Source organism: Liolophura sinensis, chromosome 9, assembly GCF_032854445.1.
Source record: "Liolophura sinensis isolate JHLJ2023 chromosome 9, CUHK_Ljap_v2, whole genome shotgun sequence".
Lineage (NCBI taxonomy): Eukaryota > Metazoa > Mollusca > Polyplacophora > Chitonida > Chitonidae > Liolophura > Liolophura sinensis.
The window spans coordinates 4,490,804-4,551,751 of record NC_088303.1 but is presented as its reverse complement, the minus strand read 5'-3'; the positions used below and the strand labels follow the sequence as shown (position 1 = coordinate 4,551,751).

Sequence of the window (60,948 nt, the reverse complement as noted above, 5' to 3'; positions counted from 1 at the left end):
CGTTCCTTGAATAACTGACACTTCTCTGGTTTGATTTTCAGAAGAAACTTCTCCAATCGATTCAAAACCATCTCTAAACGACCCAGGGTCATCTTTGACAGTTTTTGCGTTCAAACTTCGGTAATCACTACACAGTCTGAACTTTTTTCTTACGGGCAAGTCCCACAAACGAGGCATACGGGCTTGAACACTCACGTATAATTTTTTTTCGTCAAGGGCCGTTTGAAGACCTCTGTCCACAGATGGGGTGATATTCTACGATGATCTATCTTCACCGGGTTGTCATCAGTTGTCCTAATCTTATGCTCGATCTCACCACAAATCCTAGGTCATCATCTGCTTTATTAAAAGCTTGCACATGATGATGAATAACATCCTCAAGTTTCAACATCTGATCTGGTGCAATGACCATTCTGGAAATCAATTGCTCGGTCCCGTACTTTAATCTTATCCACGGACACTGAACTTTCAATCTTATCCACGAGCACTGAAACAGGGTCCGTCTGGGCGAGTCGGAAATATCCAAATGGAATTTTCGCCTCCATCCTGCTCTGAAAAATTGGCAAACTGCACAGGTACACAACCGGTTGTGTGGATGGTAACCAGTGATGATCCAAGGCTAACACCTTCTGGTAAAGCTGTGCTATCTTTCCAAGACTCTATAACACCACGGCTGCGGTTCGATGGTGGCTTAACAGAGTATTCCACAATACTGATAGATCTTGCAGGTAGTAAGACTGGATTGCGACCGGCTCTCCTTACAAGACAACCGTCCTTCTCACATTAAAAATCACGCAGTCTAGTTTCTTCATACATTGCAAGAATCTAGGTCAACTGTTTTGGCTTATCAACAATTTTATCATAGTCTCTCAAGAAGCGGAATATGTTGGATTCAATAACCCCAGGAATATTTGCTTTCCTCTTTCCTATGTATCCCTCTACATCTTTTACTGCTAAAGATCCCATATTTCTGTGAATATCTACGTCCACTTGGATGTAGCCCAAAAATAGTATCTTCCTTCCATTCGCAGCCATTATTCTGATGTACGATTCACCACTGAACAAGCCAGTATCCGCTAAATGTTCCTTGAAGAAGGTTACAGTAGAAACTTGGGCACCTGTATCCAGGAGGCATCGTACCCCCACACCATCAATAAAAACCGTGGCTACCGGGCATTCCCCAACTGCTTTAAGCAATGAAGATCCCGGCCTACCGTATGGCTCTTCACAGTAGTCTGTAGAAATTTAACTTTTGGTCCCCTTCCGACTTCGCAAGTTTAGGGCAATCTCGGCGAAGGTGATCACGGGACTCACATTCCCAGCATCTCCTGTCCTTACGTCTCCCTTGATAACCTGAGCTCTTTGAATTCCCAGAACTGCCATTCTTAAGCAAAGTCAAAAGCTTCTGGCTCTGTTCCTGTTGTTGTTGTTGTCGCTCTAAGACCGCAGTAAGACAGCTTGCTTTCACAGATGTTTCATTGTGAACAACAATGCGCTTAGCCGGTCTAATCGATGATCCAATCCACTTGATGGCCTTGTCTGTCACTTCGAAAAATGAGAATTGAAGACATTCCTCATTTAACCGACACAGTTCTTAGTTTTAGGCCGTCATCGCGGACTGCCGGGGCAAACATGCCTTTAAGGGCTACTTCCCTGTGGGTCTTGAGTGAAACATCTTTCTCTACCCTCCGGTCGAAAAGCTCAACAAGAGACTACGGACATTCTAACAAGGACTCCTTTTCCTTCTGTGAATATGAGTTAACCCGCTGCTGAAGGGCCGATAATGCTCCATCATCCCCAAACACTTGCAATAAAATTTTTATGATCTCCTCAGGCTGCTTTTTAATGCCTTCTCAACGCCTACTAATTTCCTGACGCACAGTTCCGGCCAAGTGGGAGATAATAAGGTTCTCAACATCAGTCCCTGTCAGTTTCCGCGCTTCTGCCTGGGCCCTTATATCCGAAACCCACTCACGAACAGAAATGTCACCAAACATTTTCCACGAAACTTGTCTATTTGGAAGTATAACCAAATGTTTCTTCTCAGCGACACAACCAGTCTCTCCTTTAACAACTCGTCCTCTTCCTTAAAGCACAACCTCGACGTTTCCATCTCAGCACTCAAATTTTCGATGGGATTACCATCACCTCCAGTCGCCATGACAGCAGAGCATGGACAATTGAAATCTATACAGTAGGGACAAGAAAATGTGTAAACAGTCATTACAAGTACTCATACATGCATTAAGAAGACAGTAAACAAATTTAAAATGTTTACCTGTAATATTTCGTCGGACCATGCAGTGTCCAGTTTTCGACACTTTACCACAGATTCGTTGGATCATGCAAATGTTCTCTGCAAACCATTGTATACATACTGTTGACGAAGCACCCATCTAAAATGTCTCTTCTCCTAGATTAGGTTACTCACAGAACCCGTGGAGAACAAAACAAGGGAAGCACTACACAGCTACACACAGTACTGTACCAATGTGGCGTCAGTAATAGTCACCGCCATCCCCCTCTCATACAGGTAAAGCACTCAAATATTGACCGGTCAGCACCAGGGTATACAGTAGAACAGGGCTACCATCAATACATGAAGTCTTCTAAATCAACAAATTTCCACACAATTGGTAGCTAACACGCCGTTCCAAAACACACACAAAATGGCGCTCTCAGACGAGCAACACCTGACATAAAGTTTCAGGATCTAGATTCAACTTTATATTTCGTAAGTAACCGTCGCAAAATGTATCGGTGGGCCTTATGGTGTTAGAATATGTATATAGTCCTCAATATTTAAGGCTACGTGGTAACTGAAACATTTAATTCTAAACCCCGGGTCTAAAACATCCTTCCTGTATTGGCCAATCACTAAAAAGATATAGCACTGAAAGACGTAATATAATTAGGTAACTACTTTAGCTGGGAAGAAGCAAAAAAGGAATTCATAAATACTTGTAAAATTGCGTTTTGTTTTTCTATTGACTGAGGTTGTCTTGGCAACTTGTAGCTGGAACTGATCAAGATTGTTCAGAAAGTCGGGTATTTCTTCAGGATTAGTTTTCATTGTCGCCATTTCATTTTAATATGTTCTATCATGGCCTGTGAATTGAAACCTGAATGAGAAAGTTTAGATCGCAAAGCTATATATTGTAAATATTATAATTGTCTGCAAAGCCACTAACTTATGCAAAATTGACAAGAGCTGTCCCCGGGATCACGAAGCGATCTTAGACTTAAGTCACAGCTCCAATCATTAAATTTGCATGTTCCTTTGCGTTATTTTAGCTGCAATTTGTTGTACGATAACTTACCCAGAATTACTTTGTCAAGCAAAATTTTGTGAGAAGCAACAATTTTAATGTGATCTGAAATTTTGACTTAAGTCTAAGGTCGCTTCGTGATCCCGGGGCCAGTACTCAAATCAGTGAACACCTTGTACATGTACTTACCCTGCGTTGCAGTGGGTACCGATACATAGGCTACACTCTCCTTCGCGATATTAACGACTACGCAGTTTGTCCCATCGTAACAAGTAACCAGACATCCAAGAACAATGATTTTCGTGACGAGGGCAGGGCTGACATAGTCAACAAAAAACAACCAGTGCAGTTATAGCTGAAAGCTTTGTTGTTTGAGTTTTCACATAGGTACAGCACAAGACGGTGAAGTTATATAGGAGCTCTTCAACACAGATTCACAAGTGTCTGTTGAGTTTCACGTGTAGCATCTGATGTAGAATTCTACTTTTTATGTTGGCCCACGTCGGCAAACATAATATATATGGAGGCCTACATGTTGAAGTGTAGGATAGTCCAACAGATCTATTGTCCACAGACAGACAGGTACAAGCTGTATGTTATATCGTTGTGCATGCATGTTTCAAATAATGGCATCGTTATTCAGATACTTGTATAATACAGTTTGGGCAGATACACTTTATGTGACACGAGTACCTTTACTACGTGTACAAGTGCACAGTTCAACCCAACTTTGCACGATCTGTTCAATCCAAGTTCACGGATTTCAGGCTTAGGCATATTGTCGAGGTTAAACGATAATGACGTGTTGCAAAAAAAAAATCTTCCTGGAATTAACTGAAGTGAAGAGGGTATGATTGATGTAGATAAAGCAGCTAATGCTATTAGCTGTAATGCTGATGGATGTTCTAGCGTGGATATATAGTGTTATGTCATGCGCGCAGGACGCTGTACGGTCGAAGGTGGTAATGAGTTTATCCCACCCCTATTTTACCTTGATTAACCGGATGCCAATTTCACCTTTGCAGGGCTAACTCAATTAAGCGGCTGCTCCAAAAAGTGTGTAGAGAGAAGATGCCAGCCCGAGGATGGGAGACACAAGCCAGCCTACAGGCTTAGGTAGGCAAGTGCATGGGAGACTTTCTCCCCACGACCAATTGTCTCAGGTGTAGAATGTCTACATTGACTTTTTGCAACGCCTTTCAGTGGGACAATTTTTGGTAACTATACCAGATCGCCATAGCAATAGAACGTCAGAAAGCCAAACAGCTTGAATCCTAAATTTTCCAGACTGGAATTAAACGTTACCTCCTTGAGAAGTATTTCGACCTAAGTGTGTTTTGTTCACTGTATACGAGTGTATATGTATCTAAAGGACAATGGGGGCATTTGAATGCAATCCATTAGTCAAAACAAAGCACCGAACACTGAAGTAAAAAATCAGAGCATGTAGCACATTATAGACACGATTCGGTGACAGACAAATGCATCTATACATGCATATACTATAGCGTCTGCAGACAAAAACACCAGTCAATTTGTGAGTTCCAGTCATGACAACCTAGATATCAAATCTTTATCCAAATTTCAAACTGGAAATCCATATAATTATTGTCAAAATCTAATGATAAGATGCAGGTCACTGTTGCTTTGATGGTACCTTTGCACGTTTTAGGGCACAGACTAAATATAGGCGTCGGTTCGTCATATTTAAGCGGAACATGTGTATACAGGGCTATGCTATTTTCATATATACCGGAATTAATGAGAAACAACAATTTATTTATTTATTTGATTGGTGTTTTACGTCGTACTCAAGAATATTTCACTTATACGACGGCGGCCAGCATTATGGTGGATGGAAACCGGGCAGAGCCCAGGGGAAACCCACGACCTTCCGCAGGCTGCTGGAAGACCTTCCCACGTACGGCCGGAGAGGAAGCTAGCATGAGATGGACTTGAAATCTCGCTAGCGCGCGAGAAACAACAAGACGAGCTAATTGTTGTATACACGTACATTATATCACTCCCCATACTCTTTTCCCATTACAAATGATTGTGTGACTTTTTTCAGATAAAAAACCCTCGGTTACCTTTGAGTCTCAGATAGACTGCAGACGACAGATTCAGTCCTTACCACGTGACTTCCGACAACACGATAGTTTAACCAACGATATAAAAGTATCAGCAAAGTTTTACTCGGTCCCCAGACATTTACAAGCTGATGTAGAATTTAAGCCGCCAAAGCGTAAAGGTAAGTTTTGTCTTTCCACCAAATCTGAGTTTTATTTATGTATTTATTTGACTGTGGCACCATATTTTCACTTATACGGTGTCAGTCAGTTTTATGTGTGGGATAAACTGGAGTGCCCGGGGAAAACCACCGACCTTTGCAAAGTTACTCTCCAGCATGTGATGTAGTGGGACCCGTTTTACGAAGCGGTCACAAATTGCACCTGACGTTTCTTCTATGACAACATACCGTGGAGAGATACGTTCGCATGGTAAAAGCGCTTGACGTAGAGTTGGAACAGTTGCGACAGTAAAACGAAATGCAGGTAGGCCAAACACACCATATTACCCTTGGACAAATAATCTTCAGCAAACAGTCACACGTGCGTCATCCATTATGTATTGTCACCAGGACCTCATGAATAGTGAGAAAAGAGGATTCCAAAATTCGGCCGGGATTGAAACCGTACCTCTCAAACCTTAGGTGTTGGAAGACAAATGTCAATTTCAGTCGGTTTTACTGGCTATTTGTTCTGACTTCATCAGATTCAATGAATGTAAACTACATTTAACTAACCTAAATTTTGACTGAAACGTCTACTGTTGGAGTAGGAGTAAATCACAGTTTGTGTGTAAGTTTATTGCTTGCAGCTAAACAAATGTATATAATGTATAGATCTAAATGTCTTTTTTCAGGTGGCCTACCCAGGTTGTTAGACTTGCTGACGCGTAGAGCATCTAAGGAGCTACAGTATTACAAACAGGAAAACGACAGCACGGAAGGTTCCACTGAAAGAGACAGCGTTCATCAAGAGCGTCACGATGACGTGACGTCATCACGACCGACTTCTATCCTTTTACGCCCATGGCTGGCCACAGAAAAGGAAGCTGCTAGTTTGACAGGCCTGTCCAAGTCTCCCTTACTAAGCAGTCCCGAGGTGACGGAGAGTGCCTCCCTCACCCCAAGCCTACTGAACATTCTTCAGGTGAACATTAATTGTACTACAGATATGAGTTAAGTTGAACTGAAAAAGATTTCCGTTGTCAAGAATTTGCCAAAACGTTGTCCAAAAACATCTTGTTATGAATAAATATTATTATTATGAATAGATATTATTCACCATTTTAGATATTATTGGTTTTGGTAAATATTATCTACATAGATATTTTCTTTTTAGCCAATACAAATATTCATAATAATAATATGATTAAAACACCGGATGGCGGGAAATTTTAATATCTGTCCTCATTGCTTAAAATGCCACTTTGGTCAGAATACAAATTGCGCAGAAATATTTAAATACAGTGATGTGAAAGAAATCCTACGGAGTAAGCCTGACACCTTGTTTCAACATGGTAACTGAAGATTCCTTGAAAAGCAAAATCCGTAAAATTTTCCTGATGTGACGTGATAATATTCCCTGAATGACGTCGAATCAGGCAGATATGACGCTGAGTAAGGCATTTATGCTGGGATGACGTCAAGAGCGTTTGAAAGGGTAGCGTCATTTGTGGATATTCGTCAGCGATTGATGACGTCATGTGTTCGTGGGTGGCGTCACACCAGGCAAAGTGGAAGGGACAGAAATATTTTGTTTCTGTATACTCTGACGAAACGTACAATATCGGTTTTAATTGGCTGCAATATTTTCACAATTTAGGAAAGCAATTCAGACTATCCCAGTCTTTATCAATTCACCTTGCTTTAAGACACAATTTGTGTGGAGTCAAACAGTTTGGACTCCGTGCCTTAAAAGTCAGTAAATTTCTTATTTTCAGATCATCCAGACATCTTCTGTGTACCTCAGTGACCCAGAGCCCCCGTGGATAAGAGAGGAAAACATCCCTGTGATTGCTCATATTGAGTACAAGAGCACCCGGCCCGAGCATCTCTCCTTCAAAGTGGGTGGGTGACTTCGTATTTACCTGATGACTGATGTTTTTTCTTGGAGAGGGATTTTGTGCTTTACCCCACTCTCACTGCTTGTGGGGCCCTGGTGACTATAAACTTTCGAAGGCTCAGGCGTTCGTTGAAACCTATTTGTCTTCAACCAAAATGGTGTGCATCAGAATATCACTTGTGGCCTGGAAAGTTCATCAGTAACTTGCCAAAGGTTGGTCTCCACCATCAACGAAACTGTCCACCACCACATAAGTGAAAACAGGGGCCTCCGTGGCTCACTTGGATTGCGCGCTAGCGCAGCGTAATGACTTCTCACCAATGCGGTCGCTGTGAATTCAAGTCCAGCTTATGCTGGCTTCCTCTCCGGCCGTACGTGGGAAGGTCTTGCAGCAACCTGCGGATGGTCGTGGGTTTCCTCCGGGCTCTGCCCGGTTTTCTCCCACCGTAATGCTGGCCGCCGTCGCATAAGTAGAATATTCTTGAGCACGACGTAAAGCACCAATCAAATAAATAAATAAAATATAAGTGAAAAATTCTTGAGTAATGCGTTACACAACAAACAAATTTGTGTTGTGCTGTGTGCAGAGAGTTCACTAAATCGAGGTTGGCCTAATGGACAGACACAACTGACAATATAATATAGATGACCTTTACCAGTCAAGCTTTGCCTTCATAAATATCAACGGAAATTCCAACAAGTCAAAAACATTATACTCCAGCCATACGTAACTCAGTTAAAGAGAAAAATATATTGTATAAACAGCACCTAAAGGGCAACAACAAAGAAATAAAATATAAATATACAGGAAATACAGAAATCAACTGAACCACATTGATCGCGCAGAAAATAAGAATTATTTCGATCAGAAATTTAATAGAGTAAATAACATTAAAGGAACGTGAAAATTGATAAACGAATTAATTGAAACAAAAAGTAAAAAGGAACTACCAAACTCGTTCATCACTGATGGTGTTAAAGTAACTGATACAGAAAAAATTGGAGATGGTTTTAAGACATGTTTTCAATACGCCCCCATTAAACTAGCATTCGCTTGCCTCAAATTATTTCAGAACTTACCTTCTACAAATCAACCGACCAAACTTTCACTAGGCTTTTGTACACGTGAAGAAGTTCTTAAAACATTTATGAGCTTGAAAACCAGCTCCCATTGATGAAATTGGCGACCGTATCCTTGGCTTATTCATTAATTTGTGGTTTTAAAGGGAAACTTTCCCAGAAAATTCAAAAGTCGCCAAAATCTGTTCCATTTTTAAAAGCAGGGCGCAAGGATGACTTTAGTAATTACAGACCTTTTTTCGTATTGCCTTTTTCAGTAAAATCTTTGAAGCAATAGTAGCTGATAACCTAAAAAGATTTTTAGAGTAAAAGTATTTTTCGAAAATCAAATGAGAAAAGACGGCTGGCGCAATGTAAGAAATTGGAACAGACAGCTGGCACAATGTATGTAATGAGGTCAGACAGCTTGCACAATGTATGCACTGAGAGCTGTTATAATGTAATTAATGAGAAGAGACAGCTGGCAAAGTGTATGTAATGGCCACAGTCAGATGGCACAATGTATGTAATGGCCACAGACAGCTGGCACAATGTATGTAATGGCCACAGACAGCTGGCACAATGTATGTAATAGCCACAGGCAGCTGGCACAATGTATGTAATGGCCACAGACAGCTGGCACAATGTATGTAATGGCCACAGACAGCTGGCACAATGTATGTAATGGCCACAGACAGCTGGCACAATGTTTGTAATGGCCATAGACAGCTGACACATTGTATGTAATGGCCACAGATAGCTGACACAATATATGTAATGGCCACAGATAGGTGACACAATGTATGTAATGGGAACAGACAGCTGGCACAATGTATGTAATGGCCACAGACAGCTGATAAAATGCAATTAATGGACACAGACAAGTGACAGACGGTACGTGATGGGCCCAGATAACATACATTTTAAGTTCATGTCACCTCGCGTTCACATACTGCAATGTATAGTACCGACTCGTCCACTTTGTCTGTAGGCTAACGAAAATAGGGCAAGCTCTATTTCATAAGTTGCGCTAACATCGTGCGATTTATGTCGAATTATATAAAATGATATATATGAAATAATGTTCAAAGTGTCCGGATTCGAATTCGAACTTCGACAAAAAAAACAACAGAAACGAATATTGAAATCAACATGAATCCATATTTTACCTTATTATGCAGTCATCCTGAGGAGTATGAATCAGACTGGTGTTTACATGGCTTCATTGTCTGTTCACGCTTCCTTCACTTTGTGTTAACAAATTTTTTGTTGATGTATTTATTCATTTCATTGCTGTTTTACGCCGTACTCAAGAATATTTCACTTATACGAAGGCGGTCAGCATTATGGTGGGAGGAAACCGGGCAGAGCCTAGAGGAAACCCAAAACCATTCGCAGGTCGGAGAGGAAGCCAGCATGGGCTGAATGGACTCGAGCTCACAGCTACCGCACTGACTGGAGGCCCATGGGTTCAATGATTTTGCAATGTGAAGGTTCATGCAGTGAAAATAGTGGATCCTTTGTTAATCCCCTCGGCCACGGAGGCCCCTAATCCTTTGTTGATATCTGTGGTGTATAGAAGCATGCATGTAAATACCAATTTGGTTCATATTCCTGATGAAGGCTGTATAGTTTAAGCCGAAATATAGCACGTTAGCACGTGTTGTAGTCGAATTTGACAAGTCGACTACAAACCGCACCGGTTTAGCGCAGTTTAATGGACACACAGAATTGACAGAATGGACACTGAACACAAACATGTGTTGGACACAGACAGTTGTCAAACATAATTTAAAATATTTAAATTGTTTCCGCAGCATGAAAAAACCATCTGCCAAAGAATAAAAGATGTCATCACTGCGCATGCATGGCAAATCTGTATTAGGTACCCCTGACAAATACATGTACTTTAGACCAATGCAGGTATTTCTTTATTTATTTCATTGGTTTTATTTTACGCCGTACTCAAAAATATTTCACTCATACGACGTCGGTCAGCATTATGCTGGGAGGAAACCGGGCAGAGCCCGGAGAGACCCACGACCATCCGCAGGTTACTGGGAGACCTTCCCATGTACGACCGCACAGGGAAGCCAGCATGAGCTAGACTTGAACTCACAGAGATCCCATTGATGAGAGGCTCTTAGCTGGGTCATTACCCTGCCCTAGCGCGCTGACCAACTGAGCAACGAAGGCCACGCAATGCAGGTATATACACCAAATGATCGATGTGACTGTTGATTTGATAATGACACATAAATTTCGTCATTACTGCAGACAAGAATCTTGTTTGTTTCAGGCCAGCTGATTTTTCAGAAAAGGGGTGTAGACGACAATGGCCTTGCTCACGGGACCATGAAGAGGCACAGGTTTTCCAAACAAAAGACTGGTTATTACCCAGCCAATTACGTCATACCAAAGCCAGTGAAGGAACCATTTCAGATTTTCAGACTGTTCAGACGAAATCTTTCTCGGCGATTTACCCGTGGAGGGACATCGGAGAACCCCATAGGTGAAACCAAGATGGAAGCTAGTCAGAGGAGTTCTCTACCCTTCCTCAGAATGTCCAGCAGACCAGGGACATGCACTATTTATCCGGTAGTAGACTGGAACAATTCCATATCTTAACTTAAATATATGCTCCAATTACTGAGAATATTAATATGTTACAGAAAATGCATGTCCTCGATGTTCATTAAAATTTCCATGGTATGATGTGAACACGGTCTGTTGACTTTTTTTTATATTTTATGTTCATAAAGCCTGTGTCGTGATTGTTTGACACAACATAAACAGTTAATAGAATACCTTGGACAAGTCGAGCTCATGGTGGCTTGCGCTCCGGCCGTTTGTGGGAAACCTGCGAATGGTCGTGGGTTCCCCCGGGTTCTGTCCACTTTTCTCCCACCATAATGCTGACCGGCGTCGTATAACTAAAATATTCTAGAGTACAGCGCAAAACACTTATCAAATAAATAAATGAACATCTTGAACAATCGTGGATATCCCCAAAGGCATAGAGACACTAAAAGTATATATCAGATGGAAAAACATCAAAACACCGTCCAGGGAAATAGTTATTTTTCGTATCGTAGTGAACCGTATTCACTGGAGAATTCTGGTGCATAATAAAGTGTTGGTGAGCCTTCATATAGTCACTTAACCGGAATGGTAGTAGTAAGCTCTACTATAGCCCCGTTCACAAAAAAGGGCGAACAAGATATATATGATAACTGGGACCATCGTAAGTTTATCGTAAATTCGTAACCATTCGAAAGTATCTATTCTGCCTTAATCGAAGAACCTCTACGACATGAATGATTACGTTACCTTTGGAAATTGCAACCCACAGCTTCGTGAAAATTTACGAAGCTTTTATGAATACTTACAAATCATTACGAACTAACGATTAACGATTCTGAAATGTATCAAACGACAAACATAATCATGCAGAACCAATGTTTCCATAGCATGGAAAACGATGATGGTGCTTAATTTTTGCATATTTTATATTTCTTCTTCATAACTATTCAATATTATGCATATTTCCCGTCAGAGGTGGGAAATATTCGGAAATGACATCTTCGATGAACACATTTGGAACGCGGGACTAGGTTAGGGATTCAATTCGCGCCTCTGCCTCCAACAGAGTCGTTTTGAAAGCTATCACTTCTGACGTCCCCACAGCAGGCCACTGACAGTTCTAGTTCAGCGAAAATACATGTCATCAAACAATAAAACTTTGGTACATGCTTTTTGAAGTGAGTAGATTAAAGAGTTGATTTTTTTAAAAAGTTTGTCAATTTTGAGATTTGCCCAAAAAGCCGTTTGCACTCGTTAATTTTGGTCACAAGTCGACATCTGAGATGGTTAACTATATAGTCAACAGTGGAGGCCAGCGACGACGCGCTAAAAAAGTACATAGAAAAGCATAAGAATGACAGGAATGAGATATGGAACGCTAGCCCTTCAGGCCTGCAACACCGCACGCTAGCCCTTCAGGCCTGCAACACCGCACGCTAGCCCTTCAGGCCTGCAACACCGCACGCTAGCCCTTCAGGCCTGCAACACCGCACGCTAGCCCTTCAGGCCTGCAACACCGCACGCTAGCCCTTCAGGCCTGCAACACCGCACGCTAGCCCTTCAGGCCTGCAACACCGCACGCTAGCCCTTCAGGCCTGCAACACCGCACGCTAGCCCTTCAGGCCTGCAACACCGCACGCTAGCCCTTCAGGCCTGCAACACCGCACGCTAGCCCTTCAGGCCTGCAACACCGCACGCTAGCCCTTCAGGCCTGCAACACCGCACGCTAGCCCTTCAGGCCTGCAACACCGCACGCTAGCCCTTCAGGCCTGCAACACCGCATATGACAAAGGCCATAGAAACGGCTAAAGTTATTTCATCTCGTTTGGAAAATATATGTACGCTGACGAAATCTATGTATTGACCGATACTGGTGGCTTTCTTTACCAGTACGTAGTACGCCGCACAGGTGTAAGCTCGCAATCTTTCAGTGTAGAGGAACATCACTGGTTTTATGACATTTTATGGGCAATAAGGCGAGTTATGCCGCGTCAAAATCCAGAGGTGTCACCAGCACGTGCTCCATTTTTGAAGAGCTTTATAGAGGTCGCTTGACGTCACGCGATCCACATCACGGTATGTGGGTGAGATCCGCTATGTTCGGCCGTTTAAAATGCCGTACGTACGTTACCAAAACAGCTCATATTCGTATTACTTTTACATTTCTGTTATGAATGTGTGTAGTTACCTCCGTTATTAGTGAATTTGTCATGATGGCATTTTCACTGCAGTACTAGTAGCACTTTAATTTCCGGACTGTCCTCTGCGACATTAGGGGAATTTTACGTAGCAAGAAGAAAGCTGAAAGCCTATTTGTATATTTTTATATGTTAGGCCACATCATATACTCCGTATTAAGAAACAAGCCAAAGCGTTACATGTATCCCTTAACAGTGTAGAAATGTTGGCAGTGAGTCGATAACCAAGAAAGCACTGATGTCATCTAACTGGCGTCAGTATCTAAACAGTTTACGTCCGTCGATACCCAAATGAAATCCGATGTATCAATGTCTGAATACAATGTTTGTGCTGAATTAATAATAGATGTGTGCTAATCAACAGAATAATTTCCTACAATAACAGAATATATTCTAACAACGAACATGATAAAATAAACAATGAATATTAATCATTACGGACATGCGGGAGATGCGGGACATTCAGGACACGCGGGGCATGCAGGACATCCAGGACATACTGGACATTCGGGACATGCAGGTCATGAAGGACATGCAGGGCATGCAGGGCATTATGGACATACAGGACATGCAGGACATTCAGGACGTGCGAGACATACGGGACATTAAGGACTTCCAGAACATCAAGGACATGCGGGACATGCAGGGCATGCAGACATTCAGGACTTTACGGACATTCAGGACAAAAAGCGGACATTCAGGTCATTACAGACATTCAGGACATAACGGACATCCAGGACATTCAGGACATGTAAGACATGCAGGACATTCAGGACATAACGGACATCCAGGACATTCAGGACATGTAAGACATGCAGGACATTCAGGACATTACGGACATTCAGGACATCCAGGATATTCAGGACATGTAAGACATGCAGGACATTCATGACATGCAGTACATTCGGGACATGCAGGATATTAAGGATATTACGGACATTACGGACATGCAATTACCTGCAAGGAGGAATTTATTCCGTTAAACAAAACTTTAGGTGGAGGCACCCTTACGGTGCAACATTTCAGACAGTGAGTGCGTGTATACCAGTACAATTAGTGTGATGTTACAGTTAAGCTTCCATATTTTACAACTTGACTTAATGTAATAACAATATGGTACTGTCGAGCTTCCATAGTTATGCTCTACTTTATGTAATAACTGTGTGGCAATACTGGTCTTTCATAATCGACATTACTGCTACTTACATTTACATTCACAATACCGCTAGTCTTCGAAATAACCAAACGGTCGCTTAACTGTTTCACATAGGCAAATTGTCGTTAAATTAATAAACGTTGTACTGTCAAACAGCATATTTTCGACACATTTATGTTATCAGCGAACATATTTAAATTCGTGAAACAATACAGTAACATTTCCGCCTGCTAACTGAAGGAAACCATTAATTTCATTACTGAAGTCACTTTTAACTGACATGTTTTTTTCCCCACCAAATGCTGAACGTAAACAATAATAAAATCGCGCTCGATAGTATCCCATCGCATGCCCAGTGTGATCGACGTGATTATGAATTGTACGTTTTTTACGAAATACATGCAACTCTTGATATACAAAGGTAAACTATGATCTTACGCATGAGACTACACGAAATTCACATACTTACATACCTGAAGGTAGGAACTGATTCTGTTGGAATATAAGCCTTGGGGGAAGTCACTCATACAGCATTTCAGACGGTCGGTGCGTGCAGATCGCCGGGTGCTACTACAATACGTTCATCAAGCGGACACGGACTTTCCGATTGCTGTAACCCTACATTCATATTACAAGTCTCCACAGTTCCTCAGTACTGTATATTCACTGCAGCAAAAATCTACCCAGATTCTCACACAACACTAAAAACACCAAAGCCACTGGTTGGCCCACAAGGATAGGACATACAGGCCGCAGTGATGTTCAACACCGCATAGAGACTTACATAAAGGATGCTCATTCAATTCTCCTAGCTTGTATGCCATGCTGGTGTTTTTTTAAAACACACAATTTTGGGTAGAAACTCCCCAGTCCATACCACCAATAAATTAAATTATTATACTCGGTCAATACTCGGTCAAATGGTATTCTATAAAACATGATATCCCATCCACACCCCACAGCATGCATTAAATGTACCTGCTACTGAACCATGCTGTGACGTAATCGCTGGCCTGTATGCCCTATACTTCACTGTCTGCTGTGAGACAGAACCCAAAAGAGATGGGCCGTGGGAACACAGCGTGTACGTTTGATTTGACCAGTATTTATTTAGGTCTAATTAACTGATGATCTGATTGTTGTTTATCAATGTATACACATGCATTTTTATATCAGGTTTATAGGTGGACGGAATTTACCAGTGTACATGCCCAGACAAAAATGGCGCCCTAGGTCATGTGTGATACGTTACAACCACCCGAGCTGGATTCGAACTCACAACCTCAGTGGTCTAGGGTTTAATTGACAGTCGAAACAATGCTCAGAATCAGCTGTTTTATTTCCTTCCCCCCTGCCAGGAGAAAAATTATACATGTATAGCTTCCCACTTAAATTTTCTCTGTCGTAGCTTTCCTCTATCGTGCCCGAGGTCATTTTTTCAGATCACCCTCGGCAACCTGTAGTCTATACAAGAATATATAACTCCAGACTATGACTGATCTGGCTTAGATCCAAAGCCTCGATCTATACTCCCCCAGGACACCTGTTATCCAAGCAAGTTAATTTTAAGTTCTAGTTATTAATATTTAGTACCACAAACATCTATAGATTGACTGTAAGGAGGTGCAGTAGTATCTTATTAAAATAAAATCTATTGAGCAATGGGGATTTTAAAAACTTAATCCAGTTTTTATGCGTGTTTTAGTACATGCATGTTTTGGTACATTTAAGTTTTAAATTGTGTTTTTTTTTCTATTAAGCGCGTTTTTCCATCACTATAAACCTACAATATTGAATATATGACATTACATCTACAGCCTACATTTAGTTTATTAGGTAGAAAAAAAAATAAAATAAAAAAAATACAATAGTCTTACATGCAGTTCGTCCTAGACCAACAGATACACCTTGACTTACCTCTGCAGATGAAATCTGTGTGTCACAAGTGGAAAAGTAGTGTGAAGATGACAGCGTTTTCGTGAAACATTGCATAGGCATTCTGGGCCTAGGCGTGTACGCACGATTTACTATATTGGCTATGTGTCGCTCTGCGTTAGGGGTTCGTTAATCCTATTTTTTTACTCAGCCTTAGTTGGGGCGCGTAACATGGTCGCTGTGGGTTTTGTGGTCTGGCGTAATCGGCTACTGTTGTTTGTGTACAGCTTTAGCCAAGCGTGGAAATGGGGTCGAAAGTGAAACGGGACCAAGGTTTAACTCTGATTCAACTTAACTGTTTCCATGACAGTCTTTGAAATTAGCCATTATAAAACCCGGTTGTAAATTCTTAGGTGTATAATGGATCTTCTGAGGAAGTTTTTATACACATCTCCCCATTTTACTTGGTACATGATTTGAGCGACACACAATGGACGATATTGATGAAATCCCAGTTTTCGTATAACAGGCTGGTCGAATAAAGCGTGCGATTGGGTGGAGAGTCAGCCTGTTCCCATGTTAAACAAACCAGAAAGGAGAGCAAAACACATTACATAGCCATATGAAAGCACAAAGCAAAAAAAACAAAAACAAACAAGAAAAAAACAAACAAAAAAGAAATACACACACAAACTCATCAGTCCCAATGTCCAGCTGTCGATAGACGAGTTTTTTGACGAAATACTCCATTATCCTTGTGATTTTTTGCATTTTGTCATGAACATTTGAACATGTTAACAGAATAAACCTATTTAGGCAGCGCGTAATACATGATTTGAAACCTGGTGTATTACAGATTCTCTGTGAAGCTTACAGCCATTATAGTCTAGTCTTGGAAAAATCTTGTACATATATTACTGTTCAGGTACATTAGCTTCTCCTGATTTTGCTGATTAAACATGAAATTGAAATAGTTATTAACAGCTACCTCCTGTTCTCTTCAGGTTCATTAACCATTGCACATGAGGGTGTAAGTTTACCCTTACCAGATGACCAGCTTAAGGAGATAGCAGCCAAGGGGAAAGACTTTGCTCTCTGTCATGGTAATTCTGTCAGTTTCTTTCTCTTTTTGTTTGCACGATAACATATAATGATTAATCGAGTGTCAATTAAAACTCACAAAGGTAATTAACAGTGATAAAATGAAGTGTAAACAAGTCATCACATGACACATTGTCTTAACAGCTTTTGATATTTTCCTTTAACATTAAAACGATTGAGCCAAATACATTACTGCTCCTGGGTGGAGCATGCCAACAAATATTTTTGCTAATTACATCTTCTTAATGTTTTTTTCGTGTGTGTGAATATGTAGCAGGAATGCCTTGTTACTGTAGCCTTGATTTTATTCAGACCAAGATCAAGTCACCTTCATTAAATCCATATTAAAATTTGTAGCCTTCCATTGAAAAGTCTTCAAAGATTTGAGTTTTTTTATTCATTTTGCAGGAATTTTAATGAGAACCAAAGAAGAACCATACTCCTCAGAGTTATTGAATTATGCCCCATTTACCCTGTTCCCAAGTCCTTTACCTCGTACCTGCTTTCAAGATGCTCTGGATGTCCAGACTTCCTTTAACTACCTCATGCACCTTGTAGCTCAAGACTATGAGTTTTTACAGGAATCGCTTAAAAGGTAAATTGTCATTACATCTTTTTGCTAACAATACCTTTAATTGCCATGCATTGTTGCACATGCTGTAATTGTGTTGTCAGGAATACACTCATCATGCTTGTAGGTTTTCAATCAGTTTGCAGACTTACATGTACATTTTTTTTACATTCAGAATAATCAGCAAAAAATAGTTTTTAGTTATTATCAGTGGGCATATTTCATATCATAATTTTGGTTTGTCATCATGTTTTTTCCTGACAAAAGCTTGTTATTTCTTATTATTTTCCTTTTGGTGTTTAAACTTGAAAGTCAATATGGTACTTGCTAGGACAGTTGTCAACAGAAGAACATGAATAAGAGAAGTATTCCATGTTTCTCTAAATAACTCCCCACCTGTCTACTCCAATGCACATTGATATTTACATACCATCATGGAGTCAGTCGACCTCTGGTTTCAAGACATTTGTGCCTCGATACTTTCTGATAGGAATGTTTAAAAGGATAATGATTGAACGTAGTAAAAATTGTGGCAGTATAGTCAGTGCAGTTGTACTTCCTGAATGGGCTAAAGCTTTCAGTAATTGCCCCCATTGCCCATGACAGTGCAGGAGGTTTAGGTTCAAGCACCTGATTCATTAAAAGTATTTCTCATTAGTTCTGGGTGTTGTATTGTCAGATTTAGTAACATGAATCCTTTGAATGGTTAGCGTGTCTGTCTGGAAGACCCCTGATCAAACCCAGGTCGGGTCATGCCAAAGACTTTAAAAATAGTGCTTGAGCTGCCTCACTTGGCGCTCAGCACTGAGAGGTTAGAGCAAGGAAACAAAACTGGTTGGCCTGGTGTCGGTATAGTGTGTCATTTCGGGTGTCTTTGGCATGGTACTTCAGTGGCAACAGTATTTCGCCTGCCACTCACCTGCCACAAGGAGATACAGTATACACACACACACACCTAATGACTCCTTGCGATCATATTACCGAAAAATCGTTTAGTAAGTGTTTTAAGTAAGTAAAACATGAGCATACCCACATGTACATACATGTAGCCAAGGCAACTAAAACTCATGATTATCAGCGAAATTATGAATTTCAGTATTAATCTTTAAATTTTCTTTGAACCCAGGGTAATATTCAGCCTGACTTTTTTGTTTTGCAGATCCGATTTTATTACTGGTATGTTTTATTTTGACTGAATGGTAATGAATGTTAAAATCTTTGTACGATGTCTAGTGTTATAGAAGCAGATGATTTTATCAGCCATTTATGGGATATTCTGACCACAGTTAGGGAAGAGAACTCTGGACAGGTAAGAAATCCTTCTTAATTATTGTTGATATTAAATGAATGGTAAAGGTAAAAGTGAAATAGGCATCAAAAGGAATAAAATTTAAAACTGTTCAGGAATCTATACGTAGTTTTGGTCTTTCTTTTGTTTCAAGATTTTCTCAAAGTTCTGAATTCATGAGACTACATGTACATTTAGGAATCAGGGCATATAAAGTCTTTAAATGGTAAACATGTCCTGTAAGGTCACTGGACTCATCATGGTCCCAAGTGGCCAATGTAGAATCCAGTATTTTAAATACTAGTAACTTGGTCAAAAAACACTAAAAAATGTATTAAACTAATTCCTGGACAGTTTTTGATTCTCTTACCTTTGGTGTGTACTTCATCACATGGGCTCTGCCCAGTTTCCACCCACCGTAATGCAGACTGATGTCTCGTAAATGAAATATTCTTGAGTAAGGTGTAGAACACAAATTAAATAAATAAATAAATTGATTTGTACTTCATTGAAGTTTTTGTTGTTTCCTCTTGAATATAAATAGTGGTAATAGGTGAATATGGAGGGAAGTCTCTTCTCTCATACATGTAGACGAAGATGCTACATTTCAGGTGTGGTTAAGTAAATCATGCATACAAAGTTAATCTTTTTTCCCGAAAAGTTTGTCTTTTTTTTAATAAATTTAGTGTCTTTCACCAACCAGGTTTTTTGCCTTTCAGCCGATTGTCCTTAACCTGAACCGAAGTGACTACATGGTGGACGTGAAGGACCCTTCTAAACCCAGCATTAAACAGATTGAGTTCAACACAATGGCTTCCAGCTTCGGAGGTCTGGCCACCCAGCTAACCTCTGTCCATAGGTTTGTTAGTCCACACATATAGATTCATGGTTACCTGCCGATTTGTGACTTTGCTTGTTGAGTTATAATTCGACTGGTAGATTTATAAATCTACTGGTAGATTTGTGACTTCAGTTGCAGATTTAGAACTTGTGGATGTTTGACTTTTTTGTATATTTATGACTTCACTATTAGATTTTTGACTTCACCTATGGATTTGTGACTTAATTGTTTTGACATGTACAAGCACAGGTTGCAAATTTAGAAAGCACTGGAATTTAGAAGTTCAGCATATAATCAAGCTAACTGAAATGTTTTCCTTGTTTGCAGGTATACATTGGAATTGTGTGGAGTTATGAATCATCAATCAAACGTAAGATTTTCTCAAAATTCTGGTGTAAACACATATCGCAACAAATCTGTAATGTTTTGGACTGTTTATTCAGTCTGTTTACTGTTTCAATAATTCAAGACTCCATAAGTAAGTTGTCATTGAGCTACCTTCTACAAAGTTTCTGTAGGCTAGAGTACTGGATATGTAAATAAACATTTATATTGTGCTGGAATTATTTTAAACAGGAATGCTATTATCACAATTAAAAAAATGTGAGTTGTGAAGGATGTTCTATGCCTGTTAGATTTGAACAATTCTGTGATAGAATTATTAAATGTGATCTGTAGAATCATTAAATTGTTGGTATATTTGATAGCTTCCTGATAATGGTGCCGCCACTGGGCTTGCTCAAGGGTTGGTTGATGCTTGGAAGCTCTACGGAAATCAGAGGTATGCGTGCAATGCAGGTACATTAATTAAAACAAAAGATCTTGTATCCGTTGGATCTGCATAATTTTCAGCTTTCCAGGAAGTCTGAGTATTTCTTCAGAGCTTTCATGACCTTTTTTTGTACAACTAGGCTTTACTGGTCAGTAGCGAATTGGCCAAAAATGACCTTTTCCCCAATGCTTTAAGGTTGGGCAGCCATTTTGTTTTAGACACGAAAGGGTGGGCACGTGACCTCTTCCATTCCGTCCTTTAGAATCGCCAAAGTCCACAAGTTTTATCTGGCATAGGCTGCTGCTCAGACTATTATTCAGAAAATACCTTTGACGTCATAGAGCTAGAGTAAACGTGGACATTAATCGGATGCTGTCTTTGCAGCTATCTCTCACCTGTCTTCTGAACTGCAGCTTCAACATGCATGTCAATTAAAGTAGAATCAAAGGTCATTCAGTGTGAATTGACCTCTGATCTTGTGTTAAGTGACCTTTCCACTGTATAATCTGGTCTTAAGTTGATGATGACAAGATCAAACTCTACATTTTCCACCAATTTTCAGTTCTGTAGGATCTTTGTTCATTAAGTAGCATCAAGGGTCATTTGAAGCAAATTGATCTTTGCCCTTGCCTTAAGCGACCTTTCCACCACATAATCTTGTCTTAAGTTGGCGATTCTTGCTATTTAGACTATGCTCGACATTTTACATCTGATTTTAATGTTATGGGTTTATGTCAAATAAATCCTTAATTAGTCTGGTCATAAGAGTCCACTGTAAAATTTTGTCTTAATTTGCAGATTCATAATTAGTGTGATTTTCCTCACTATGTAGCATTGGTGTCAGCCTTATAGATGCTAGATCAAATAACACTGAATTGAGAGGTAATTTGAAAGCGCCCCATTACCCCACCCACCACTGGCTGCACTTAAGACAAGGGTTTATACAGTCAGGCAGGCTACCTGTACCTCATCAGACAAAGCTTTTATATTTATTTATTTATTTGATTGGTGTTTTACACCGTACTTAAGAATATTTCACTTATACGAAGGTGGCCAGCATTATGGTGGGAGGAAACCGGGCAGATCCCGACGAAACCCTCGACCATCCGCAGGTTGCTGGGAGACCTTCCCACGTACGGCCGGAGAGGAAGCCAGCATTAGCTGGACCTGAACTCACAGCGACCGCATTGGTGAGAGGCTCCTGGGTCATTACGCTGCGCTAGCGCGCTAACTAACAGAGCCACAGAGGCCCCTAAAGCTTTTATAGCTTTCATGTCAAATCTCAGCTAGCTCTTGGACTATGTAGGACCTAGTAAAATACAATCAAAAATTTGTTACAAAATAAATTTGTAAATTTAGTTCATTTAAATGCAGCATTATGATCAATACATGAGAGTAACACAGTATGACAGGAGAAAACCAGACTTTGTACACATTTATATAACACCACATATTCTGAAACATTTAATTTACCTCCAAAAAATAGATTATTGAAGTGGAAAGGTTAAATTTTTCAAGGGAGGTAACTTCCTTTACAGGTCTAACACTACCTATGTCTATATAAAGTGCTGCCACCATTAAAGTATTATGTCAAAGACACCAGGCATGACACACCCCACCCAGTAACATTATATAAACCAGAACTGTTTTCTTGTTCTGTATGTATTTAAGATTTGACCTGAGTTTGTTTATGATCTACCTGAAATGTTCACTGCATGTCGTGTGTCATCCCAGTGCTGCTGTCTTGTTTCTTGTGGAGCCGGTTTCCAGGAACGTGTTTGACCAGCGATGGCTGGAGATCAAAATTCACGCCATTAACCCTTCCATCAGGGTGATCAGGAGAAACTTCATGCAGATTTATGAGAATGCTGAGTTAACAGATGACAGAAGTCTGACGATGTGAGTACACAGTGTATATATACTATCATGTACAAGTATTATCTTGTGGGGCATGCATAGTATGTATGAAAACGGGAAGGGTATTGGGGCAGTAGTGAATTGGTAGTTCAATCAGTGATTTGCTACTGGAGTCAGTGATTTGTTAATTGAATCAGTGATTTGGGTAATTGAGTCATTGATTTGGTATTTGAGTCATTGATTTGTAATGGAGTCAGTGAATGGGTGATTGAGTCATTAACTGGGTGATTAAATCTCTGATGAAGGATTGTGTCTGTGATTTTGTCCATGATTGGAGAATTGAGTCATTAACTGGGTGATTAAATATCTGATGAAGGATTGTGTCTGTGATTTTGTCCATGAATGGAGAATTGAGTCATTAACTGGGTGATTAAATCTCTGATGAAGGATTGTGTCTGTGATTTTGTCCATGATTGGAGGATTGGGTCAGTAATTTGGTGACTCCATGATTGTCAGTCATTATGTCTCTCTACATCTATGGTCAAATCCTGAGAATGCACATGAAAGGAACGAAACAAGATCCCTCAGGGTAGAATATTGACAGCTGGATGGAGTATTGTTTACATAAATGAAATGTTACTGTGGCCATCTGGGATGAAATATTAACTTATGCATGAATTTATCATCAGATTGTGGAACATTGTATCTATACATATTGATAGCCTTCTGTTTTTGCAGAGATGGCATAGAGATAGCTGTGGTATACTTCAGGTGTGGCTATGTGCCCACAGATTTCCCCTCCAACAAAGTAAGCATATGCACCTGCAAATTAGCAAGGTTTTCTACTAACTTCATTTGATTGAATTAAAACAGAAAATATTGTCTGTATGTTTGCCTGTAGGGGCCCTGCCTGCATGAGACAGTTCAGGCTAGCTGAGACTGTCAGAACCTTAACCATAGAGCTCAAATGTTTGTATCCAGTTCTTTATCTCTTTCTTACGGTTAAGGCTTCAAGTTGGAAGGTTGTCAGGTACCTTGTGAAGGTCATTAGTGAAGGTCACTGGTTTCCTTTAGGTTTTGTCTATCTAAAAACCGGACTGCCATCACATAATTTTACACATATTCATATTCTTGGGTATAGCATTAAACACCAATGAAATAAAGAACCAGGAACACCAAGGCAGTCATTTTGAGTTCAAGTCCAGCTCATAATGGCTTTTTCTCCGGCTGTATGTGAGAAGGTCTGTCAGCAACCTATGGAAGGTCGTGGATTTCTCCCAGGCTCTGTCCAGTTTCCTCCCACCATAATGCTAGCTGTCGTCATATAAGTGAAATATTCTTAAGTATTGCGTAAAACACCTATCAAATAATGAAATAAATAATTCAATGAAATAAATGAATGTACCCATATTCTTGCAGTTCTTTATCCCAAAGACAGTGGTTCATTTTTGCCAAATACTGATTTACAGATCTGTTCAGTTTATTTGCATGCTGTCTTGTAAGAATCTGCAACATTTAGAAAGGCGATAACGCCTGTCGCATCTTATAAATTTTCTTCTCAACCTACACTGTTTTCTGTCATCCATAAATTTGTCTGTCATTGTGAAGGGGAAAATGTAGTGACTCCAAGGCTGTTTAATGCAAATATGACAAATAAATGCACAAAATGTCAAATAGTATCCATGTATGAACACCTGACAGCAATTAAACCACCAGATGTGTCAGCCATATAACTGTCACGGTTCATACAGGATTTTGAAAACCTTGAAAACCCTGGAAATTAAAAGTGACTGAATTTTGAAAAGCCTGAAAAATCAGGTGTTTTTGTCGTTTTTGAAATGGCCGGATGCACAGGCATAATTATGAGAATATTCAGCTCCTGTAATAAGATCATTTTACTGTGCTTGAAGCTTGTATAACTGTAGAAGTTTGGTTCCAAGTAACCTGGCAAATGTACAGTTTAAATCTGGAAAAGCCGGGAAAATGTGCAGTTTGGATCTGGAAAAGCGTGGAAAATGTACAGTTTGAATCTGGAAAAGCCTGGAAAATGTGCAATTTGGATCTGGAAAAGCCTGGAAAATGTGCAGTTTGGATCTGGAAAAGTCTAGAAATTTGAACTGAATCTTGACAAATTTTTTCCTTCCTGGCCTGTGATTGTGTATATTTATATAAACCTTAACAAAGCATCGGTTGTGTCATCCGTCTGTGTGTTTGTGTTCCTTCCTTTATTGCCTAGGAGTGGGAAGCCAAACTGAAGATGGAGCGATCTTTGGCCATCAAATGTCCCTCTGTACAGTCGCACCTAGCCGGCAGTAAGAAAATCCAGGAAGTGTTGGCACGACCAGGGATGCTGGAGAGGTTTATCAGAGATGAGGAAGAGGTCAGGAAACTGAGGAGGACATTTGCGGGACTCTACACTCTAGATCTGGTACTGGTGTTCACTGTCAACTACAGGTGTTCATTATCAAGTTCAAATGTTTGAGTACTGGTGTTAAATATCAGGGACTGGTGGCTACTAAACAAGTACTGGTGTTCTTTAACAAGTACAGGTTGTCATTAACAAGTAGAGGAGATCACTAACTGGTTGTCACAAACATATGTACTGGTGGTCATTAAAAAGTGCTGGTGGTCACCAACAAGTACTGGTCGTCACTAACAAATAGTGGAGATCATTGACAAGTACTGGTGGTCACTAGCAAGTACTGATTGTCACTAACAAGTACTGGAGATCACTAACAAGTATTGGTTTTCATTTACAAGTACTGATGGTCACTAACAACTGTTGTTTGCCACTAACAAGTTGTGTTTGTCACCAACAAGTACTGGTTGTCACTAACAAGTACTGGAGATCACTAACAAGTACTGGAGATCACTAACAAGAACTGGATGCCACTAGCATATGTACTGGTGGTCACTAACAAGTACTGGTCGTCACTGACCTGTGTACTGGTTGTCACTAACATGTACTGGTGGTCACTAACAAGCACTGGTTGTTGCTAACAAGTATTTGAGATCACTAACAAGTACTGGAGACCACTAACAAGTACTGGTGGTCACTAACAAGTACTGGTTGTTGATAAGAAGTAATGGTTGTCACTAACAAGAGCTGGTTGTCACTAGCATATGTACTGGTGGTCACTAACAAGTACTGGTTGTCACTAACAAGTACTGGAGATCACTAACAAGTACTGATGATCACTAACATATGTACCGGTGGCCACTAACAAGGCATGTTTGTCACTAACAAGTACTGGTTGTCACTAGCATATGTACTGGTGATCACTAACAAGTGCTGGTGGTCACTAACAAGTACTGGTAATCACTAACAAGTACTGGTTGTCACTAACAAGTATTGGTGATCACTAACAAGTAGTGGTTGTCACTGACAAGTACTGGAGGTTATCAACAAGTACTGGTGGTCACTAACAAGTACTGGAGATCACTAACAAGTACTGGTTGTTACTAACAGGTACTGGAGATCACTAACAAGCAGTGGAGATCACTGACAAGTACTGGTGGTCACTAGCAAGTACTGATTGTCACTAACAAGTACTGGAGATCACTAAAAAGTACTTGTGGTCACTAACAAGTGCTGGTTGTCACTAACAAGTACTGGTTTTCACTAACAAATGAACTGGTGGTCACTAACAAGTTGTGTTTGTCACTAACAAGTACTGGTTGTCACTAACAAGTACTGGTGGTCACTAACAAGTGCTGGTGGTCACTAACAAGTGCTGGTGGTCACTAACAAGTACTGGTTGTCACTAACATATGTACTGGTGGTCACTAACAAGTGCTTGTTGTCACTGACATATGTACTGGTGGTCAAAAACCAATACTGGTGTTCAGCAACAAATTCTACTTGTCTGTAATTATAGTTCTCTAAAACTAGTAGCTCTCTTAACAACGCTCTACAGGCGCTCAGTTTTATGTCTCACTGGGTACTAATATTGAATGCTCCTCAAACAATCCAGATGGTTTTTCTGCATGTTTATGGCAGGAGGCCTGTCAGATACCTGGACAAAAGTGATGGGCTCTACAAGATTTCTTCTGATTATAAACCTGTGCAGACTGCCATAAAATATAATATAATAAAATTAACTAAGACCTCAGGTTATATTTTCAGTACAATGGATATTTGTTTACTGGTTACAGAATCCAGAAGGTGACAAAACTGTTGCCATGGCAATGAAACATCCAGACCATTTTGTCATGAAGCCTCAGCGAGAAGGGGGAGGTATGTAACATTTCTCCTCATTGTAACTTTGTAAGGCCACCTTTTAGCCAGTATATGAATTACATAACGTATAACCCTGTTTTTAATGCTTTGCTATTTTTATGATATTGTAGCGATAAATGAAAGTATTTTTTTTTTGTTTGAAATGGTAGATCATTAAGTATTCAATTACAGTTTGAATTTTATGATTTATCATGTATGACTCACTATGAGTGTTAAACTTTGCTGGACAAAGGCACATTGTCATGCGTTTATTTCCTACCTTGAAGTGTTGTACAGTGTAGTATTGTACAAGAATTCTTGTGTGTATATCCTAAGGGAGGGGTGGATGGAATGACAGACGTATGCATAACGTCTTCCAGTAATAAATGAACGAATAGCTCATTCAAATATACATGTACACTTTACAGGAAATAATTTATATGGAGATGATATCATCATGGAGTTGAACAGAGTAAAGAATACTGAAGAGCGATCAGCATATATTATGATGGAAAGAATCTTTCCTCCAGCCCAGAAGAATTACCTTCTCAAGGCCGGCGCGCCAGTTCAGCTGTCTGGTGTTTTATGTGAATTGGGCATTTATGGCGTGTTTATAGGGTAAGGCTCTAAATAGCTTCAGACAAATACAATGGTTGAGGCCTCGTTTTCATGAGCTGCAAACCTGGGTTCATACCTGATCTGGTACATGTACTTGCTGACTTTGTGTGCAGTATCCAGGACTATATGAAGTACATTACCACATCAGCTCTAATCAGCCAGGTGTCGGGCTACTGTGTCTGGTCTCAAATTGTTAAACACCCAAATTGTTGAAAGCCCAAATTGTTACAAGCCCTCAAATTCCAGCTTTGGTGCAGGGTTAACATTGCTAAATGTTCCTGTACTTTTATTTTATACTTCATCAGATGTATGTCAACTTTTTTCTTTTCTCGTTAATTTCTGTGTATTCTGACCGTGTTATTGTATATTATTGAAATTTTATCATAAATTCCACGTTTCCAGTGATAGCAAGTTTTAAGAACTATATTTGCCCCCTCAGGTTGGTGGTTTGACCATGAATATATCTGACCGCCATAATTAAGTGACAAATTCTTCAACGAAATAAATAAAATAAATAATAATAATGAATATGTCATTTATTATGCCATGTGGTTTAGTGGTGTTGTTGTGAAAAGCAAACTATGGTGCAGCCGTACATTCAGCTTTAGGGGAGGTTTGTGCACTTCACGTGTGTTGTAGCTCCAGTTTAACATGACAGTCATTCTAATAAACGCTAGATGACTGAGCATGGACTGTTTCAGGAATGGCAGTACTGTGGTGGAGAACAGACAGGTTGGTCACCTCCTGCGAACCAAGACACTGGGCACCAATGAAGGAGGAGTGGCGGCTGGATTTGCTGGAATAGACTCACCCTACCTGATAGACTAACACCAATGAGGGAGGAGTGGCGGCTGGATTTGCTGGAATAGACTCACCCTACCTGATAGACTAATCTACTGCGACGTTTTAACATGTTATGGAAAACAACAACCAATTTTATAAGGATTTTACAAATCAATTTCTCCCCTTACGTTAGTGCAATGACGTATAGCAGCATACAAATCATTATAAGTTATATGAGAATTAAATTTTATGATTGTCGTAGTGCATTTCAGACTTTTTAAAATTATTTCTGCAAATTTCAAAAGGGGTGTCTGCTCTTGGTGGTGAACTGTTGATGCTTTACAGAAGGTATCTGGGATATCATTTCTTGATTGGTCGAGTTCTGGGGCCATTTTACAAGTCTTTGCATTGCATATTTCTAAGGTTGTGTAGGTCATAGTCCCATAAGGCGACGCCGACCTCATTTACGAGCAAAATTATGATAAATAGATTTACAAAGTTTTGTGAATGTGGGCCTGCACTGTGAATGAATAAGGCGACGCCCACCTCATTTACGAGCAAAACTATGATAAATAGATTTACAAAGTTTTGTGAATGGGGGCCTGCGCTGTGAACGAATAAGGCGACGCCGACCTCATTTACGAGCAAAACTATGATAAATAGATTTACAAAGTTTTGTGAATGTGGGCCTGCACTGTGAATGAATAAGGCGACGCCCACCTCATTTACGAGCAAAACTATGATCAATAGATTTACAAAGTTTTGTGAATGTGGGCCTGCACTGTGAACGAATAAATTGAATGAACACTATTCAGAACCAAGAAGAAACTCTCTAATATTAAAACGGAATGTGCAGTTATCTATTGCAGTATTAACTTTATACATAAACATAATTTCAATATTTATACCGTACCTGCAAAATATCAAAAATGTTTCTGCAGCTATCAAAAATTCACATCTTCAAAGATTTTAATGGCATAGTTTAAAAAAGCGGCCAGTTATTAACATTGTGTAGGGCGTATTCATGAAGTTGCATTTGTTGTCTCGTTTTATACATTGGACAGTTAAATGAAATGTTCTTGTCTCTAGCTTTAAATTTTAAGGTGTCAGTAAAACTGCCTTCAACAATGCTATCTTGAACTTACAAGTATCAAAAATGCCATCTGAGATCTCATGTCTCCCGCCATGTTTGTGTATGAATGTCATGTACTCTACCAGTTGTTACTAGGATAAGGCATTTAGCAGATTCACTCACTGTCACTTTCACACACTTCTGATTTCTGATAGTGATATATTCGTCTGCTGTGGATGCACCGTATTCATATATTTATTTTGTGACCAGTCAAATCTTTAATTTCATAAACTGACTTTCTGCCCTTTTCAAACAAAAATGCTGAATGTAACAAATATATCGAGTTGTTTTCTGGCAAGACGCCAGTGATAACCCCCTGAATACGTACTAGCGTATCCTTTACACTAACAAGCTCTTACATTATTTATGGTGCGGGTATTCAACATTATCATATGAAATCATCACTAAACTGTGTTGTTAAATAGTTGTTAGAAAGAAATGTTATGTATTTTGTACAGGGCCCTGGTAATTGTAATATTTTCCAACGATTTGGCGTAGAAACCTAGCAGCTTTTGTACAACAGAGCCCTGGCATGATATCGATAAGCATACAGTTATATGTATTTAAAATGATCGTTGTACTAATATGCACAAGATTATTCCATTGTAAACGTGTATTTTCAAAATGATATTTTTTAGCTTTTGCCTTCATTGATTTCATTGTTTCTATTCAAATTTAGCATTCAGTGTTCATTATTAAGACAATTGAATGCTAGTAATGTAGTGGATTAGATTCTTTATATCCTAGTATATATAGATTTATATTTTTCCAAATTACTTATAGGTAGTACAGTATAAGGATTTATTTATCCGAGGAACAAGCATTTAATATGTATTCGGTAGGTGACGGTTGAGATGCAGGTAGATGTAGCATGTGGTTTAGTAGGGTTGTATGAATAAGGCGGTTATATGAAAAATAAAAAGGTAGAACCACCCATGGGCTATGAGTAATCACTGATATACATTGTGGCCGTTCTTTTGTTTGTACATTTTAGAAAGTGTTCTAGGCTTGACCATAAAATTGTCTTTCGTATTTTTTTGTGCTTGACCAAGAGTAATGAAGTCTAACAAACCGAATCGCGCGTTCAGGGGATTTGGATATTAATGAGATAACGATGACGAAGGAGGTCATAACATTCCATCGGGTTTCAGCCAATCAGGTTTCAGACTGGGAGCAGCACTTGCTGGTTTGGCTGCGGCTGTAAGTCTGGAGATTTATCCGTTAAAGCTGGCAATTACTATGGGTTTCCCCACATCACACTTAACTTCCTCTGCCTACAAACCTTAGGTCCGTTGTATAAGTGAAACACGCCGCTAAACAACAATGCAATTTTGTGAAAATTTATAGGGTTTTAGACGCCTCTCCATTTACATGCAGTGAGAAAGCTTTGTAATCTAGGTAAGGGAAGGCCAGATTAAAAGTCATCGTGTTTCTCTCAATAGCAATAGACACTGAGCCAAGAATTTCGTCTGCCTTTGACTTGATGATGTGTATTAGCTTTTTACTGTGTATTCAGTGACCTGTTAAACAGAACGTCGTGCCCCTTAGTTAGTAATAGAAACATTGACGAAATGCCAAAACAGGTTGGCATGTCATTGTGGAAGTGGTAATTAGCGGGGTTTTTTGTGTGTGTGTTTTTTTTGTTGTTTTTTTTATATGTATTCGGCAGGATAAGTTGAGCTATAAACAACGGTTAATTGCGGGATTGCGTAAGCACTTGAATGGAACTGGTGCAGAACCAATAACAGTTACATGGAAATGATTATATACATGTTATTTAGTCAACAGTCTTTAATCCTGTGGGTCGGTCGACTTAAAGGCTATTTAATTTGTAGAAGCGATTATGTCTGTTCTTATGCCGGCTTTCTCTCCAGCCGTACGTGCGAAGGTCTTGCAGCAACCTGTGAATGGTCGTGAGTTTCTCCCAGGCTCTGCCCGGGTTCATCTCACCATACTGCTGGCCGCCGTCATGTATGTGAAATGTTCTCAAGCATGGCGTAAAACACCAATCAAATAAATAAATAAATACTTTCTACTCGACAACATGGAATAAACAACAACCAAATAAATAAATACATTTGTTTATATCCTTTGGTGGTTAAACGAAGCTTTCAACATTTCGGCGAGATCACATCGATGTAGCAGGCGAGAGACGATGCCGACGCATTTATATTGCTACCTCACTGGAAGGCCATGTTGAATTTTAAGACTGCCGGCACGCTGAGCGCCAAACTATGGCAAAACCAGTTATGACCACTTTGAGGTTGGTGAACATAAGCTGTTGTCAGTTAGCAGGCCGTGTCTATGCTGACAGACGCCAATGCTATGGCGGCCAGAGAGCATTTGATCATTCGAGGTTTTTTTCTTATCGGCCGTTGGTTATCAAGACAGTCACATTTCCGGGAATTGTGGGTGTATGTAAATATGTATGTTTGGGGGTTAACGTCGTACTTAACAAACTTTCAGTCGTATGACAACGACCATTGTCGGCTTGAACATGCGATACAAATATACTCGATACAGAGTTCTAGAGGGATTTCGGTGATGGACCGTGGACGATCGGTTGAGTGGTTTATAACATGCATATCTTTCAATCGTTAGGTCGTGGGTTCAATCTCATTCTTGGACAGGGACGTGTTTCTAAATTTTTATCATGATTGTATTGATTAACAGGATACTACGTTGAATATGACACAGTATTGTGTTGTAATAACAGAATACATTCTAGCCGCATTCAGACTTTCTTTTAAAATTAACAAATTATTATTTTTTTTGGCATAGGACCACACTGGCTATATAAATATGACTCAGTTTATCACATGCTGATAAGTCTGAAACTCGCGTGGTCTCAGATAACAACGATTATTTGGATCAATGATCAACAATTGTAAAGATTAAATCCAGTCTGAACTGGATTGTTGATAAGATTTCATAATGCCAGTTTAATCAAATATGTAGGTGACCAAAGTAAACAATCTTTGAAGAGCGAGGTCCATATACAGTACACACATTAGGCCTACCTGGAGCCACAGAGCTTCAGTCATTTCAGATTTATCGATTTCCTCTGGATTTTACTCGAATTCCTTCCACCATAATGCTGTCCACCATCGTATAAGTGAAATATTATTTACCACTTCATAAAACACCATCCAAATAAATAAATAAATGTAAGATTCACTTTATAAGTGGTACTGTGTGTTATACCATCACAGATACACATGAAAAGTGTCAATGTCTGGATGTATATAAGTGAGTGAGTGAATGCTGGGGGTTTAACGTTGTACTCAACAATCATATGACGACGAAGGAATCCTTAGAGTGCATGTAAATGTGCCTCGTTGTTGCAGCACGGATTTCCACCGCTCTTTTGTCTAGTGCTGCTTCACTGAGACGACTTACCGAAGGCACGTAAGGCGCATAATTCCATTGCGCTGCCACTGGTCAACCAGTCGTTGCACTCTCCCTTTTACGCTGAATAAGCGAGGAAGTTACACAATTTCCTCTTTTAAGGTCTCAGGTGTGACGACCCAGGATTAACCCTGGATCTACCAACTGTGCTATCGGGGCCAGTAGGTGTATATGAGTCATAATCTCTTTATAAGAAGAGAATTTTCTGAATATCCAAATCTGTTAAGAAAATATAGACCGACATATACGTTCAGGTTTATATTTTTGCATGACTTTCTTGGTCGTCCCATGCAGTGGCAGTATAATGTGACTGGGTGGGGTGCCGTGTCTGGTGTCTACGGAATGACGTTCCAATGAAGCAGCGCTATAAATTTGTCGACGTTGTGCCCGGTCTGTAACAAGGAGTCACCGTCATGCATATGGCCCAAATAGTCTTGAAAGCGACGTTAAACCCCAATTCAACAAGCAAGCAAACAAAATCCTGGAAGTCCATATTCTTGAACACAACATGAAGTTAGAAAACTTTTTCTACTTCATAATGTTAAACTGTATACACTCGGATTCGATGGCAAGAACTCATTGTCCCGGGTGACGTCATAATTACTGGAAAAACCCTGGCATGAAGGATATTGGGCGGAGTTCAACATGTTTTGACGAAAAGCGACACCAGTTAAATGAACTGTTATCGACTTGTAAACCCTGTTTCTGGCATTAACAAATCTGAGATTGTTGGCGCGTTTTAGTATAATATAACATTCATAAATGATATTTATTTTATCTCTTGTAGTATACGATCTCACGGCAATATGGTTTTAGAGTTGGATGTTAGGAAATTCTGTTATAAAACACAATGTAGTGTATTCGCTGAGACAGTAGTATGGGCAGTGTTACTTTGTGGAGTTTGTTCTAACCGCTTGCTTGTGGAGCTATTTTAAACAAATTACTGTCCACGTTCATTGCCCAGCATGGCACTTGTTAGTGAATAATTATGACGTCACCCGAGGAAATGAGTTCTTTATGTTGAAACCAGGCTTATGGGGTTTAACATTATAAATTAGAAAAGTTGTTGTAATTGCATTTTCGCGGTGGTAATATAGACGTAAAGCATGACAATGTGTAGGGCTATTGTTTTAACATGTCACTAAATAAAGGCAATTTTGGTAGCGAGTATGACTGATTTTACGGACAGCTGCATATACTGCAGGCGACTTGTTAATAGAAATAGACAATCTTTTTGCCCTAGGTTGTGAACTTACCTTTTATCTAAGGTAAGCTGCGCTTTTTCTAGGACATCAGCAGGCAAGTTTTAGGTTAATTTATTATGTGGAACACAGCATATATGTCTGGAGCGTGGTCTGTATGACTTTAACTACATGCAGTATACCATCATACGGACGTACATATAGTGCAGACAACATGGATTCTCCAGCGATGAAGTCGCATTACGACTATATTGTGGTGGGGTGCGGAGGGATAGGCAGCTCCGCCGTCTACTGGCTTTCAAAGAGGGTGGGAAATGGTGAGCTTATCACAGATGAACTTTTACAGATGAAAATTATCGCTACTTTGTATACACACTCTTGCAGAACAAGCGAAAGAAGGCTCCTCTGAGCCGAGTTCTCTACAACAGTTGTAGCCGTTTGGTTCTTTTGCCCATCTGGAAAAGCTGGCCCAAGCCCGCGCGCAAAACAACCTTCTCTAACAGCTTTTACTCTGCAAGGCGTATCCAAGTCGTCTGATAATTCCTGCTAAATCACATGATTGCCTAGACGATATTAAGCTGCGATAGGTATGTCTGCAGGTACAGGTTGGCCCAATCTAGACAAGAACACATCGTTGTCAAGTTTACTGTTACACTGTAACCAGAGTCCTGATGCACCCAAATAAGTTGGCTCCAGTCCAGCGTGCCAAAGCATATTTCAGCTGCTAACTCGCTACAATGATTGCCAAACAAAAGAAGAAGAGAGCGTATCCCAAGCGGTGCGAGTTACCTTGCAAATTTTACCTGCACCAGAACAATTGGGTTCCAGACTAAGAAACCACATCGTTCTCTATAGCATCGTTATGCTTCAAAGGTTATTCGCACTGAGACAAATGTGTTCCAAACAACAATTTAGCGCATGGCTCTCTTTTGTTATCCACAACTGATATTCTGGTATGGTACATGATTTGAATGCTGATTTCACTCAGTAGCCTAGAACATACCTTGCGTCTTTCCAACATCACTGAAAACTGTTGAGTGCTTCTCTTTGCAGGATTCCGTTCTATTTTCCTACTTTTTTTTTTTAGTTCTTTGGTTGTTTGTGTTATGCGTCGTTTTGGGAATTGGCCTGCGATTATTAACTGGATCGGAACTATGGAGACGGAGTTTTTGTTCATGTAAATGAACAAGGACTGTTCATGTAAATGCTTAAATTTATTTATTTATTTGACTGGTGTTTTACGCCGTACACAAGAATATTTGACTTATTCGACGGCGGACAGCATTATGTTGTGAGGAAACTGGGTAAATGCTGAAATCACAGCAACCTAGCACAATTGCTTTAAGATGTTTTTAGTGGTTTCCGCGCAGAAAAATTCGAAAAAAGATAGTTTTGGCGAAAGTCTTGGCTGGCGTCTTGAATGGCACTGACGTCGTATTATTCTCTATATTAACTTTAGGCGGGTGAGACATGGAACTTCTTAGTGTTGCCCATCATTCACTGCGAGTGTTTAAACAAGATGATCATGTTACCTATTATATTCTACAGGTGTACTTGGACTAGAGCAGTTCAAGCTGGGACATGTTAACGGTGGATCACAAGACCACTCGAGGATTATGTAAGTACAGAGGTCAATGCTGACAACCTGTATCTTGTATCACATACATACAAACCTGCATACATATTGTCATGGCCACATATACACATTGGGGGCCTCCACGATTAGTATACTAGTCTAAACTAGGGGAGCATTTTACGAGAGGGGAGAATTTACAATATTTATAAGTTACATATGTTTGAGTACATAAAACCGCCAGGGAAAGATGTAACTGATCATATTTACACATGATACCCGATAAACATCTCGATGTAAGCCCTGTTACTTTGAGCCACATGTACACTAGACACATCAGTAAATGCAACTACAACACGACAGGGTGAGTGAGTGAGTGAGTGCTTGGGCTTTAACGTCGTACTCAACAATTTCTCAGTCATATGACGACGAAGGAATCCTTAGAATGCATGTAATGTGCCTCCTTGTGGCAGGACTGATTTCCACCGCTCTTTTATCTAGTGCTGCTTTACTGAGACGACTTACCGAAGGCAAGTAAGGCGTCCCGGCCGAGCCATTATACTGATACGGGTAAACCAGTAGTCGCACTATCCCGTCATGCTGAGCGCCAAGCGAGGAAGCTGCAACTCCCCTCTTTTAAAGTCTTAAATGTGACTCGACCGAGGATTGACCCTGGATCTACCGCTCCAGAAGCTGTGACATCGGGGCCGATCAACACGATTGGTGCATGCTATACCAGCTCAAAGCCGAACTATGGTAGAGAGTGTGTATTCGTCGCTACAACTGCCTGTGGTTCCTTGATGAGAACAAGCGTGGCCGTTTGATTTATTTCATTGGTGTTTTATGCCGTTCTTATTTCATTTATACAACGGCGGCCAGCATTATGGTTGGGGGAGGGGGGGGGGGGGTGGAGGGGGAAACATGGCAGAGCCCCGGGGCGTGTGGCTGTTTGCGCGGTCTAATGAATGTCTATCATATGTTAAAGTAACTTGCCGAAGGTAGGTGGTTTTACGCCGAGCACTCAGGTTTTCTCCACCAATACAAATGGCTGCTATCGAGCAAGTGAAAAAATCTTGAGTGTTGCTTCAAACTAAAATCAAAAATCCGAAGTGTGAATATTAGATGATAGTTTTCTTACTCAGAATAACGATACTTTATTCTTCCAGTTAATTGTGGAACGTTTAAGAAAACAGACTGGGGTGTTCGCTGTGCCACTGAGTTGAGATTACGCAGGATTGCGTTTTACTCCAGGCTGATCGGGTCCACCTCCCACAACCTAGAGGTTGGTGTCAAGGTGGTTTGCCACAAAGCATATATACTACTCTCTATTCTTGTCTTCGGCTTTAAGTGGGGAGGTTTGTCACGTACATGGCGAGTTGCGACGGTTTCACACAGACATGAGCCATTCTTTCCTATTCATTTATATCCAAATGTAATGTTTTAACGTTAACGTGTTAGCACCTGTGCGTCTATACTTGTAATCTTGAATATCGCGGAAAACACCAGTCAAATAAATCAATAAATATATTCTTATAAAGGTTGAGGACATCCGTGGCCGAGAGGGTTAGCACGCCAGCGCGTCGCAATGACCCAGGAACCTCCCTCCAATGCGTTCGCTGTGAGGTCAAGTCCAGCTCATGCTGGTTTCCTCTCCGGTCGTGCTTAGGAAGGTCTTCCACCAACCTGGGGATGGTCATGGGTTTCCCACCACAATGCTGACCGCCGTCGTATAAGTGAAATATTCTTGAGTACGATGTAAAACACCAGTCAGATAAATAAATAAATAATAAAGGTCAATTTTTTATTCCTTTTAGACGTCTCCAATACAACGAAGCAAAGTACACAAGACTAACCCGTGATACATATAAAGCGTAAGTACACTAACTTGTCACTCAGTACATCCCACGTGACATCCCATGGCCGATGCGAAATTCTTACCATCGTCGTTAGCACTATGGAACTACCGTTACATCGGAACGAAACGATGGAACAATACTGCATGCAAATCGATGGAACTATGGAACGAAGCATCGGAACGATGCTATTTTGGCAATGGCACAGTGGCCTTAATTATTAGCATTTTATAGTGCACCCTACGCAGTCTAACAAATATTAATTCAGACGCCAGGAAAACAAAACAGCCGTAACTAAGACTAAAAGGAGCTAGGGATTATTAAAAATTAACTGATTTATTATTTGCTTTCTTTGGAAAATATCCACAAAAAGAGAAGAGAAGGAAAGCCTGTAGAGAGAGCCAAGCAAGTCAGTTACTACATTCGAGACCGCGCACACACGGGAAATCTCCGTTGAAGGCCTACTCTCGCCTGCAAGCCTTTCTGGCGCATACATGCAGGTGAAATGTATAGTTTTGGATTTATATCAAAGTAAAACTCGTGTATTGACTATTTTCATCTCCATGTAGCTGCAAGAAAAGTCTGCAGATGCAAGTAAAGCAACAAATGTTTGGCTATCCACGGTCTCAAATTTTAGGCGATTTGCTGTCATTCTTGACAATACAGTGAGTGAGTGAGTGCTTGGGGTTTAAAGTCGTAACCATTTTTCAGTCATATACCACCAAGGAGTCCTTCGAGTGTGTGTAATGTGCCTCCTTGTTGCAGAACGGATTTTCACCTCTCTTTTGTCTAGTGCTGCTTCACTGAGACGACTTACCAAAAGCAAGTAAGGCGCCCCGCCTGAGACATTATACATATAGGCTCCGGGTCAACCAGTCGTTGCACTAGCCCCTTCATGCTGAACGCCAAGCGAGGCAGTTACAACTCCCCTCTTTTAAGGTCTCAGGTGTGACTCGACCGAGGATTGACCCTACCCCTCCCGAAACGGATGCTCTACCAACTGTGCTATTGGGGCCGGTCTTGACAATACAGATTTTTATAGATGTTATTCAGTGTTATGCCACATTGTTGTCACAGATGATTACAAATGGTTCCCGTCTTCGTCCACTCCCACATTTAAACTTGGTCAATTTGAAGGGGTATATCAGTGTTAGCTGATAATGGAAGACACCTCAACAAATATTCCTCAGGTTTCCATAAATCCAGGTTTGATCATATATCATTCACATGATTCACCAGTAACGTCACATGTCGTAAGGCCGGTGGAAGGATAGAACGATGGAGGGAAGCCATGTCACGACACTGCGAAGCGAAGGAACGATGCAACAAAGCACTGACATGATACTGCGAAGCGATGGAACGATGCTATAGCTCAATCTAGCAGTACTGTTCCATTGCTTCGTTACATCGTCAACGATGCAACGATGGTACTATAGACACAGTGATTGCCTTAATTGTCATCCGTACTGCCATACACCACTAGTTTTGTGCAGAAATGTTCAATAACTCCCCAGTCACCTGGGCCTCGGTGATGAGGCAGGAAATGATGTCAGAAAACTTAGTTTCAACTTTTTTATTAATACTTGATCCATGGTCCGCTCGAGTGCTGAGGAGTGCTTGCATACAGTTCACTGGTTTTAAATTCTCTGGTGGTTGCTTTGATGAGCAGTAAAGGGTAGCGCATGCGTATGCACACAATTGTGGTTTGGTAACTTCTTTGTAAAACTTTGCTAAGTTATATTAATATTAAAACTGACCATTATGCAGTTTAATGTTTTATGGCGTCTTCATGAAAAATCTTTGTACCTTCTACGGGAAACTTGAGAAGTTGTATCCATGATGAAAGTTACGATTATCCGCGATTTTGTTGTTTTCCATGCAGATGGGAGGCGGTTGAGCAAGAGTCCGGTGTTCAGCTCGTCTATAAAGTCGGTGCTATTCAGTTCGCCAAAAAGTCCGTGATGGGAGCAACTATCGACGCATATGCCGAGGCCATGGATGCCAACCAGATTCCGTGAGACACCGTCATACTTACAGCTCTTTGGATTCACGGTCCATCATGATTGCAGTTTTGCATCCACACTTACTAATCTGAATCATTACTTTTACTAACCTGGAACTCCAGCGTGCAAACTTCATTAATTGCCATTTCCAGTGGAGTGATTGGGTTGCTAGGTTGTTTCCGACGAATTTGTATTTACCACGAATAGATGAAATCGTTGCTTCTCAATAAAGAGGCGACTTGTGTCGTTTATAGTGTTGAAATTATTTTAAACTTCGAAATAACCATAGTGCGTTCTGCGTTATAAATTTTAGAGACTCAATTACTGATTGTGAACAATAACACACATATAGACTAGACTGACAATACGTGAAAGATAATTATTTGAAATATAATAATAGCAAAAAATCCACTGAGTTGCGCCGATCCTTTTTGTTTGCCCAAAGTCTGTGGTATACAGCTTCTTTAAGACTCACAGACGTGCTATATATATCACGGTGTATTTTTCCGGACGATGACGACTCGATCCCAATAACATGGAGAGTAAAATGATTCCAAAGTTGTGGTTTAACGCGAGTTACACTGGTGTTGAGTACGACGGTATATGGTCGTAATCATGGATTGTGACGTGGTATAAATTCATAATAACTTCAAGATCAAGGGAAACTAGTTTTTGTAGCTTTTAAGACCGAGTTCCAGGTTATAGTGATTTTAAGTTCTTAAATTCTGAAAGATAAGCTGGGATATATGAAATGTGTCTCATGTGGATCTGTTCCGATCTAGGCTGAGCAATAAGAGACTGAATGGATTGTGAAAACTTCGACACATGTAACCAAGGAACATTGTTCGCCTCTTTATCGTCTCCCAAGAGCTATTCTAATGCAATGTGATTTCTACTTTTTTATATCTAGAGTGAGTATTATTCTAAACTAAAGAATAGTTCACTGATACAACTGCTGTCAGGATAATAGGTAGGTCTAGAGTAAACCGTTGTTATTTTCTTCTTTGTTTCCATCAAAAACTCCAGTATAGCCTTGTGAAATAGAAATTGTGTTCATCATTCATATATACATTCTGTCCAATTAGGTATGAGCGATGGTCAGGCACAGAACTTCGCCGTCGATTTCCGCAGTTCACCGTCGGTGACGAAACCGTATGCTTGTGGCAGAAAGATGGCGGGCTCGTGGACGCGTCCATGGCGAACGCTGTCCAGATCCAGTTGGCACGGGCTAATGGCGCAGACATTCTGGACAACTGTCCCGTTATCAGGATTGACCGGGATGACCACGGCCGGACAGTGGTCAGATTAACATTTATTACACATTAATCACCCATCTTTGCCATATAAGTGTGAAAATCTTCAACACCTCCGACTTGAGATTCATGTTGCAAATTCCTTCCCACTATATCATTAAATATATCCTCAAGGCGAACTGTATTTTTTATATTAATGTTTCGTAGCCGACAAATTTTATGAACCAATATGATCGGACCTGCACACTTTTTATTAGTTTCGTGTGATCTTTGCTTCTGTCCGAAAACTGTCTTTGGCCACGGTTAGTAAGCATCTATGATCTGGTGAAGGCATGCACTGTTCTAAACCTGAAATGTTATATGTAACTTTAATAATGTTAAATCTATCATTTCGACAGTAGTGCATGGTAGAGGGTATTTAAAATAAGAGGTTAATTCTTTCTGAAGTGTTGGAAATTCAACACTTTTCAGTATTATTATGTAGAAAGTGTTGTAACTGTACACATGTTGAGTCAGAATAACACTGACCTCTAGGTGCTGGGTGCTACGTCTTACAACTTACATGTGCGGGTCGTTAGGCAGCCTTTGTTTAGTTGCCGCTAAATATTTTGGGTTAGTGGAAGAAATATCCACTAGCTTCTGCAACAGGGAAAACTTGTCATACGGTATGGCAATGTGCAACTCGTATTCAAGTCGGAGGTGTTCAACATTAAAATGGATCCCACGGGCTGTCATTCATACGCCAGTCTTTCAAACGCAAACAAATCCCATTGCTATTCACGGTCGCACCATATTAAATCGAATACGAGTCTTGGTGTGCAAACTTGGCGTATATACAAAATGGTGGCCAACGCTTGGCGTGAACCCTCACTCAGAAACTTGCAAGTTGGCAGTAGCGTGTACATCTGGTGTAGATCACATAGATGGGAAAGTTTTAGGCGCGCTAGTTTTCTGTTTAGTAGGCTTACATTTTTGACATGCATAGATCAGCGTTTATTTATAGGCCACCGGTACATGCTTTTTTATTTATTGGCTACATGAGCTGTTATTTTGTGACCATCTGTCAGTTGAGACAGGCGTAGTTGAATCTGTTAACACTATAATTCACTGTGAACCAACGCACTTTCAAACATATGCGTTTTAAAGAATTAGTTAACTGTTGTTAGCCTACGTGTAGTGATAACCTTTCGTTGGAAGGTGAGCTGCCATTAGGCGAGTTTAAAAGGTAGGCGAGTAGCGAACAGGCAAGGTTAAAAAGAAGGCGAGTAGCGAATGGACCCTTACAAACGATGAAATATGGGAAACACAATAAACAGTTATCCAAGTAGTATAGTTTGGAAGACAGTAGGCCTAAACGATAAACTGGAAATTGGACGCACCTACATAGGCCTATATATGTTCAGCATTCGTAAGGTTAGGCCTATATACCTGTATCTGTTTTGTTTCTTCATTTTCCATCTAGTGTGTGGGTGCATTGTCTTATTATCGGACCGGCCTGGATCGCACAGTTGGTAGAGCGTTCGCTTCGGGACCGGTAGATCCAGGATCAATCCTTGATCGAGTCACACCTAAGACTTTAAAAAAGTTGTAACTTCCTCGCTTGGCGTTCAGCATGAAGGGGATAGTGCAACGACTGGTTGACCCGTATCAGTATAATGGCTCGGGCGGGGCGGCTTACTTTCCTTCGGTAAGTTGTCTCAGTGAAGCAGCACTAAATAAAAGAGCGGTGGAAATCCGTCCTGCAACAAGGAGGCACATTACACGTACATGCACCCTAATGATTCCTTCGTCGTCATATGACTGAAAAATTGTTGAGTACGACGTTAAACCCCAAGGACTCACTCACTCACTCTTATTATCGGTGTGATGTCTTTTAGGTCCACACCCCAAAGGGAATGTTCAGCTGTAAGCGTGTGGTTGTTGCGGCAGGAGCGTGGATTAACCACGTATTGGGATCAGTCGGTGTCCATATTCCGGTGGTGGTCACACAGGAACAAGTCACATACTTCGCCACTCCACACGTCAAAGAGTTCACCAAGGCGAAGTTAGTGATAATTTGTTTGCTCGCTCTGGAAATATCTATAGATAGAAGCGTATCTGATGAGCATATACATACCAGTAGTTTATCTGACAAATTTCCGTAATCACTATCGTATGCTGATAATGCATGCTTTTTGTGACATTCTGATTCTTGCAAGGAAAAACAATATTCTGTAATGCCGCACGTACAGTATATAACACATTGTTTAACTGTAATGCCGCACGTACAGTATATAACACATTGTTTAACTGTAATGCCGCACGTACAGTATATAACACATTGTTTAACTGTAATGCCGCACGTACAGTATATAACACATTGTTTAACTGTAATGCCGCACGTACAGTATATAACACATTGTTTAACTGTAATGCCGCACGTACAGTATATAACACATTGTTTAACTGTAATGCCGCACGTACAGTATATAACACATTTTTTAACTGCCATACAGATGGCAAAATGTAAGTGGAAAGTTAACCTTAAAGGAAAAGAACGCAAAGCTCCTAATTATGCATGTGTTAAGAGTCTTCCTGCATGCATGTAATGTACGAAAACGTCTCAGTGCGTGTCATTTGAAAGTAATGAACATTCAGTTGATAAAAGAACGAATTAAGAACGTCAACTGCGTGGGCTATCTTCAGTAAATACAATGCAATGCAAAAAAAGTATCGTTTTGAAATGATTTCAGATTCCCGGTATGGATATACAACTCACCAAAACATGACCTTTATGGCTTACCGATTCATGGAATTTCTGGATCTAAGATAGGGATCGACGCTGGTGGTAACCAAGTAACACCTGAAACCAGGAACTTCACTCCAGATCCGGAAAGGGAAAAAGCCTGTATTCACTTTTTAAAATCTATCATTCCAAGGGTAAGACTTTATCACCTACATTTTACAAGCATATATGGTATACAAGAATAATTTCGTCAGAGATGGTATTATGCCCTTTTTTTTTGAATGCATGTCTTTTTATACCTCGGTATATAATTTGTCATCAAACTTTGCCATGCAATTTTCATTAGTAAAATATTTATGTGATTACGCTAAGAGCTTCTTCAGTAACCATTGCTTTCCAGTAAAGGAAGTTGTATCTACACGGGGAGTCACTACATGTTAGAAAGATTGGGGCATAAGTTTTCTCACGTTAGGTAACCCGGGCCTAAGCTGTGAAATCCACAAACTGGTGATTACAAAATACCAATGGTCCATTCAGCTTTTAACCGAATCACCACTGTACGGAACACGTCTGCTGTCATATTTCAGTCACTGGGACCAATTTTGGAGAGTAAAACGTGCCTGTACACTATGACGCTGGACCGGTCCTACGTCATCGACACTCTGGAGTCACGTGGTTGGCCGGAGATTGTCTTTTGCTGCGGAGCTGGCCATGCGTTCAAGTAAGCCGTATTGCAGTTGTATTTACTTATTTTGTTTTATATAATGCCATGCAGTAGAGTGGTTCGCCCTTATACAATGGAGACATGTGACCAGTAAAGTCAGTCTGCGGGATCGTCTTCGCGCTAATGAACCGTTCAGTCAGTCAGTTGGAGCGTCTTAGCGCTAATGAACAGCAATGTCCGTCAGTCTGAGCGTTATAGGGCTAATAGACTGGGCCCGGTTCTTCAAAACTGTTATAAGACCTACTAACAGCTTTAACTTTAACCCCAGTCTTCAATTTTGTACTTAATTTAAAAAAATGTGTACCACTAAATTAAATATGAACTAAAACTGCAGCTGTTATACTATTGACTTTGGGGAACTGCATTGGCTGCTGAGTTTGGCTAAAATTTTAAATATAAAATATGTTTTAATAGCAGCATTAGCTAATGCACTTTCTAACGACTGGGTCCAGTAGTCAGTCTGAGCATCTTGGCGCAAACAGAGAGTAAACTCAGTGAATCGAAGTGTTACTTCTCAATTCCAGTTGGTTCTCCCATGAGAGTTAAACGGTGTATTGTTTTATGCTCCTCAGATTTGCCTGTCTGCTGGGTAAGATACTAAGTGAGCTGGCCATTGACGGACAGACCAAGTACGATGTCATGGCCTTCACCATGAACAGGCCCGCCATTACAGACCCAACGTTCAAGCCTCAACTCCAGATGGTTGTTCAAAATGATTTTACCTCTAAGCTCTGAAGGAAAGAAGGGCAGTGAATTTTACGTAGCCACAACAAACCAAAAAACCTGTCTTTGGATCCTGTGACGTGAGGTGTCGGACAACTCAGCCAACGCATATTCACTGGGCGTATGAATCAATGATTATTTACGTTCCCATATTATAAAGCCGTTGTAAGATAGACTGTGTGGAATCAAGAGAAAAGCACTGTGATGTCAACAGAAATGTACTGTGATATAAGTAGAAAAGTACTCTGGTATAAACAGAAAAGTACTGTGGTATCAATTGAAATGTGCTGTGGTATCAACTGAAATGGACTGTGATATCAACAGAAATCTCAAATAACAACAGCATCAGTTTAAATTCGTTATTCACCGTGGTAGACTTGATAGAAGTTATGTCTGGAACAAACCTTTTTTATTCAAAAGTCATTAAGCGAAGGCCTTCGAAATCGAAAACTGTTGTTGAAAGTCGCTTATTTCTACATCACTGAAAAGTTACGTGTACGATAAATTTGGAAAATTTATATGATTGTTTAACGCCCAAATATTATTCACTGATACGACAATTTTATGGCGGGAAGAAACCGGGGTAAAATATTAACCTTTGGCAGGTTGTTGACGGGGTTTCTCACCTGTGACATATAGATATGCACACCATCTTGGTGGAAGACTGAGCCCTCCTTAGTAATCTTCAATTGAGCCTTACGTTAAAATGTTGGTTAGGTATCGTGACAAGAGGTGGCTTCCTGCAGGTTTTATTCGGTTTCTTCCATGAATAATCCTGGCCTGCGTTGTATAAGTGCAAAATTCAGTAATCTTTTTAATGGAAGTCAGGGAATTGCACTGTGTATTTTGATGAATATTTTTAAAAACTTTTCTGCGTATAACCCAATACACCGGTCCTGTTTCACAGTGAGCTTCCCACCGCAAACTGCTGCTCTGCAACTCGCCCTGTGTGGTAAAAAAGTCTTCTGGACGTCAGAAGAACTAAAAAACCTGTTTGAGGCTAAAGTTGGATGAATATGCGTAACAAAGTATAATTTGATTGTTACTTGGGCTGAAGAGATGTTAAGGTAGCCTCTAAGTTCCTCCAACGTTTGTCCGTCAGAGCATTCCTGTTTGCAAGAGATTTGGACATGATCTGAAGAAGTCGCTTTTGTTCCTCTATGTCCTCACCAAACAAGTCGAGCATTTTCTGCAAGGCTTTATCTGGAAGAGTCGGCAGAATTCGCTCAAGAATTGCCCTATTTTTCGCCGAGCCCCACTTCCTCATGGAGGGACAGGTTTTGGGGCGCCGGCTGTTCACAACAATATCGCTTTTGCATTCCATATGTCGATACGGCGTACCGGGAACAGACCCATACACTGGACTATGACCTCTTGTCAGTGTGGACGATGGTCGCTGGCTGGTCGCCTCGGAATGGCTACTTTTAACCCTAATCCGCGTCGGCTCACCTTTACTGGGTAGCATCCACGGTTTGATGGCAAGACAGGAATACCAGTTTGGCAGTTGCTTAGCTGGGTCATGGGGAACGCAGACTGGGCAGGTAAATGGCTCTGAGGGGTGGGGATGGCACCCAGACCGTCTTCCCGATCGAGCGGGGGCTGAGTAAACATGTCTCCGTCTGACTGGGTCTGCTATGGGTGTCTCCCAAATGTTAACACTCAGCGCCCTACGAGGAGAATTTCTGGAATCATGAGGATTAGCCTGTACAGATTTAGTCATCTTTGTTTTAAAACAGTCGAACATTGCTGTAAAATTGTCCGCACAAAAGCCGTCTTCCTTTCCGTACACATCAGCATCAACTTCAGCAGACGACACCTTCCTCGTGACAAAGCGGAAGTTGTTCTGAGCATCAAACAGCTGTTTCAGGAAGAATTGTCGCTGATTCCAAGAAAGAACTATTAGACGATGGCGTTTAGCGGACTCGAGTAGAGTCCTTTGTTTACGAAGCTCCTTGTTCAGAGCTGCATTTGCGAACAAAATCGCTTTCGGAATTTTGCTGTTTTTTGCGAGCTTTTGTACGGAAAATCGTACCCCTCGTTCCTCCACTCCTCCCAGTTCCTCCTCCAAGTAGGGACAGGTCATCAGTTTGGTTATCCTGTCTTGGTCTGTTTGAACATAACATTCCCTGACTTTCTCAAGACGAATGGAAGTCATAGTCACAGTTTTGTTGCAGTGCTGTTTCCGCCAGAAGATTACTTCATTTGTAACATACACTACAGTTCTTGTTTGGAGTGAGGACAACCTGAAAGAATGGAAGAAATCACAAGCTGTGCTGCATTTTTCAGATGGGATTGTATCGTTCACGCTCCAGTACTAATGTGTCGTAGAAACTCGATTATTTTGTAAGACAATTCGCTGTACAATCTTAAAAATATCCTGTGAAACAGTACGTAAGAGTTTAATATTCAGATCTCAAGACAGAAATGTGAGTATAGTGTAACACAAATTCTCCTTCCAGAGATAGATCAATTGTGAACACTGTTCTTAAGATTTTGATTAAACATTATACAGTGTAACTGTTGGGTATCGTTTGAGCTCACGCCACATTGCAGACATTAGAGATTAGTTAGAAGTTACAAGTTGAACCTGTAACTTTTAACTTCAAATTAGAATAGGTAATCTGATTGTACTTTGAAGTTACACACTACAAGTTACAACGATGAACTTCTGACTGAAGGTCTCTATTAGCCACACAGATACCTGGACTCACCTTCAAGCAGAAACACCGATACCCACACCTTGGACATACTGGACTTTCTGCTGGAGCCCGTGATAGCTATAATAAAATCATTAAACCGCCACATCACATATAAAAGGAGGTCGCGACAGATCTTTCAGGTGACACTAAATTTGATGGCCATGCCTCGAGTCTATAGTTAAACAAATTTACGCCTGCGTACTTGTAGGTTAACGGTTCTCCGAGGAGCATTAACAATGGACCTGTCGTAAATTCTCGAACAGGTAAGTATTCTGTAGTTAGTACAACCATGACATCCTACGCAGGATTTACGAGCACATTGTGAACGATAGCGCAGTGTAACACTTACAAAGAGTAAACTCTGGACCTTTATCCCTGACATTTGCAGACATAATAAACTATGTGGGCAGCCATTCTATAACCCATTATTATCATCGTACAGACCACATAATATCCCACTACACTAACAAAAGTATTGTATACGAATAACAGAACAGGTGTGTCATATACAACATACTAGTTTGCATAATCTATTCTGACATGATCTATTCTGCCATGATTAAAAGTACACATAGTATTCTTTCAATTAAACAGATTAGTTTTAGAGTGAAGGCATTAGAAAACTGAGGAGGTAAAAAGATTGAAAATAGACTAATTCTTCAAGTAGTAAACAGTAAGTAAATGACAAAAATTTGTAATACGTACAAAACGTAGGCAAGAGTAGAAACTTAAATGTAACTGATGATAAACGCTTGTGTTTATATCTAAAAGAATTCTTTCTCATTTACTGACAACGTTACATTTCCGAACACACTAGGAATGGTATTTGCTTTTTTCATGAATGACGCGTCTCCAGCGTTGTACGAGATTTTTGCCTGTGTGTTGAACTGGCACACAGTTTGGAGTATTTAAGATTGTGAGTTGCTGAAAGAAGTACCCTTATTTGTACCGAATTAATAACCTACTGATGAATTACGTAGTTTAAGTTAATAACACATAATAACGGATCATTAATTCAGATTTACTTACTATTAATACCTTAAAACATGTTTATCGATTTATCATTTATCGATTAAGTCTATCGTAAATACCGATTAATAACTCATATCAACCAAATGTGTAATTTGTAAGGGCGACTTACAGAATCCGTAATTGTGAATTACATAACAGTAAGAAGTAATAATTAAATCCCTAGCACGTGTTATATTATTCGAAATAACAAAGTTGCTTATCTGTTCCGTTATAACTAATTATTGATCCATATTCATAGATTGTATAGGGCCACTGTGCCTCAGTCGGTTAGCGCGCTAACGCGGCGTAATGAACCAGGAGCCTCTCACCAGTGCGGTCGCTGTGAGTTCAAGTCCAGCTCATGCTGGCTTCCTCTCCGGCCGTACGTCGGAAGATCTGCCACCAACCTGCGGATGGTCGTGGGTTCCCCCGGGCTCTGTTCGGTTTCCACCTACCATAATGCTGGCCGGTGTCGTATAAGTGAAATATTCTTGAGTACGGCGTAAAACCAATCAAATAAATAAATCCTACATTTTACGATCTGCTATTATACTTGTTAATAGTTTGTAAATCGCATTAATGTGATTAATGTGCACAATCCGAAAAAAAATGTCAAATTGGCATTTTTCAGTTGTTGCGATTGCCGAGCGTCGTAGATACAAGCATATTTTTTTTTATAAAAGTGATACTGCACACTGAGCGTATGGAATTTGTAACTCATCGCCACATTGTCAGCATCAGTGGGTGCCTCAGTCATGTCTTGGATAGTATCTCATTGCTTTTGGACAATCCCAGTTTCTTCAGAAGAATATGCAGGACGATCAACTCATTGATTGATTGATTGTTGTATGGCACCAGAAGGAAGCTAGAGCGCTGGAGGTAGATCCAGGGTCAATCCTCGGTCGAGTCACACCTAAGATTTTAAAAGAGGGGAGTTGCAGCTTCCTCGCTTGGGGTTCAGCATGAAGGGGATAGTGCAACTACTGGTTGACCCGTATCAGTATAATGGCTCGGGCTGGGCGGTTTACTTGCCTTCGATAAGGCGTCTCAGTGAAGCAGCACTAGATAAAGGATCTTACTCTGTGGAAACCACACTGACCTGGTCGCAGCGAGCAGGCACTTTAACCATCTGAGACAGCAGGATCTTACTCTGTGGAAACCACACTGACTTGGTCTCAGCGAGCAGGCACTTTAACCATTTGAAACAGCAGGATCTTACTCTGTGGAAACCACACTGACCTGGTCGCAGCGAGCAGGCACTTTAACCATCTGAGACAGCAGGATCTTACTCTGTGGAAACCACACTTACTTGGTCTCAGCGAGCAGGCACTTTAACCATCTGAGACAGCAGGATCTTACTCTGTGGAAACCACACTGACCTGGTCGCAGCGAGCAGGCACTTTAACCATCTGAGACAGCAGGATCTTACTCTGTGGAAACCACACTGACCTGGTCGCAGCGAGCAGGCACTTTAACCATCTGAGACAGCAGGATCTTACTCTGTGGGCCGGTTTTCCAATTTTAGTAGGTCAGTTCGTAGGTCTATAATACAAAATAGGCCTACTTGATATATCATTCGTACAAAAGTTTTGTTGGATGTCCCACCGTGTGAAAAACGGATCCTTATGAAACTGTCGCTTTCCTCAAACAGAAGGGAAATTAGTCCATACGATAGTTCAGGCAAATTTTTGGCTGATGTTAGTGTAACGGCCTGCCGAAGGTTAGTTTGAAATGGTACCGTTGTTATTATGTGTATCGTACAAAATTAGTTTATAAGGCATATATCTTTTTATCGCCTGTGACCCCTGCTTGTTGACACAACGTATACCACAAAACAACTAACCAACCAGTCTGACATACACTCATGGAATTAAGTAACAAACCAAATGCTGCAAAGGGAAAATGCAATTTATTTCTGAATTCTCCGATTCAAGGATAATATTCGTGTAAAATAAACGAATGATTTTTCAAAACATATAGGCTCATGCGGATTGCCTTTATTCGTTGCGCTTTTCGTTTGTCCATTTTCTCATGCTTGGTTATATTCTATCTGTGTAAATAAAACTATTCATCATCAGCTACGTAGTCCGCGGAAGTGGAAGTGATCGGGTGATTATGTACGGGTGCATTCCCCAGGCTCCATGATGGTTTCCCATCGGTCTGTTTCGCGACTCTCCACCTCCTCGAGGATGCGTCTCTCGCTTTCTGCCACTAGTTTACGCACAGATGGATCCTCGCCTGGCAGACAGTGGAAGCCCACGTTCTTACGGATTTCCCCTTCAGGTTCACATCCAATGGGACACCGGCGTAGGGGTACTGTTGAAATGCACATTACCTTACCGCCCACTCTACGGCGCTCTCTCACAATGTTTCGGCGGATAGGGATACAACCTGCAATCAGAATAAAATGAAATTGCACGGAATTTTCTTCACTTACACTTGACAGTATATTATTTTCATCGTCATTCAATAAACAGTCAAAAAGACTTCTTGCATTAGCTTCACGTGATTAATGATATGAACACGACAATGCAAAAAAAAACCTGACAAAAAAAAACAAAACTCACATTAAAGTGAGTTTTTCACGGGGCTCGACAGCAATATACAGATGGATTCAGTGTGATATCCTTATACATTTTGGTTATCTCTCAATCTGAATACCATGACAATTTTTGAATCAGTGTTAATGCATTTACATGAACAGTTAGAATTAAACCCTAACAAATAAATTTACATTTTACCGCTTACCAGCTATCACACTATCGTCGCTGCTCTGTTTTATCTCTCTATGCTGCACGTCTTAATTATATTTAACGATTATGGATGGAGGAAAACATGCTTCTGCAAATTTTGATGCACTGGTGTATAGATGGATATATTATTATCAAACACCCAACCTAAAGGAGTCAGATAAAGTTGATGAAACAAGTTGAGTGCTGCATCATATGCGGGAAGAGATAAGCTAAGGAAAACAAGACTATGACTTTTTGTTTGACGGGTGATCCTTTGTCTGATGTCTTATACAGTATTCAGGGTATTTTTTCAAAGAATACATCGGCAAAAAAATGTCATTACACCTCCCTTAGCACCTGATAACATACCAGTCATATAAAGCCAATGACAAAAAAATGAAAGAACATATCAATCATTTGGCCTCAGCAGTTCGTCTCCAGTCCACCTCAGAATACACTGAGGGATCAGACAAAGGCGCCACCAGCTACTGACCACATCAAGCCTATACTGTGCAGATTTAACCAGCAATAATCGTCCAAATATAGAATCGATCCTATTGGCTTCGAAATTGCGACTTCGATCTTATTTCCCCATGTGAGTCCTTCTAAGGGGCGACATCATATATTTCATAATTTTCTAATTTGAGTCGAAGGATCCTGCATTTGATTGGTCAGATCAAGACATGAAGACAGCTTGGGTACGCCCAGTTTCTCATTAATCGTGGAATTAATGTACAATTTGTTTTACATTAGTAAAGTAAAGAATTAAGGACACGAAAATGTCTACCACTAAAGACGTATGGAAAATGTCATCAACCAGGCTACCAAAACAGCACACGTCTAGCGATACCTGGAGCACCCGGAGCTCGACAGCAAAGTGGTAGTGATTAAACATCAATACTTCATACCTTCAGGGCGGGAAATGAAATTAGGCGGGTATCTACTTTCTAGTTCTTCCCTGGCACATGTTTCATGGGGTACAAGGTAGCTCACTCCAAACGATTCGGGCATGGCATGAACTCTGCGAGCAGGATCTTCGAATTCTCGTCTCCACTGACCGTCAAAGTTACCACACATACCGCAGATTTTAGACCTGAAGAACGGCGAGGCCTGAAAATGCAAACGTAAAACACGGTAATTCCATGTAACTGCATTCCCTTCGGTTAACGGGGTGGCCCTAGGTGAGGAGAAGCAGAGAATTTGTGTTGGTCAATTTCGACACTGGCAATGTCCATTGACAATGTACAATGAGGGCATTAGCTTGGTCATTTTAATGGCTCAATGGTGTACGGTGTTCATTGCCTTACTCCTGAAGAATTGTTCACTAAGTTTTAGCTGTACCACTGGTATTGGTCAATAAGAATTAAACAATACCGTAGAAAACAATACGACTGACAACAAGCAATTCTAACTTCAGGCAGTACCACTGGCATCGCTCAAGCTGAATTACACAAGACCATTGACAATAAATATAACTGACTTCAGACAGGCTCACAAGGCTAGACATGGCTCAATAAGAAATAAACAAAACCACTGACCATAAACAATTCCAACTTCAGGCAACTATCACAGACATTGTACCGGGGAAAACCAACGATCTTTGGCAAGATAGTGACGAACTTTCCACAATGTTCGCTGTTCTAACATACCTCAATCCGAACGGCCTCTGGCATCAGGCGTACGGCGATTCCTCGGCGAGCTGCGCGAATCACAGTTTCCTTCTCAGTTCGCTCAATGCGCAGTACAATTGGCCGGCTGTTTGAGACGATAAAACAGGCAGGACGATACTGTCATGCGTGTATAAACAACATACAAGAAGTTTGGAAATTAAAATGAGGGTTTTAAAATTTGCACTATCTTCGGATACTTTAAATGGGGACTGAGGAAAGACAAGATCTTCCATCATTTTGCAATGATCTGTTTTGGTAACTGTTGAATGTAAGGCTGATTCAGTTAAGTAGCTAACTTGAAACGCCAATTCTAGGAGAGCATATATTTGCAATCCCTAAATATTTATTATATATTAATTTCATTGTTGTTTAACATTTTATGCCACAGAACACCAATCAAATAAATAAATAACTGAAGACTGCATCTTCCCCTAATACGACAGAAGTCAGTGGTATAGGCCATTCCTCAATACATATTCACACGTAGAATAACAGTTATTGGCCACAAACTCGCCACAATTAAACGTATAGCATTCATTTAGCATTCCACTACTATTCCGCTGATTTTCACAAGTCAAGAATATGCAGTTTTGGTTAGCAGTTTTGGATGTGGTGACAAGTTAACTACATTCGTTAAGTGTTTCTCTGTCATTAAATGAGTTTGCACACCAGGTGGATTTAACATTTCACATAACAGCGATCAGTGACTCGTACCTTGCGTATTCTCCCTCTCCTCGGATAATCAGCGGCTCTTCCTCCTCCAGTCGTCTCACAGCTCCGTTGATCTTCAGTTCTGGTACGGTGGATCTGTGAATAATCTCAATCTCTTGCTTCTCTACAATCACTCTGATCACCTGCGCAACAAGTACGTATACAAAACATGTCAGGCTGCCCAGTTCCACACTTTGTGTTTAATGCAGCGAAGAGTTATAGTCCCGCAATTTGGCCATTCATTTAGGAAAGTCTTAGGTTGGTCCTTTCATAAAAATCAGCGTGCTCGATATATTTTTTATATAAATATTTGTTCCCTATCAAATATGACCACATGAGAGTACTTCTTGAGCCCACGAGATAAGGAGATCAAATACCGAGTCAAGGTGCATGCCACATACCTTTAATGCACACTAAAGAAACCATTCCCTCAATTTACCCGTATTGGTCCAAGTCAGTAATTACAATATTGCTTCAATACTGGATGCTTGTTTCACTCATTTTTTTTTTGACAAATAATAAGTCGGAAGTTGGAAAGTGAAGCCTAACTAGTGTAAGTATTCTGCAATGTACATTTCACACTGTCATAATCAAACTACGGTATGCAGTTTTTTCTATTTGTGCAGCAAAAAATTCTGCCTTTCCTTCGGCAGATCAGATATGAATTGTAAACCGATTTAAGTTATCTCATGATTGAAATACCTTTTCTGGGCCTTTTTCCCTAAGCAATACTGCGAAGCTTTTCTCTGGAGAGCAATCCATGGCTAGAACCTTCTCACACTCCCGTGCCTCGGGTAACCGGTAAATTCTTCCGTCAAAGGTTTCCACATTCTCAGATCTGTAGTAACATGCGCCTAGAAATGAAGCGAGACAATCGAAGATTAGAGAGTGTTTCATACCGACACAGCCCACAAACCTTATTTGGAGCTATATTATATCAATTACTGAAATCAAGAAGACGCTACTGACATGCGAATGAACAACGTATTGGCTAACACATATAAATGACCGAATCTAGTGTTCTTATAATGGATTTTAAGTTTTCAGTCTAGTTTGCAAATTAAACCCGTGGATACTGTTCATTTAGTAATCCAAGCGTCGGCCTGACCTTTACATACGGTGGCGGTATAAGTCCTGGACATTTAGTTTCTGATTAGCATTCCAAGACGCCATCCCGCTAGCCATATAGTTTTCTTGAGCATGAAAAGGAAATCGTCAAGCATTATTTATATCAAAATCACGGTTCATGTATGGCTTCAGATAGGCTTGTAGAAACACACAAGGGTACCGACCTGGCTCTGTACGAAGACGTGGGCCCATAATACCGAAGATGCCGCGCTCTCGTTCCATCACCGACACTCCAGCGGGGAGATAAGGGGAAGCGCGCAAGTCCCAGAATTTACTGGTCATCCGTGGTGTGATGATTGCGCTGCTAACCTGTAATATCAGTATAAGGGCGTTCACTTGTTTCTTTATTTGATTTGTAGTATAATGCCAGTTTAATCCACGCTACGATTTTCGTTACGATATGATTCTAAAAGAAGCATTCTTGAGACCTCGAGAAGTCGTCATGATATGGATCAAGATATTATCGTTTATAGACCCTCAAGACATTACCGTTTCTAGGCCATCAACTTACCGTTTAGACTATCATGGCGCTATCGTTAGGCCACCACGGCATTACCGTTTAAAGTGAAAGACAGAACCTGACTAATGTTTATGTCCATTGAAAGACGGTCACTCAAAGTTTCTTAAGCCGCCATTAAATGTTTTCAATTTTTTTTCAACCCAGTAAAACTTTAGTGAAACTTCGCCTTGTCACAGCTTCGGCACACCTCCATTAGAGAAAAAACAAGATGACGTCACGCTTACTCTAGCCCTCTCATGTCGCAGGTATTTTCCGCATAATAGTCTAAGCAGTAGCCTATGGCAGATAAAAGTTATGGACTTTGGCGATGAAGGCCCAAGTGACAAATATAGTTTTCTCGGAAATTGGACATACAGGAAGATTATTTCTTCTGCTGCTTGAACTGAGGCTTACTATATCATTTACAAGGAACTCAAGCGACCCAGTTTAAATAGCCTAGCTGAAGATGTACGACCGGGGTATTCCTGGATGTGCTGGTTATTTTCACCCTTTTAATAAATGTTTACAAAATTACAATAGGACTGTTGTACAACTAGATTCATGCTAAATTCTGAAACAAATTGAAATAAATCCAAGCACCACTGAAACCGATCTAGGAATTTGATTTTCGCTGCTTTAATTTTGGAGCGGTGGATTCTAAGATGAAAGCAGTGCTGATCTAGCTGATCAGAGAATGCACCTCGGCATAAACAAGGCGATTTAATAAGTTTACTGTATTTTATAAAAGAAAACAGAAAAAAAGCATCTCTTGTATGCAAGAAAGAAGAAGGAACAAAATTTAAATTCTCCAGTTCTAATAAATTCAGAGAAAAAGATTATAGCATAAGATTTAATTAATTTTAAGAACTGTTCAGTGAGATGCCGTCTTCTCATTCCCATAAACCTTCGGCACCCCTAATGAATTTTGCACTGACGCTGATATTTGTTAATTAGAAACTGCTGACTGAACGCTGAAATGAACGACAAAAAATGTATTTGGGGAGATGAATGTGGTTTGGACCGAGACGGAATGCTACTAGGTAGCATAATTTGTGATACTGTATTTGAATATTACACGGCTTGTAAATCAACTGAGTTTAGGGCTGTGGTTATCCGTAAATGATACAGACCTGTCTCACAACAATTTGTGATATGGCCCTTCGGCTACACGTAACCAAATCATTGTAAATGATCTCAAGATAATGTCTTCTGCAGTAGTTTTGTGTTACCATGTGACCTCATGGAGTGAATGGGTAAAGGCTACGTCACAGCTTAGATCGCAAAAATCTGACAGCACCCTGTTTGATTGTGCTTCGGGGGAGGGGGGGGGATTTCCTCGCTTGAGACCTTCGTGTCCGAATAGGATTAGAGTTTGTCAATGTTTAGTTATCCAAATACACCGCCTGCGTTGTGCCTGACCCCCGAGCTGTTAGGCTATGGCACTTGTATCACAAGTAGTAAGCAAAGCTCGAGCCTACCGTCTCTCCGCTCCGGCTGAACTGAAGGTCTACTTTTGCAACGCCAGGTGGAGATGTGACATTGACTACTCCATAGGACAAGTGCCACAATCCCATAGCCTTGATGTAAGTCTCTATCCATTCAAATGTTCTCTGGGTTCCTTGTATTTCAAGGAGTTCCTGAAAAAATCATAAGACGACATGAAAAGTTGCATGCAAGTGCAACCTCTCCATTTCCCTTAGAAATGCCAATCCACTGTCTTACACTTTGACTTCTGTTTGTGGTTTGTAAAAGATTTATTTATTTACTTGATTGGTGTTTTACGCCGTACTCAAGAATATTTCACTTATACTACGGCGGTCAGCATTATGGTGGGAGGAAACCGGACAGAGCGCGGGGAAAATCCACGACCATCCGCAGGTTGCTGAGAGACCTTCCCACGTACGGCCGGAGAGGAAGGCAGCATGAGCTGGACTTGAAATGGGTCATTACGCTGAGATAGCGTGCTAACCAACTGAGCAGCGGAGGCCCCCGGTTCGTAAAAGAATCCATGTAGCTCTAACCTGCGCTCATTATTATTACTGAATCAGCGATACGTTAGTAATGAAAAATCAAATTTTGACCCTCCGCACCTCAAAAAACCAAAACAAAACAAACAAACAAACAAAAAGTAAACAAAAGACGTGACATCAAGACAGGAAGGGTACAAACGAACAAAAAAGTGAACAAAAAAAAAAAAAACAAAAACAAAAGACAGATGAGTTAGAAACAGTCTATTCAGAAATGGTAACCAAGATGGATCAAAGCGACTATGACAGCGATTTGGTGCAAATTCTTGAATAAATCAAATTTTCTGCAATTGCCGAGAAAAGCTCACATTACTGCCTTTCAGTAAATATAAGCTCTGATCGAAACTGTGTACAATTCATCACTCATTATGAACATAACACTTTTAGAGACGAGGCTGATATTTTGTGAAAGGTAATTATTTGGGCTATTCTCAAATAATAACAAATGGTCTTCAAAGAATATTAGACTGCCCAAACGGCCAGACAAGCGTCCTTGACATCTTTTCGACGGCGGGCAATCTACAAATTTGCTGCCCATGGTCAGGTTTGATCCGGCACATTGTGTGTCCTAGAGATTGGAATGAATGATTATGGCTTAACGCCCTAAATACTGAAGGGGCGTTTCCATATCGTATTTATGTTTGCCAAGAGACTACCACCTTACCTAATCCGCCCCACATGTATTTGGTTAATCACTATTTAGGTGGACAGTAGGGTTTCACAACGACAGAAATGTGAAGCAAATAGAGCATCTTACAGGAGAATAGGCAATCTCGACTTTAATCTTGCGCAGGGTGTTAATATCTTTGCGGATTTTGCGCATGGTCCCCTCCGTTATGGCCTCCTCTCCTAATTCCAAAATTCGGCTGACCTCTGGATCCCTCGTCCGTTCTGATGCTTGTCTGGTTTCATAGATGAGCTGCTCTAAAGTTTTGTCTCCCCAGATCTGAAAGACGAAACCAATGCAGCTAAACGCTAAATCTGAAGTTTTACTTAACCTCACATAGACTGAAAATATCCTTTTTTTTAGAATAAAAATATAAATCTGAAAACAAATAATCAGAAGCAAAAATTCAGATTCTGAGTAGAGACGTTTAAAAATGTAAAACTGCAAAATCAGAGTCGTACAGTTGTGCAGATCAATAAGGTATTACCTTAATTTGCATTGCCCATGGTCTCCTTCCCTCAGTCATGTAGGTAAGGTTCATGTAAGCTGTCATATACACAGGCAATTCAGAGACGCTCTCAACGCAGGATGCCCTCATAGCCGTCTGAGCTACCACTACATCATATGCTGCAAGTTCTCTTCCAAGAAGTGCATCCAATTTGACGGTGTGCTCTTCGCAATATTCACCAATGGCAATGACCTCTTCGACTGGGCTTTCAGGGTCATACTTAATGCTTTCAACAATTTCTTTAATGTGGAACATAAGCTGATCCTCTTGAATGAGACACTTAAAGACGTGCATGTGGGGCGTAAGGAATGTCTCAAACGCTTCTTCTATGCCACGGAGCTCTCGGGTGACACCTTCAATTGTTTCCACAGTCTCCTGACAGTGTTCGAGAATCTGCTTTACCTGGGGAATAACAGACGAGCGCTCGGCGCCTTCTTTCAACGCATTCTTCACCTTCTGCACTTCTTTGGCTATCTCAACTTGTTTATCCATCACCTCGCTTATCTCGGTTAAAGACGGTGCCATTTCTGGGTTGATCTCCACATCTGGTGCCACGAGCTCTTCTTCAGGTATACTTAGCTCATCCACGATGCGTCGACGATCGTCGAACAATCGTTCGATGCCTTCCAGCTCCTCATTGACAATCCTCTCGATGCGTTCTCGGCGACTTGGTCGGATTGTCACGGTTTTCACTATGGTCACAACTCTTTCTAGGAGCTCCTTATGGTGGCGGATGGCTCGATGTACCTTCAGGGAGATGATGAATATGTTTTTGTTGCGAGCACGACCAACAGCTCGCTCCCTGATCGAAGCCAAGATTCTTTCCGCTTCTCGTCGCACTTCCCGTGCCTGCTGTACAATCTCTATCAGTCTCTCTGCGATTCTCTCTCCACTTTCGGCGTTCATTGTCTGCATACTCGGGTCTGCCAGACGCCGAGCGATGGTTTCTTGTTTAGCGATTATCTGTTCTACTCTTTCGTATATGGTTCTTTCAGCTGAATCGAGCGTAGGGGAGACAACCTCCTCGGTGATAATACTTGTCGGCTCTCCAGATCTTCGGATTTCTGTCATAATCCTCTGCCAATCTTTCACCCACCAGGCGTTAGACCGACTAATAGTTTCTTCTGTGACGGGGTCTATTATGGAAGCCGCCTTAATGTGCTCCTTGACCATATGCTGGTATTCAGGACTCATCAAATCGCGGACTGTTGTCTCGCCGCGGTGGAAATTCAGCGCAAAGGCTACATCAGTCTGCAGATAAAAATAGATATACATTTGAAACAAAAGGAATATTTTTACTTTATCTAAGTCCATTTCAAAATGCTTATAACGGAAAGGCTATTTCTTTGTTTCATTTCTTCGATTTCTTACATTTTGGAAGCAGTTTCGCATAATCAACCAAAAATCTCAATAGTATCAAATGGTATTAGTCACACTCACAGTTTTCCTGCGACCCGTCCAAGTAGACGTTGCCTTGAAATTAACGATATTTCTCTTTTTATCCTCTGTGCGTTGGCAAATACATTGGACTCTTAGTTCTTTGGGAGGTGATGTCCCCTGTCCTTCGATAGTGAGTGCCAGAGCATTCTTCTTGCCGCCCTCCACGATAGGCGCGCCCGTCTGTTCAGCGATGGCAGTGATAGACAAGTCTTTTTCGCGAAGATCGAAGTCCTCATCCCAGTTAGTAGAATCTTCCGAATCCTCGCCCCACCAGAAAGTGTCAAGGATGCTACCCATAACGCCTCTCTCCTCTTCCTCTACTTCCTCCACTGCCTCTTCTTCTGCTTCACCTGAACTGACCACTTGGAAGTTGATATTTAGCCTCTCGGCCGGGTTCTCATCGGGTTTAGCGAACAGAATGAAAGACTGCTTTCCATTCATGGGGAAAATTACTTCACCTGGAACCGGAGGGTCTATGGCCTTAAGGATTCGCACAGCAAACACAGTGCCAAAGTTTCTCTCGCTGAAAGGCTCTATGTTCGCCTGAAAGCAGATATTATGTGCACAATTAAATGTTGTTATCTTGAGGTATTCGTGATATAGATTTATTAGTGCAATGAACCATGCAATAAGCTTTTCTCCTCATGGATTTCCGAGTGACCTACTGCATGAGCATCATCTAAAACATAGTCTTGCCATCTTTAACCAAAATGAATCCAGCTATTACATGTGTATGATGCTTAAATCTTTCAATTGTTTTTATGTCTGAGCAAAAAAAAACTATAAGAAATAAAAATGTTTTATTAGTATGCTATTAAATTGGTGTTTCATGGAAGAGTACTTAATTTCTAAAAAATATGGCAGGCGTGTTTGTGAGTGGAAGAATCTCTACAGAGCCCGATGATAAGAACCGCACCCCGCTAGGTACCTGGCAGATCTC

At 40.6% G+C, this 60,948-nt stretch overlaps 3 protein-coding genes across 3 annotated transcripts; all 3 read left to right on the top strand.

The window, feature by feature from the left end:
• The first annotated feature begins 4,342 nt into the window (after window positions 1-4,342).
• LOC135475029 (uncharacterized) lies at window positions 4,343-11,086 on the top strand. The gene is made up of 5 exons (XM_064754761.1): window positions 4,343-4,385; window positions 5,341-5,520; window positions 6,195-6,484; window positions 7,278-7,404; window positions 10,758-11,086. The coding sequence occupies exons 1-5, from the start codon at window positions 4,355-4,357 to the stop codon at window positions 11,084-11,086; spliced, it is 957 nt and encodes a 318-aa protein (XP_064610831.1). The 5' UTR covers window positions 4,343-4,354.
• A 2,595-nt stretch (window positions 11,087-13,681) lies between these two features.
• LOC135475027 (glutathione synthetase-like) lies at window positions 13,682-30,379 on the top strand. The gene is made up of 14 exons (XM_064754758.1): window positions 13,682-13,990; window positions 16,564-16,603; window positions 17,275-17,373; window positions 17,780-17,966; window positions 19,176-19,251; window positions 19,950-20,089; window positions 20,399-20,441; window positions 20,779-20,852; window positions 22,578-22,742; window positions 23,439-23,508; window positions 24,937-25,128; window positions 26,856-26,937; window positions 27,348-27,537; window positions 28,239-30,379. The coding sequence occupies exons 1-14, from the start codon at window positions 13,682-13,684 to the stop codon at window positions 28,363-28,365; spliced, it is 1,794 nt and encodes a 597-aa protein (XP_064610828.1). The 3' UTR covers window positions 28,366-30,379.
• A 3,868-nt stretch (window positions 30,380-34,247) lies between these two features.
• On the top strand, window positions 34,248-45,797 carry LOC135475539 (monomeric sarcosine oxidase-like). Its single transcript, XM_064755461.1, has 9 exons — window positions 34,248-34,379; window positions 35,611-35,680; window positions 37,450-37,506; window positions 39,371-39,502; window positions 40,577-40,790; window positions 42,622-42,788; window positions 43,477-43,663; window positions 44,057-44,190; window positions 44,766-45,797. The coding sequence occupies exons 1-9, from the start codon at window positions 34,277-34,279 to the stop codon at window positions 44,926-44,928; spliced, it is 1,227 nt and encodes a 408-aa protein (XP_064611531.1). The 5' UTR covers window positions 34,248-34,276; the 3' UTR covers window positions 44,929-45,797.
• Window positions 45,798-60,948: the final 15,151 nt, after the last annotated feature.

Coding starts and splice junctions, on each gene's coding strand:
- LOC135475029 (XM_064754761.1), top strand. CDS start 4,355: ATGGGAGACACAAGCCAGCCTACAGGCTTAG. Junction 5,521..6,194: donor TAAGCCGCCAAAGCGTAAAG/GTAAGTTTTGTC, acceptor GTCTTTTTTCAG/GTGGCCTACCCAGGTTGTTA. Junction 7,405..10,757: donor GCATCTCTCCTTCAAAGTGG/GTGGGTGACTTC, acceptor TGTTTGTTTCAG/GCCAGCTGATTTTTCAGAAA.
- LOC135475027 (XM_064754758.1), top strand. CDS start 13,682: ATGCGGGAGATGCGGGACATTCAGGACACGCGGGGCATGCAGGACATC. Junction 19,252..19,949: donor GGGAAGAGAACTCTGGACAG/GTAAGAAATCCT, acceptor TTTGCCTTTCAG/CCGATTGTCCTTAACCTGAA. Junction 25,129..26,855: donor GACTCTACACTCTAGATCTG/GTACTGGTGTTC, acceptor TACTGGTTACAG/AATCCAGAAGGTGACAAAAC.
- LOC135475539 (XM_064755461.1), top strand. CDS start 34,277: ATGGATTCTCCAGCGATGAAGTCGCATTACGACTATATTGTGGTGGGG. Junction 35,681..37,449: donor CAAGACCACTCGAGGATTAT/GTAAGTACAGAG, acceptor TATTCCTTTTAG/ACGTCTCCAATACAACGAAG. Junction 44,191..44,765: donor GGAGCTGGCCATGCGTTCAA/GTAAGCCGTATT, acceptor TATGCTCCTCAG/ATTTGCCTGTCTGCTGGGTA.